This window comes from Haemorhous mexicanus, chromosome 5 (genome assembly GCF_027477595.1).
Source record: "Haemorhous mexicanus isolate bHaeMex1 chromosome 5, bHaeMex1.pri, whole genome shotgun sequence".
Classification (NCBI taxonomy): Eukaryota; Metazoa; Chordata; class Aves; order Passeriformes; family Fringillidae; genus Haemorhous; species Haemorhous mexicanus.
The window spans coordinates 41714961-41786782 of NC_082345.1; the positions used below are offsets into that span (position 1 = coordinate 41714961).

Here is a 71822-nt window from a genome sequence, read left to right on the forward strand (position 1 = left end):
TGTTTGCAATTCCCAGAGATCCTCGACTAGCAACCTTAGGAAAGCACCTGCTCCACACTGAGGACACCTCCACTACAGGGGCTGCAGGATCTCTTCCTGGGCAAAAATTCACAGACCACTCTGCTGTCAAATTTGCTTTTCATCAACTCTTCCTCCCCTTCTCTTACATTAGGTGACCAGAACAGGCACTTTTTTCCCTACATAGAAAAGTGTAAAACATTTATAAAACTGCCTCTGAAATGTCATATTGTGAAGAGAGAGGAACCCAAAGCATGAACAGAAATTTCCACATCCTGCTGAGTAAGTATTGGTGACAGTTTAAGAAACATGTCTTAAATACATTGCCTGGAGTGTTACTCATTTAAGAGATTCAGATATTCAATGTGTGAATAAATACTCCCCAAGTGACCTAGAATAATACAGGGTTGATATTTCCAATTTGCTGCTGGAAGTATATTCTAGGCAATGCAAAATGTTGAAGCTCTCCTGTTCGTAAATCAGTGGCATTTGATTATGTCAGTTTGTGCTTCAAAGCACACTTAGCTACACAATTAGCTGCTCTGAGGGAGGTATGGAATGCAGTGAATAGTGGTAAATGCCTGACAAACTTTTCAGTCTAGGTAATGACCACAGAAAGAAGGAAAAACCTACAATGCAGTTCTGTGGGACCCTGGGTATTATTGGCAGGCCACTACCCCCCCAACCAAAAAAAAAAAAAAACCAAAAAACCCTCAAACAAACAAAATATGTAGAATAACATATTCAAGATGGAAAGTAATGCAACCTCTCTGGGGATCCAGACCAGGATTGTATTTCTAAGAAACATTCAAGAATGTTAGAAAGTCAGATTTGGGTGAGGTAACGAAATACAGACCATGCAAAGGCTGGTGGCACTTCTGGGGCTACATATGATTCATAGCACATATCCATTTGTGACACCTTTTTCATGGTTAACACAAAGCTGCAGACATTATCAGATTAACTGCATGAACTTCACCACGAACAAAAGTGCTAAACAGCAATGCAAGTGAAAAGATTTCTTCTCAAGTCTAGGAAATCACTCTCTCTGTTAACCTTTATATTACAAATCCCTGGCAAATACACATATATAAAATTCTAGAGTTTAATTTGGAATTCTATGACAAGTGGTTTGGAAAGAAAAGATTCCTACATCTTTGCTTCCCTAAGGAGAAATTAAAGTAAAAATTATATTGAGAAGAACCATTTGTCCTCAGCAAACTAGCTCATGGGACTCAAATGTAAATATTTCTCCAGTGTGAAGGATTAAAGCACAGAATTTAATCTTTCCAGGATCTGGCCATTTTTCTTACCCAAGTTTGATTAAAAAAAAAATAGGGCTATCTTCTAAACTAAAAATATTTTCTCTTCAGCTATGGGCAGCATGGATAAAAATATTTTGAAAAAAAGCAGATTCATGAATATGTATTTAACTAACTTGAAACTGTTTTATGGTTGCTTCTTCAAGAACCAGTAAGGCTTTTCTCCTGGAAATTGTAGGCCTAGTTTCAAATGACTGAATGTAAAGTGATGCTATTTTCCAAAAACTGCAAAATTGTACCAATTTAAAGTTCTCTTTATTCTACAGCTTTTTCCAAAAGAAAGATTTCTGACTCCTGCTGCACATTTAAAGAATAGTGATGATGTTCCTTAAGAACTGAAAAGAATGGGGCAATCATGCATCTGTGGTAAAGTCTAAAAGCTGTGCAATCATGAAGATTGACTTTCTGATTAGGCCTTGTGATGTAAGAGCTCTCCAATGGATCAGTTCATCCTGTATCTGGTCCTGCTCCACAGAAGGTAAAACGTAAGCTCCTATAGGCTTCAAAGTGTGTAAGATCAGACTTGTCATTTGTGTATTCATAGGGTTAATTATATTACAAAAAAAATTTTAAAATAAATGCTTCAACACAGATAATGGAAGTGATTTGGACTGTTCTGATGAAAGGCTTTTTCATGAAAATCTAGTGTATTAACACTTGTTTGAGAAGCAGAGGTTCCAAAATAAAGTTTAGATGCTTCTTGTCTTTGCAGTGACCTTTTATTTATTGTTGGTCTAAAAATACCCAGACCTTGTCTTACTTCTTACCAAAAACATCTGTAAAGTTTCTGGTTTGACCAGCTTTTCTCTTTCAATAGTTATCCTTTAAAATGTGGGTCCTGACAGTGTTGAATAGGGGAAGAAATTCCAGATTCTCTCTTTTTCTTATGTTGTCACCAAATAAATAAATGGTGTGACTAAGATTTAAAGTAGATATTACCAGATTTGAGGATCTTATCAACTCTGGGGCTTATTTTTACTTTGACAGCTCAAAAAGAAAGAGTGCTTGTTTGTCAAAGACAGCATTTAGCAAAAAATATGATTGGTTTGTAGTCATTAACGTGAACATCAACACTGTGTTCATTTCTCCTCTATGTAATAGAGGTTCAATTCGGTTTAGGAAAGCATCTTGGCTTGATGGGAACCACGTGTGGCTCAGAAAATGCAGGACAGTTACTTGCTCATGAGATATCTGGCTAAACTTGGCATGTGAGCTTGTAGCCTCCAAAACAGGGAGCTGCTCAGCGTTGTCATTGTTGCCCTCATTTAATATCTGCCAATGATTCACTTCTTACCCGACCTGGATTTCTGGGAACTCGAAACAAATCAGTGACCAAGACTCTGATCCTGCAAATTGCTAAAACACCACATATTCTCCTCATTTTGATAGTAGCCTCATATGAGTCATCTGCCCTAGCTTTGGTGCCAGCAAGCCAGCTAGCAGAGCTGAGCTGCTGCCCTGTCAGCAGCAGGGCTGGCAGGCAGGGAGAGCCTGGTGCCTCCCTGGGCGCCGCGCGATGCGCGATGAGCTCGCACTCCGCGCCCAGCCTTGGGCTGTGCCGTGAGCATTCCAGGCATGGACTGCAGGGTGGCGTGGTGCTCGTGGGTCAAGCCAAGGGCAAGGGAAAGAACCAGAATCAAGAAGCTTTTTCTGTGCTGTTTTACTTTGGGAACGTTTCAGCAGTAAGAGCGTAACTGCATTAGATTTCAGTTTTCAGTTCCTGTTTTCCATTGGTACTTGCAGTTATGGACTTCCCTTTCTGTTGGTAGGGGAGGTGAATATGTGAGGCTTCTCTGAAAATAGGAAGACAGGAGCCACTCTTCTTTTTTTCCTCCACACTGCTGAAGAGTAAACCAGAGAATTAGACCTGCAGTATGAAGATTTGGTTGGCAGGCTTAGGCTCAACCTCATTATCAGAACCAAGATAAGAGAGATTGATAAATTTCCTCCTGTTCCTTGCCATATAAATAGCAAATAAATAAAATGTCATGATGTTGTGATAAATAAAATGTTTCTTTTCCCAAAGTGACAGATTAATAATTATAAACTTATATATGTTCAGAAGTTTGGGCAAACATTTCAGACCTAGAATACTTTGAAGGGCTTGCCTCAGAGTTTTGAATCATGTTGTCTGAAGATCAAGGCAACAAATGTGGTTTTTATGGAGCTGCTGAGATGAACAAAGCAAAATTTGGTACAAAAATGCCTTTTTTCAAGAAAAAGAATTCGCATGTGTAAAAATTTGCTTTCAGACAATCTAACCTAAAACTGGAAACATGAGGAAACCTTTCACAACCCATGTGTATTTGGAACTGATAAAAGCTTCTTCACAAATGGGTACAAGTACTGAAAATTTGTTGAGATGGGGAAAAAGTAATTAAAATCAAGGCTGCCATGTGATTTTTCCAGCCCACGCAGTGAGCTATAGAATTAATCGCTTTCTGGTGATCTAAGTGATACAAATAATCAGAAAAAATATGGCAAAGGATTTTCTTTGTTTTTATTCTTTGTAGCAAATAGTGGCTTTGAAGATTTTATTAAGTTTGAAATGTCTTTTTAATTGGATTTTTGAAATGCTTTTCTGTTTTTCTACATAAGAGTGATTTTCTTCTGGAAATTGAAAAAATTGGTAAACCCAGCACTGATATGAAATTATAAAAAAAAAACCCAAAAAGGTGTCCATTCGTTGTTCTCTGCAAACCATAGCTTAAAAAGTTAAATGTAGCTATTTTCATATGGAGAACACTAAGAACTTATGAATTCATTTTGCTTCACTCCTACAAGTATATTTTATATATATATATTTTTATATATATATATATATATATATATATATATATAATATAAACTTTTGTCACAGTTACAATATGAATTGGATATATGGGAGTTTGCAAAGTCAGTGCTGAGGTCTGTAGCTGTAACTTTGCATATAAGGATTCTCTAAAAGCTCTCCCAAATCTGCAAATATTAAGAGATGAAATGTTTCTGTTGTGCTCAAGAAACTCTTAAAGAAGGTGTCCATTAAAACATTTCTGTAATTTAGGTTGTTGCGCATGTGTTTACATGTTGTGCTACACAGTAAGAAAAAAGTAGACCCTGGAAACAGACTAAAGAGTGAAACTCCAAACCAGCAAGTTATCTGGAATTTGATATAACCAGTACTTAACTTGTTTGTTAGGTTTCTAAAATAAATTTCCTTCATTTCTAAAATAAAGTTTTTTCTGTTGTTTTAATTGGAAAAATCATCAAAAGTTTCCTGATCTAAAGTGAAAATTTCAATGGATATTTTGACATCTGTGTCATTTTTCTTTCTTTTTTCCTGCTATATTTGGTGGTATTTCATTTTTCTATAACTTTTAGGAGTGTGCAATCTCTATTTTATAGATCCTGCCAAAAGAAACTCTTCTTGTACAGCACCGTCAGGTACTTCTCTAATGACCTGTGCCATGGGATTTTACATGCTTTGGAACTTCTCATAAATAAATCATTATTTGGCTTCTATATATTTTCTAGCAAAAAATGCCAGATGCGACCATATCTGATAATTAAATAAGTAAAATTTCCCCCAAAAGTGCCTCTACTGATGAGGTTCATTGAAAGTAGCACTTCACAAAGAAGGAAAATGCCCAGGGGGAAGTGAAAAGTCTGAAGCCGTGAAGGTGCTGGGGAGATGGTTCTCTAGCAGCAGCCTCTGACTGAAGGAAACAAGGATGCTTCTGAGGGAAAGACAGCAGAGGGAAGCACATTTATTGCCAGTGGGGTTAAGTTCACTGGAGGGAGAGCAGCACTCTCAAACAGAAAAACCCTGAGGGAAATCCCTTTGTTGCTTGCTGCACTGTTGCTTCTCCAGCTTCTGTTCTCTGCTCCTACACTGGGGAGTCAGGGTGGCAGATGTTCTGCAGGAGAGTCCAGCAGAGACCAGCAGTGGCCAGGATTTTGGAACAAATCTCACTTGTGAGGGAGCTGACCTGAGAGATGACATGGCAAGTTTTTTACATTTTCTTGTGCAGGAGGTTTTCTCTGCTGTTCAAAATTGCCTGGCTAAAGCTAGGATTCAGCTTTCAGTAAACAGAAAAACTTTAGCTAAAAACCAGGCTTCACTTCTTTACTGAAGTGCAAGTATTCTCACTGCAAGCAATATTTCCTACATTGGGTTTTTTTGGTTTTTTTGGTTTGTTTTTTTTTTGTTTGTTTGTTTTTTCTGGGTGTTTTTTTGGTTGGGTTTTTTTTTTTTTTTTTTTTTGATGAAGGACTATTCTTGCAAAAAAAAAAGAGAAAAAAAAAAAAGAAAGAGATTTTTCATATTGTGGTTCAATTTATTGCCTGGCATTAGCATGGGCATATCAGCTGAGAGACTCAATGCCAGTCTTCCAGCCCAGCTCCCAGGTGGTGTTACACATAGAGCTACATGGGCTGGCTGTCTGGCATTGCCAAGGCACTCAGGAATGTCCTGGGTTAAGAGAACAGAGGGGAAAAAGAATCTTTAAAAATTTTTGAAAAAAGAAGCAAGAATGAAGGTTAAAAAAGATCGGGGGAGAGACAAAACTGAAAAAATGGTGCACAAAGTAGAAGGAGGACAAGCTTTCCAGGATAAGAGCTGTGCCGTGCAAACTGACACGCTTCTACCAACCTAGCAGCTGTGGACATCCTCCTCCCCCAGAACCAGACCCAGGTTTCCATGAGGTTGGCTTTTTTCTTTTGTAATTTTAGTACAACCTTTTATTAATGCCATGATGACCTTACAAGAGAAAGCAGGTCACAGACTTGTGAGCACCCCTGTATGTCACAAGGGAAAACAAGGAGTGTGGATGAGCCACGTCCCCACGTGGGAAGACTGAGCTGTTATTGCCAAGCACAGCTGTACACTCTGCAGAAATACCACTGTGCAGGGATTTCCTAGTGTGAGCTTTGTGGTGGCAAACAAATGTTTTCTAAAGAGTTTGGGGATTGAATCATTGCTGCTAAATGAGATCTCTTGACTGGTTGATGGGAATGATGCTCAAACATTTTTTATATCTCTTTCTTTCGTAATCTCTATTCTCAAATGCAAGACTACGTGCATGTGACTAGTAAAGGTTATATACATAAAGGTCTTATTTAAAATTCAACTCCTTGTCCAACCAGAAAGTGATTACTAAGTTTTTACTCCATAACTGGACATTTGAGATGCATCTTGACTATTACTCAGAGAGCACTGAGCATTCTTCTGAAGCAGTTGGCCATAAAAACTGCTACTGCTTAGAAAACTATTTTTTTATTTGTTGTCTATTTCTGCGCACAAATGCAAAATTTTAGTTCTAGTACCTTGGTGGTTTCAAAATGGACGCCGAGTATACTCTAATCTGTCTCTGAAAAGACTGAATGTACTGAACCTTACAATCAGATTTCTGAAGTAAAACTAGCTTGACAGATAATTGTCAGCCATCTGTCACCAAACTGAAACACCGAAGCAAGCCAGTAGCACAGGGAGATCCACCACTTGAACCAGTCCTGGGAATGACAGAGGTCTGACAGCTTGTTTTATAGCAGTTTACATTTGAAGCTTACTCAGAAGTTGTTTTACATAAAGTGCAAAGGAGTGCAAATGCAGGCAAAATGTAATTATGTTTGGGGTTGTTTTGTTTTGGGTTGATTTGGTTTAGTTTTTCTTCTTCATCTTGGTTTGAGTCTGATTTCTGCTTTACCTTAAAATTTTTATGAGGCTTGTGTAAGGCATAGAGTGAAAAACTGAGAGAACTGGATTTGTGGACCTGGTGGTGAAGTGCCACAGAATAATTAAGGGATTGAAGCATCTTTTGTCTGAGGAGAGGCAGAGAGACTTGGGACTGTTCAGCTTGGGGAAGAGTCAAGGAGATCTCACCAATGTGTACAAATGCCTGAAAAGAGGAAGCAGAGAGCCAGGCTCTTCTCAGTGGTGCCCAGTGACAGGATAAGAGGCAATAGGAAAAAATTAAAATCCCTGAAATTTGACCTGAACATAAGACAGTTTTCTACTGTGACCAAAAATTTGCACAGGTTGACCAGAGGGGTTGTGAAGTCTCATCTTCAGAGATATTCAAAACCTGAAAACCTGACTAAACACAGTCCCAGACAGGCAGCTGTAGGTGGCCCTTCTTGAGCAGGAGTGTTGGACAAAATGACTTCCCAAGGTCACTTCTGACCTAAATCTTCGCTGCTCTTCAGCAAAGGCATTTGGAGGGCACCCGGACAGGCACCATGAAAAGCAGGTGAACATATGTAGGGATTCTGTGTGTAAGGATGGGAAAAGCACCAGGCTGACATCCAGTCCTGGACATCCAGTGATTTTCATTTTCTTTGCACTGTCCTTACTTCATTTATGCAGGTTTAGTTTTCCTAACCAGAGCAGTGTGTGTACACTGTGTAAGCTGTAGCTGCTGGTACCATCTCTCTGTGCTGTTCTGTTGTTCCCCTGATGTTTAGGACTACTGAGGCTACTGGTAGTGGATCACTGGGTGCCTGTGTGCTGGGTTTGCGTGGGTAATGTTGGTACCATTATCTGAAAAATGGCTCATGATAGTTCTGTACTTGTACAGAATTTGTACAAAATCTATAGCAGTTCCAAGGGTTCCTATTATACTAATAGAAGGTCACAAGAAACAGTTTAACTCTGGTGGGTTATCAGGGCTTACCTATGGGTTCATTAAAACCATTTTTAGAAAATTGCAGGCTCAGTATTGAATGCTAGAAGCTTCTCTTCTCCAAACTACTCTCTCCAAGGTGGGGGACTAGGGTATCTCAATTTTTTATGTCCTAACAGTAGTGTTGTCACCCTCAGTTTTTGTAAAATATCTCTAAACTTCTTTGTTGTTTATCAAATCATGTTCCTGAGGACAAGTAGGTCTTCTCTTCATGAAGACCTCTTATTTTTCAAAAGACCAAATCAAGCAGGATAAGGAAGCAAAAAAATAAAAAGAAAAAAGTAGAGAATAGTCCCAAGAGAAAGCATAGCATTAGCCGCAGTTAAGCAAATATGAGTAATGTTCATAGGAAGTACACGACATTTAATTCTAGTTATACTAACAGGAAATGAAAAAACCTGAAATTGTGAAAAGTGAGAAGATTCCTAAGTAAGAAACTAGACAAGGCTTTTTGGGGATGGAGATCAAAAAGACTTTTACGCTGCAAAACAGCCAGTTCATATGATTGTTACCTTAAATGGACTAACAGCATTTTGCAGCAGTGCTAGCTGTATGTGTTTGTTCTCCACAGAGCAAGATAATTTAATGTTAATAATATCTAATAAGCTCGTGTAGATCAAGACAATTCTGTGGCTCACCATGAGGCAGGGAAGAAAGGATCTTCATCAGGCTCTTGTTTTCATGTGCTCACATGGAGCGTAGGTCATACACAGCTTGCTTTGAAACTTAGTCCCTACACAGGGTAAATCAGGCAAGATTTTCTTATCTAGTAAGCTGACTACTCTGGTGGTTTTTCTTACGCTTTTTTCTTAGTAATTTTCTTTCTTGATCACTCCCATGGTCATAAGCTTCATAAATTCTGTGTAGATGTAACACATGAACTTGTGTTATCAGAATTGTATTGTTCCTGAAGTATTTGCTGATAGTGTACATTCAACTTTCCATTAGAAAGGACCCTCTGGGGCAGGGTCCTTGAACTTCTCTGGTTTCCAGGCTACTCATGGAAGCCAACGTGCTTTGTGGTCTGCTCTGATGTCCTCAGACTATCTCTGGATCCATCAGTTCCACTGCTCATACAAAGCTTTGCAGGTATTTTCCGACTTGATTGCTAAAAGGGCTGGTCCCTGAATTTGTTTTTTCTTCTGCTTCTTATAATTTTAAAATACTGAGTAATACTGGTTCTTTGGTATTCTACATTATTTATACCATAGTTATGGTATAAATGAGTGCCGAAGTGGCACTAAAATGCAGTGTACAAAGTGCTACACAGGACCCAGAAAGAAAAGACCATCTTTGTTCTGAACAAGTAATACATAAAAAAGTTGAAGAATATTGGCTATTTTTTGACTAGAAATCAAATCATCGTATCAAAAATTGTGGAAGTGCAATTGATTTTATAGGATTGGTTATTAAATGGTAGCCCCCATTCTTTTATGAAGGGAATGATAGGAAAGCCCTATTTTATTTTAATTCCTTTTTTAAGGTATGACTACCTTACACTTGCATCTTCCTGCATCCTTTTACACCACCCAGTTGAAAAGTTAGCCAATTCAGTAAGACATTTACTGATTCACATCCAGAGGTGTCTAGAGCTCAATGAAAAGGTGTCACTTACAGCCCTGTAAGTAAGTACCGTGCTAGAAGTTCACAGAAGAGACAAAATGAAACTTGTGGGCTCAAAGGTTTTCCAGCAACATTAGAAGTTTCAGAGATGTTGAAAATTACTGATTTTCATATGAAAAGCCACTACAGCCTGGCTACATGACCCATTTATTCCATTTAGAGGAAAACTGTTGGCCAAGGAGTACCACACCAAAGGCAGTTTTACATTCTGACTGTATGGCTTTCACCCAAGATCCTCTTCTAGGAACAAACTAGCAATAAGAGGCTAATCTGTTGTCCACATGTCATGTGTGCTGAGATTCAGTGCACCTCATCTGGCAAGCCTGACCAGCATTTAGAATGTTTAAATAGAGGCCACAGTTCACATGAGCTCTAAAATGCACATAAAGCCTCAGGCCATCATCATCTCCACTTTCCAAAGTCTAAGATCTCCTCCCCTTGTTGGTTGTTTTTGTCCCTGGACCCCGTTGGCCCTTCAGAGCCGGTTGAGCGACTGTGGTGTGTGGATGGTTCTGTGGAAAAATGCATTTCCCAGAGCTGTTGTGGGTGGGATGCTTGAAGAACCTTGCCTGGCCTGTAGGCTGCACGCATGCTTGTCTGTGTAAACAGTCAGTGGGAGTGAGGATGGAGTGAATTAATTACCCAGCTTGTCTCACCTTTCTTCCTCCCAGAGCTGACACATGTCCTGGGCACAGGCACACTTGTGGCACCATAGAGGGACAAACAGCTCTGCTGCTGGATCTAACAGATCATGGTCACTTTGAGTCATTTCAACTGCAATTTAAACTACTTTCTCTGATCTGTTTAAAGTTTTCTATGTTGCTTTTGAAACATTAAACAAGTCAAATGCCTGTCCATTGTGAATATTTCAAGGGCTTCCTTTTACATCCAACAAAAATTGTATCATGGAAATTTTGTTCTAGTCCAAAACCTACTTTCTTCATCTTCTTGCACACACCTCAGCCAGTTGTCTCACCCCGGATCTTGATATTTGACTAAAAACTATCCTTGGCTTAACAGCCTCACATGGCTGGTGTTACTTCATGATTTCCAAGTCTATCCTTGGAGTGATGTTCTTGCCTGTCTGGAGTGGTACCTAAGAAACCTGCAGCATTTGGTTGTGTTGGAAACAGGCCAGAGACAGAGACTGCCCAATCTCTGACCACCTTTGTAGAAGAGTGATCATCTGATTATGCTAGTTTACTTTTACCACCTCTGTGATGGATATGCTGCAGTCTTGCACATTATTTCCCAGTGCCCATGACTCTCAGTGGGCTTTTAAATTGACTTGATAGCCAAGGATGTCCTGGTCCTTCCACAGAGCCCTCCCTGGAGCCCCCTCTTTCACACTAAGGAGTCTACTGCTCCTACTGGGGCCAAGTCTGCCCTGGAAAAAGACTACAGAATTTAAAATAGGCAGCAAACACCTGATAGATGCTATACCCTGGAAAAAATACCCATCTCCAAAACTGAACAGGGAAGTTCCAAACACCATGCAATCCAGCTTCCTTATAGATAACAGATTTTCTAATCCTTTTCAGCGTAAATTAGGAAAGATTTTTTCCCTTTCTGGGACATTACCTTTCAGAAAAGTGCTGCCATAAGGTTTTGTGGAAAAATTAAAAAAACCCCAAAACACATTTGGCATGTTGCGAAACTAAACTAATGCTCAACTACCTTTTCCTCACTTGACCACCACTTCAGTGAAAGAAGACTTCTCATGTGATAGGGAAATTCTTCTTTCTTGGAAACCTTGACCCTGTTGCCAGTAAATATGGAGATATCGTTTAGAAAAACGTCACAGATGATTGTGGTCAAATTTGTTGAAAGTGGAGCAAGACGTATAAAAAAGCACAGCAAAAATACCGATCAGCCACCACATGAGCAATAGGTTATCTACGTGAGCATCTCGGGGAAGAAGCTACTTTGAGGGTTCACAAAATTAGGTTAACCTCTGTCATCTAAGCAGTCTGGCTGCATCAGACATGCTGCTGTGACTGTAGAGGCTTGAAGATTTGGGAGCGAAGATGAAAGGATGTTCTATTTTCAGGTCTGGGCATTTTTTATTTCTGCTTTGTCTTTTTGCTGTGGAAGGCAAAAAGTCACCTACAGGAAAACACACCTGCAGAAAAGGACTCCTCTCCCAGGTGACAGAGAACCTGTATATCAAGGCAACTAGTTTAAAATCATCTGTTCCTGTAAGTTGATCCCACTAAATGAAAAAGTGTATTTTGTTTATAGATGCTTCTTTATTAGTTTAATTACTGAGCTTCTGGAAACTTTAATAAGTTGAATGATCTCTACAGTTCTGAGAGACAGGGTAATGCAGCTATTTCTTTTTGTAAAGGTGGGAAAAAGTGATGCATAGAAGATGCATGGAGAGGCTGGATAAGTTTTCCATGAAAGAAATTTGCAGTTAGGCTAGGATTGGAATGCAGATTTACTGAGTCCTCACCCTACAACTGAAGAGGATGATAAAGATAGTATTATTGTTACTAAGTTTTGTACAAACTAGACTTGAAACTGTCTCCCTTCCTCTGCTCAGTTTAATTAATACTGTCACATTATATCTTACAGAAGGATCTCATCAAGACCACGAGACTGCTTAAAAAGACTACAAAAATGCTGTTTATGGTAAGATTTATACTGCCGGTTTTCCATTGTCTTACTTTGACTTTCCTTTGGAATATGTGATCAAAACAGGAATTTGTGATCAAAAGAAATGACCACTGATGCAAAACTCATTTGTGTTTAATTGGGAAAGACATTTATGAAAGCCACATGCTTAATGAAGCCCTCTGCTTAAAGGTAGAGTGTTATTTCTGTCACGAGAAAGGGATATTCCCCTGGGACATGAAGGGACAGTTGACCATGGTATGGAGAGAAGGAGGTGGATTTGGAAAGCCTGCCTGGAGGCACTTCTTTGTAGAAAGCTGAAGTCATGCTGTGCCAGGGAAGCTGGGGTGAGGGTGTTTTTGGTCAGGGAGGAGTGTGCTTGTTGTAGCACTCCTCCTGTGAGCCCTGGCTGCATGTGAGCCTCCCAGGTATGCTTTCAGGCACCAGCCCCCACAGGAGGGCCAGAGCCACTGTCCCACAGCTGAGGCACCTTCTGCTGAGGGTGTGCAGTACCATGGATAGCCCGGGGATGCTGCAGAGAGTTGAGACACCCAAGGAGCTGCTTTGAGCTTAGCCCTGGGCAGGTGCACTGGAAGAGGGTCATCAGAGTTCCCAGTGCAACTCAGCACAGCAGTGAGAAACAAACCTTGGGGTGTCTAATTGTAAGTGACTGTAAGTGTGTGAGACATTTTAGTTTTCTTCATGCAGAGAACTAGTCAGCAAGACCAACTGAGTTGGTTTATCCTTAAGAATAGACATAATGGTCTTTGATGTCCCTTGAATTTCACCAATTACCTTGGGAGTGAAGGCTGCTCACTCGTCAGTGGGACCTACACACAGATATCCACATTTGAGTGGTGTCATCTGCAGCTGCATTAGTCTCCTGACAGGAATCTCTCACCTCACACTTCATTCCACTGCCTAAAAATAGGCATATAGTCATTTGAAATACCTTTGGGTGTCCAAGAGAACCCACAGGTCAGGCAGATACAACACAGAGCTGACAGGATGACTGGTCTTTTCTGGACCAGCAGTTGGGGAGGGGCCGGATACCCTACAGCATATCAAATGGTATGGGACAGTGATGTGGAGGAGTGGAAAAATGACACACACAATGACTCCTACAACTTGACCAGGATGGTCTCACTTAACTCTCCAATTTATCTTCCATTTACTCTTTGTGTGTGTTAAGTACCTTTGTTGCTGCCACTTCTGTTCATGACTGATTTTACCAATACTCCCGTGCCTGCCAGCACAGCACCCTCCTGCCTTTCCTTCAGAAACCACAGAGGCAGATTGAGCTGTTTAAAACAAAAGGAAGCAAGTCAATTAGATACTAAAATTCATAAAAATGGTTTTATTGATTGCACACTTTCTAAACAGGCATGTTTTATGAGGCTGAAATTTCAGCCTCATAATAAAAGCTGACTTTTGGGGTGTTCATTTGGCAAATCATTACTTGATTTGTTTTCAGACAAACTGCAGTGTTCGAGATCAGCTCCTCTCCTTCTATGTGGAAAATGTCTTCAGTCGTCTTGAGGTAGGAAGTGACAAGTTGTACTTTATTAGTGCCTTCCAGGTCCTGCAAGCAAACATGGATGCCTGTGTGAGTATATTCCTGAGAGCTAACCTAACTTTGTCCATCTCAAAAGTTAGGGAAGGGCTCCATCTCAGTTTTTCAGCAGATGGAGAGGCAGAGGGTGATTCAGTCTCATGGTGTGACCCATGCCACAGGGGACCCAACGTCTCCAGAGCTTGTCCCTTGGGCCCAGGGAAGTTTAACACAATTCATTCCCTCCCAGAGTGATCTTGTGGGGAGTGTGCAAGGTGGTGGAGATCCCATGGAGGCAAGCCACATCCCTACTGATGATCTCACCTTGTGCTGCCCTCTCATCACTAAAGCTGCAAAGAAACAGGGGGGGTCACAGGGAGAAATGTGGCTCCTCAAGTTTCTGTGATGTTACAGTGGTAATGCTTTCCTTCTTCAACAACTTACCCTCTGCTGGTGTGTAATCTTTACTCACATGTCATATCTGCTCCTCCATACTGAATTTTGATAGAACTGGTGGTGTCTCATGAGTGAGCAGGGACCAGAGTTATGAAGCACATGGGAGCAGTTCTCATGTATTAGCTGTGCTCACAGTCAGAGCAGGATGTCAGAGAGTGATGCTGCCCACTGGCAAAATGTCTCCAGGTGCCCCAGAGAAGAGGCACTTTTACCAGCTCTGCCTAAGTAACAACAGGACAGCAGTTAGAGCACACTTTTGTCTGTGCAAATATACTTACTAACATACCAGGCAGATGCTAAGATGATGCCATCATTTGTTGGTAATTTCTCACATAATTTTTAAGGGTAGACAAATACTGACTGGGTGTGTCTTTAAACTAAATATCCTATGGATATCCTTTTTGCTCCCTTAAACCTGAAGTCCTCACAAATAACAGTGTCCCAGAAAGTGGAGCCTGATCTAGGGTGAAATATAGCCATGGATATCCAGGCAAATGGCTGTTGTGATTTTAAAAAGTAGAGAAAGATGGCAAGTCAATTAATTAATGAATTAAATTAATTGAAACTTTGGCTAATCTGAACTGCATGGTAGAATGAAAGAAAAGGACAGTGGTTCTACATGCGCAAAAACATTTGCAATGCAAAATCAAACAGCTTCAGAGATCTCTTTGCAGAGTTATAGGTCAGAACTGAACTGGGATATTTGCATAATTTAAAAAGATTCAAATCTTAATGGGAGAAAACCTCACCAGCTTTCAGGTTCTGTATTTCAAACCATGCTAAACTGTTGCAATTTACAGCCATTATTCACAGCAGAGCACTGTGATCATACTGCTGTGATTATTTGTGACTGTCAAAATTCCAGAAAATGCTGTAATTCCAGAATGTGACAATATCATTTCAGATGGTATAATATGCTTTGTAGAGATTGCATTTTTGTCTGGAGAAACGATTACATTCTATACAAATGCCAGTACACACTGAGGAGTTTGGACTGTCAACTGTGACTGAATTCAGAATATCCGGTGACTGTCGCCTGCTAGACAGCTTAGTAATACATTTGTTTCTGTGCTATTTGGAGACAAAATGCTGCAGGTTTCTCAGAGCTCCTGCATTCTTTTTCATAATTTGTGCCAGTGTTTTACCCAACATAAGTCTAAACATAACTTACCTTTTTGGGTCATAAAACGTGCTAGTAAGAGAGATAAGACTGTTACTGCTAGTAGAAAAACAACAGCTCTTTGAAAAATGATGGCTCACCATGATTTTCTAGGAGACACCTCATTTCTGGAAACTAATATTTTTTGAAATGTCTCTATTAATTCGAACTCAACAATACAAAGCCATGTGAAAGATTAACAAAAATGATGAATAGAGTGAAAGTAATGGATCCTTTGCTAAAAGTAAACTTGAAATTTTTTTCATATATTACTCCCAAATAAATTAACACTCGTTCCTCCATGTGCATAGCTCTTTAGTTGTTATTACCTAGTTGAGCTATAAGATGTTTATCAGAAGGGATTTCCTCCATGACAACATATTATGCAATTAATTTTTGACAACATATTGTGCAATTAATTTTTTACCTTTCAAGAATAAAGCTCTCTATGCAACTAAGGGGAACAGTGACACCTTTATAGACATATTCATCTTATATTCTTTCACAAATTTGGGCCAGCTAGAGGCATGTGTGCTACCTAGAAATCCTAACAATATTTGCCTCCCAGCCACTTCCAAAGACTTTATACTACAATGCTAGGATTCTCACTCTGCCAGTTCTTGGCTTTGTCCAAACAAGGAAGCACTAATATTTTTTTGATTATATAGAGCCCCAAGTTCAGTTTTTTAGAAATATGTAAGTTTGAAAATCTCTAAACTGATTTTCTGCTGTAAAGACAGACTTTTCCATTTAGACTATGAGTGCAAGGTAAAGGGAACAGATATTTTTCCTCGGATACTTGGAGCACCCACCTGCAGCACCACTGACCTCATTACTTGCTTGAGTGCCCTGGTCAGCATTGCTGAGATCAGTGTGAAGTTGCTTCTGAGGTTGGACTTATGTTCCTACAGCAGTAGTGCATTGCAGAACTGTTTGCTCATATTTGAATGGAGTGCAGAAGGACAATATATTCCCTGCAGTGCCTTTAATATTTCTCTATCATTTTAAGCAGAGCTTGTAGACCTCAAGCTGAGTTAATGTTTTCAATACTCTAACTTGTTGGCTAGCTCATTTAGTTACTTGCAGTACATGTAGGAAGATAAGAGTTTGTAATGTGCATCACCACTAAAGCCAACATACTCATTTAAGGCCAGTTCTGCTACCAAATGATATTTTGTGGAAATCTGTGGAGATCATTTAAAAAAAAAAAAAAAAAAGCTCCAGGTTAGAAAGAACTGCCCTGGTTGGAAGATTTTTTAAAATTTACTTTTATTTGCATCTCTTTTAATGTGTTTTAAAGATTTGCTTTTTTTTCCCTCACTTTCATCATGTGAGGTGACTTTGGGAAGCACAAAAGGTAACCTGAAAATGCATGGGAGATAGAAAAGAACTAACCATTCATTTGAGAGGAGTTATTTCCTTTCATGTGTTGAGATGAGGATCTTTGTCTTTTTTCTTTTCAAACATGTTGTCCTTGTTTGTAGATTGGAAAACATCAATTTTTTCCTTTTTTATTCTCTGAAAGAATGTATTTTTGACAGTCCAGATAGCTGAGGATGAGCAAGCCACGTTGCTCAGAAAGCTTAGTCTGGCAACTCTAAAAAAAACATTTGTAACAGCTTTGGGTAGCCACTGCTGAGTGGCCAGAGATAGGTGGTGAGGAGACAGCTATGCCCTCCAGACTGTAATTAATCAGACAGTGGAGAAATGGACAGGGAAACAGAGAAAAACATAAATTAACTTTATAAACATATTTGGAGGGCTTGCAGAAATGTGCAAATTTCCTCCCTGTACTTAGCAATGGTTTTTGGCCCTTAGCCTTGCCTTCTCTTGGGTTCAGAGGTTCTGAGGGTTCAGAGCTAAAGGACCTTGAATCTTAGAGCTAGGATGCAATGTGCAAAAGCTGTAGCTGCGACTTACGTAAAAATTTCTGGGATAAATAGAAAGTGTTTAATAAGAAAACTTAGAGGTACTCACAGTACCAATTTTGGGTGGTTATGAACTCAACTTGGCAGGAAGCACGCAGTAAAAGAATGCATTTGAAGTATTGGGAGATGCTGAAATGATGCTGAGTTCACACATTTTACTGGTAGCCCTACAATACCACACTGTGGGCTGGACCCTTCCTCATCACTGTGTCTTTATGTCAGCATCTTTGGGTTTTTTCATCCTTCAGCTTCCGTGTGCTCCATCCACAAGGTTAACTTCTGCAGTCAAAAAGCTAAAGAGAATGTTTCTGAAGGTAAGAGAAGGAGGTGCTGGCTCCCCACTGCACTGTCCAAGGGCTGTAGCTAGTTTCTTTTCTAATGCCTTTATCTTCTCAACAGCTTGGAGATCAGGGAATCTACAAGGCCATCCATGAACTGGACATTCTCCTTCCCTGGATTCAGGCCTACATACAAACCATCATATGAAGAATGAGGAGGTGACAGACAGTGTGCTGCTTCTGTGAGAAGAACAGGTCAAGACCCAAAAGGCCTGAAAATGAACTGAGAGCCGGATGATGGATGTGTCTGGCAGTAACTCCCTCCCATGGAAAGAGACCCTCTGTAACACAAGTGGCATAGAGATTTTCATAAGCTTTCCTGGTTAACCTGGCACAGCAGCTTTGCCTGTTCTGCCTCTGGAGCAGCTAGAGCAAGCTGCTGTTCTTCCCATCCTGCCTGCCTGCCCTCTGCAGCCCCCAAGGGCGCCGCACCAGCAGAACGGGGGACCTGCTACCCTGCACATCAGACACAACCTCCCACGTGCTGTGGGCATGATCTTGCTGTGCCTTGTGCCACCCTGTGTGGATACAGTTCAAAGCAACGAGGATCGCTCTGGAAAATCCTACCCCTAAGCCATATTTCCTTTGGTGCTTGTGGTTGTAGATATATAACAGTACACACAAGCCATTCTACATTTAAATAAGAAAAATAATTATATACTGCTTATCTTTATTATTAATTTAAGGTAATAATTGATCCCTAATAAGAAATACACAATTAATGTAAAAGTTTTTTTCAGACTCGTGCATGAGCTTTAGATGTCACATGATCTACATGAGATCAGGCACTCAGAAACACAATAAATGGATTGCTTTCACTAGGATTGTAAAATGATTTGTGAGGAGTTTGTGTAAGTTGATGGTAGTGGTTTCCAAAATGTCTTTCATATAGTACAGAATGAAGGTGGAATTCTAGTTTTCTCACATTTTTAAAGATTTACCAAGCGAAAATATCTAGGAGATAAACATATTCCCAATCTGTATGTTTGGCAGTTCCATGGGGCTGAGATTCTGCAAATCTTCAAATCTCATAGTTCTTCTATGTCAGGAGCATTTGAAACCATTAGTGTGATGACACTGATGAGCCAGAGCTAGTTCCTCTTCTGGCAAATATCTAACACAAGGGAGTTGCTATGAAAAATACATTTATTTTCAGTTGAAGACAAAATGGTTAATTAGAGGGACAGTGGAAAATTTGATGTCATGGTCTTTTTTGAGCATGTAATTTAACTTTTAATTAACACAATGTCCCTTTTCATGGATTTTTTCACACCCATTAATTTTTGAAATTCAAGTTTGCTTTCAGTTTCAGTGTTTTTTGTCTGAACTCTGGTGTATGGAATAGAAAATTGGCCATGGGCATGGCCTCTCCAGCCTTCATCAGGCATAACTGTCTAGTGCTTGCTGCTGGTAGGGAGCAGTAGCTGGGACCTGGAGCCCTGTGGAAGTTGGAGGGACTGCTGCTTCTCTGCCTCAGAAGGGAGCCAGTGACACCTGCAAAGAGAAAAACTGCCACCTTTAGTTGGAAAGATCCATGGGCAATGGTTTCAGGTGAGTCAGGCTGCCAAAGACTTGTGGAAATTTTGCACATTCAGTCAGTGATGACACAAGAGGTGACACAGGACCTTTAGAAAGGGCAAGTAAAACTCCTTTCCTGCCACACCTCATTCCTGGGGTCAGCCCTGCAGTGGGCATGGGCAGCCAGCAGACCTCTCACAGCAAGGTTTGAAGTCTGTTCATCTGACAAGGAAATCAAGCTATTTTATGGCATCAAAGCTTAGGATTTGTGTATTTCAGCCCTCGTTTTCCAAATGGCTTGGGACAGTTTGCAGATTCTTAGTTGCCTTGTCTAAAATGAAAGTACCTCTGGGAATGATGCATCCCCTAATACAGTAGTGAAAATCACATTTGCAAACCAATTAAGCACTCCTGGATGAAAGCCAAAATACAGCATCTGCAAATATAAAGGACATTACCTAAGGCAAAAGTGTTGTGGTGATACATGCCAAATGCAGGCTACCTAACAAGAAATAATGCTTTGATTCTTCACAGAAACACAGCAAAATAATTATAAGTAAATATATTAAAATGTCAATTCAAAGTAATAAGTATGGACAAGACTTGTTGCCTTTTAAAACCGATCAAGTGAAGGACTGCATTTCAATTTTCAGATAAGACTCTAGGTGTCACTCTTAGAAAGCAAGACTCATGTTGGTCTCAGTTAACTGCTGACTTCGGCAGGAGAAAGTGTTAGAGCATATTTCATAAGTAGTTTTCTTCAGCGGAAACTGAGATAGATATGCAGTTGGGCTAGAAAGATTGAATTATTTAAATTCAATTGGCACAAATATAGAATTGAAATAAAAAATGCAGGGTAAAAAGCGATGGGCATATAGCAACAAACTGATTGACTATGAATTCAGTCTCTAGTTTTATTATAGAACTCTTATGTGACTATAGACAAGTTCCTTTATTAAGGTACTTTTCTCCTTTGACAAATGGAAAAAACTGTCTATCAATTATTTGTTCAAGTTAATTTAGCATGCAGAAATCGTCAGAAGGAAATTATTTCCCATGCAGTGTTAATTGATGTCACTGTTGCTTAGTGTGGCTTGTCTTATCACAGTGTTTTGGTCTTTTTGAAGTCTTACTACATGGAAAAAAAAAGATATTTTATGACTGCTACTGCAAAAGCAAGAATGAAAAATATGTGGCTGTGCATTAAAATTGTCACTAGATCAAAACTTCTTGAAAAACGCTGATCTAGTGGAAAGTAGCAGTTGCACATGCAGTTTTTGTGTTATGTAAATAGTACAGCAGCAGTCAGCAAAGACAATTTCCATCACATACAAGATCATGTACAATTTTCTGGTTTCCCTGAAGTGGTTTTTCTTCTCTGAAGTGCAAAATCTTCAGAGCAGAGGTTTTCACTTAATAAATAATTTCTGCTGTAGGCCCAACCATCTACAGCAAGTTCCTGATCTCAGCTGCAGCCCTGGTGCTATAATATAGTCATAGAATCATGGAATCATAACATCATAGGTTCAGGTTGGAAAAGATCACTCAGATCATCCAGTCCAGCCATTAAGCCAGCACTGACAAGTCCGCCACAAAACCATGTCCCCAAGTGCCACAGCCACAGGTCTTTCACCTACCTCCAGGGATGGTGACTCAAAGACTTCCCTGGGCAGCCTGTTCCAGTGCTTGACAACCTTTCTTGGTTGCAACTTGACAGTGCTTTCAGAGAAGAGTATTTCCTAATCTCCAGTCTAAACAAGTCCTGGCAAATGCTGGAACAGTGTCCCTTGGAGAGCATTAGAAGGATTGGAAGATTAGATTAGAAGACTGTTTCCTGAAACTTGGAACAAGAATGGTATTTGGACAATGGTGCAACTTCTGTTGGATTTGGCTATTTGGTCACAGTTTCTTTGAGCCCACAACATCCACTGATTTCTAGGGACTGTTATAGCAGACTCTACACTGCAAAGATGTGTGGCCAAAGGTGAAATGCTTGAACTTTTGGCCTAGTAATTGATGAGATGCTCCCCAAATAGCCCCCAGTAGCCAGTGAGCCCAGACACTCAAGTCATCCTCCCCTCAGGAGTTGTGGGGCTGCCAAGAGAAGGGGTGGCTGGGCAGGCAGTGCTGTACAGGAATGGGAGGGATATAGCAGCTCCTGTTCAAATGCAGCGGTCACCTTACAGCTCCTCCCATCTTTAGCCAACCTTCTTCATGTTGCAAATAATGACTGCCCTGGGCCTACTCCCTCCTAAATAGTTCCAGGAGCTGCTAAGCTGTGGACAATGGTCTCACCTCAAATCTGTTTTAATTGAAAAATCAGCGTTTAGATTGACATTCCTATTCTGTTGTCTTCAGTGGAAGAGTGATTTGGAAATGTAAAGGCAGCCAGTAGGTTTATTGCTCTAAAGGAGCACTGATTGCCAGAGGGAAAAGGGAGCCGCAGGAATACCATCAGTTGAGGGTGTAGATTATCATGGAATAAAGTGAAAGGTTGAATTGCAAAATGTTATGGATAATTTTTTTTCAGTTCTTTGGATGGAGCGGGTTGATGAAAGGCATCAGTGATCATAAAGCCACAGGGTCCACAGGATAAATGAGGCTGTCACAGGACTCTGGAGGCTTCTGGCCCAACCTCCTGCGCAAAGCAGGGCACACCAGGAGAGGAAACCAGGCTGCTCAGGACTTTATCCAGCTGGATCTTGAAAAATCTCTGACAGGAGCGACGGGTGGCTGACTTTGAAGGGCCACTGCGTAATTTCTAGATGGATAAAGTATTACAGAGGGGAATGGAGCCACAGCTGAAGTTTTCCATAGTTGAAGTGCAACCTATGACAACTGCCCCGTCACAAAACGTTTGTGTGAGGTGAATGACAAATTTCAGGCAAGTGTCGAGTCCTGTGAAAGGAAAGGGTTGAATGAATTTTGAAACAGAATTAAGGCAGATGAGAAGCCACAGATGTTTCACTTCTGGTAAATTATTTCTGAATGTTGCAGGCCCCTCTCAATTTATACTGAGGTTTTTGGTCCAAAGCCTTGGGGATGGAAACCAGCCCACCCCGACCTGGCATCTGACTCCTTTCCTTGCAGCATGGGCACTGCCAGGGAAGTTTCTGATGTGTGGCCATAAAAAGTTCACTCAGATCTCCCTGCCCCTTGGCCCTTGACTCTGGATATCCGCAGAGTGCCCTACCTTCTCATCCCAGGTTATGATGACCTTTTTAGAGTTTTGTTGGCTTCTGGTAGGTGTTCTGCCTCAGTAAACTGGCAAAGAGCAGAAGAACATGTCATGCTAGGATATTAAAGTAGTATCAGCTATCTGGTTGCCATTCCCTGATTTTTGAATTTTCTGAGATAGAAACCTGAGAAAACACAAATTTTATTCTGTTTAGTGGAGGAGGGTGTATAGATGTAAAGGCACCTGAGGAGGAAGGGTGTAGAAGAGGAGTGATGATGGGTGAACAGAAGAGCCTGGGGTGTTTGGGTCTTATCCATATGTCTCAGCACGTTGCTGTATTTTGCACATTAAAAAATCTACTTAAAGAAAGAGGGATGTAAAGTTTCTAGCAGCTGGAGTTGCAGAGAAAAGAATGAAACTTAAACAGAAATTATGAATAAGGTTATATATAGATATTAAGGTGCATGTATATATTGTAGATACTAAGATACTGAGGTGTGAACAGGTTCGGTTTTGCTTTTCAAACAGCCCTTTAATCAATTACGTTTCTTCATTTAATAAAATCCTGTTTTTCTTCTATTTAAGACCTCAAAAAGACTTTCACACTCTTGACATAAAAATAGATTTGGGGTTAATGATGTACATCACTTGTTAATATTAACCAAAGGATGCTTTTCCTTCCACTTTCTGCCATTGCTGCTTATTCAAATTGTTTTGGCTGCGCTTTCAAACGAACTGATGAGAAGGAAGTAACTTCCTTGAAGTAGCCATGGTGCAGGGGAGCTTTTGTTTGCTTTTTTCTTCTAAAGATTCAATGAGAGTTATTAACAGCAGAATATATGCTGCTGGTTTTGTTGCTGTCGGTGAAGCCTGTAGCCACGTTGATCGTTGGTAGAGCATCATACATTATGTTCTGATTTTTCCCTCCCTGCATGAAAGACAAAGTGGTTTGTGCCAGCCCAGCTCGTTTTCCCTCACCACGCGCGAAGAACCCACTGACGTCTCCTAGGCAGGCTTTGTCATGTCAGTCTAAATGTTTTCTCTCTTCCTGCACAGTGATTAAGGAATAACCAGTAGCAATTTCCAAGTGATGAAGAAAGCTTGCAGAGATAAACCACGGGTGTCTTAAATTAGTCACTTGATAAAGCTATTTACAAGTGAGCCTCTTAAGTGCGAGGAAAAACTTTTTTGTGAATGAGAAACCACAGGCTGTGAGTGGAAAAGACAACCTGTTTTTTCTACCCGCTGCAGGGGAAAGAGTGCTTCACCTACAGCGATACCCGCGAGGGGCACGGATGTGAATCCCAAGATGGAGCACAACTGCAGTGCAGGAGGACAAATTGAAAGTTTGGAGAAAATTGCAGGGTTGCAGATGGATACAAAAATGGGTTGCAGCGTCAGATTTCAATTTGACTGCAATTTGAGTCAGTGGTTTGGCATCTTCGAGACCAGCAACGTGAGCTTGCATGACCTGTGCCCCTAAAAAAAAGCCTGCTGATACCAAAGGGTGATTGTGGCAAATATCTGACTGATATGGACTGCACTAAGCTGATAGATAAATTCAGCACAATCTAATTTCATCTGAAGCAAGATCCTGGTGCTTACTCCTCTATATAGAGAAAAGACAAGTGACTCTTTGAGGAGGTTTTATAGAAGGAAGGGAAGAGGCCATACTAATCCAGTAGCAATCTATTAAAGAGTACTTCCCCAGCCTAAACTCCAGAATGAGGGTTTTACTCATGAGTGTAAAAAGATTTAAGAATTGTTACAAACTGCGTGTGTTGCACTATGGCAAAAAGTGAATGTATGTGCTCAACTCGTCTGTGCATGGGGACTACTGAGAGGAAGCAGAAAGACGTCATTTTTGTATGTGGTTTCACTATTGAATTTCTGAGTCCGCTCCAGCTTTTCTTTTCTTTGAAACTTTGGGATATTGCAAAAGATTTAAAGAAAATTATATGAAATTTTCCTCTGGTACAAGACATTAAATATATCAGATCAATCCCATAAATGAGAGGGAAGATACAAAAATCAGCAAGTTGCAATTCATCTACAGAAATTACTTCATAAGAAACTCCATGTTTCCTCAGTTAGATGGAAGAAAGCATGGCAAAGTTGTACTCTTCAGTGCTAAATCCAGGAAATTCAGTTAGGCTGGAACTAGGAGTGAGACTGATACTGACCAGGCCAACTGATATAAATGATCACTTTTAAGACTGTAAATGGAATCTCTAAGTATCTCATAATTTACATCCTCCAGGTACTGAGCACAGCAGTGAAATGATTTTCTCTGAAATGTTTAACCTATGAACCCATCTCTGTTTCTCTTTTCGGAAGGCTGTTGCAGAGTTTCACATTCTGATTGCCAGAAGTCTTTCATTTTCTGGCCCAAATTTACTCACGGACAGTTTATAGACATTTTGTCTAGTGTCAGTTTATTCTGTTAGCCTAGATGACTAACTGAATTTGCTGTTTTGCTGTAATGTAGTTCAAATAACAGCTGGGTCTTCTCAGCTTTTGTTTTTCTAAGGCTGAACAATACCAACATTTCTAGTCTTCTTTTATAAAACAGGAGCTTTCTGTTGGTTTTCTGGACCATTTCTAGTTTGAACTAATCTATACAGCACAGGGTTAACCCACAAATGTACCTTGGCATTGCTCCCCTCAGTCTTCTGGAAACACCTTGCCCAGTTAACCCTCACAGTGTCCATTTCCATCGCAGCATTGCCTTGATGGTTCCTGTGATGAGGAATGGCATCACGGAGTCATTCTCCTCCTCCAACCTTCTTTTGTGAGTGCCACTGTAGGTTAGTTATTTAAGATCCAGTCAAGTATTGAATACTTGAAAGTAGGCTCTACCACTTCTTTGGGCAACTCACTCTGACATTTAATGTTTCTCATGCTGAAACAATTTGAGCCTGATGCACAGCGTCCTTTTACCATGCCCTGTGTGAAAAGAGTACCTCCACCTTCTTTGGAACTACCTTTTGGGTAGGGGAAAACTGGAATAAGATACCCCTGAACCTTCTTGTCTTGTGGCTGAACAAATCAAATTCCTTCAGTTTTTCCTCATAAGTAGAGATCTTCAGTCCTCTCATCACATTGGAGGCCACTGGCAGAACATTCTCACATTTGTCAGTGTCTCTCTTGAGCTGGAGGACCTAAGCTGGTTGCACAGTAGTGGGTGTGGACTGAGAAGTGCCGAGCAGAATGGAATAGAGAACATCCTGTGACCCGCCGGCTGCGGTTCTGCTGATGCCACCCAGGACACCATTTGCTTTTGCAGCTGCAAAGGTGAAATCCACTTCCATTCAGCCATCCACCAGCTCCTTCAGGTCCTCAACAGCAGACTTACAGTTCTTTCTTTTTTTTTTTGTTAACTTTTGAGGCAGATTCGAAATAATTTTGCACTTACGACTTGCAGAAACCCCAGTTTTATCCAGAGAATGAGCATCTACTGTAATGATTTCTTTTGCAGTAGTACTAACCCTCTGCCAAAAAGACCCACACACACCCTAAATCTGTGAATATCAGCAAAGCATAACCTTCTGATTTGCCATGGCTGAAAAAACAGTGAATCCATTCCTTCAGCTAAGCAACACTCACTTCATTATCATTGACTCCTAGACACACATTTCCCACAAACTTCCTTGGAAGCAGAGGAGGATACATCCCACCACAGACTCTTTTAAGTGCAATTCAAGCTGCAATGCCATAAAATAGAGGGATTTTTAATATATTTCCATGTGTACCTATATATGAGAAGACCCATGACTTCTTTCAAATATTTAATTGCTTCTTTCACAAATATTTATTGCTATACAATTCTCTGTCTACTTGTATCTGGTTATTCTGGTTCAGGGTCTAGTACAAAGAACATTTTAATTTCATGCTTCCCATTGCTTAGACTGTTTCTCTTCAGTGCTTACCATTTCAGGTAAGGTCAGAAAGTGTTGCAAGGTAACTTATGTCTTCAGTAGCAAAAGTAGCAGTACTATAGGAGCAGATGAGTAGGTTACAAAAATTGGTGTTGAGAACCCAAATTCCACCCTGCGCTTGTTACGAGCTTATTTTGAACTAATTCTAACCTGGTCCTGTGGCCTGACCTCCTGTTTACAATTGGGTAACATCAAGAGAATTTCTTAAAACACTTTCCAGTTTTATTTTATCTGAAAGGAACTAAATTTTGCTAGGTCCCAGAGTGTTCCCAAATGCAAGCCAAAGTGAAGTGAGTGGTGATTTGGAGATGGTTTGTAGGTTCTCATATGTAGAACAACTGGCACACAAGCACAGAAGATCTCACTGCTATGTCATTTTGCCTTATATGAGCAGAAAAAAAATGCAAGTCACCCTAAAACATCTTTGGGCTTTTTTTTGGCAGCTGTTGAACTAGAATTGATGGTTTTCCAGAAGAAAATTCTCTTATGGAGAGGGCAGAGCAGTTCAAGTGTGCTGATGGAAACCAGAGGTGGTGTGCCTGAATTCTGAGCTCTCTACAATCAATGCCCAACTTGCCTGTGTACTTTTGCAAAGCTGTGAAAGGACTGTTGTACTTTGCTTGTGCACACGGAGGCAGAGATAGAGCACCACAGTTAAAGTCTAGAGTATCACAGCTCCTCTGCTACTGATATCTACACTAGCTAGATTAAAATGAACCCACCCTTGCTGTTGTGGCAATATGCTACAGTTTCCCCTTCAGTTTTGCTGCATAGATATGCACAGAATAGGCTGGTGTGGCAAAACAGAGGTACTGAAAACAGTCAAGTGAGAGCACAGAGCCCTGTACATATTGTTACAAAAACACAACAATCAATTTAAGTGGCAGGAGAAGGTTCCTTTCACTACTCTTTTTCGTAAGTTTTGGAAGTTTTTCATAATTGCCATATAGACTTTCCTAAATATTAGTAGGGATATTAATTAACACTTTCCTAAATTAATAATTCTTGCATAATTGATGAAATTAATATTTTTTCACAACAACTAAACAGCAGTGCTAGGAAAGGTATTTCCCTCCTTTTGGTAACAAATTCATATAGTCACTTTAAAATGCCAACACGTGGTCCATCGTTAGTAGACCAATCTTCTTGTTGCTTAGCTGTCAAATTCAGTGAAGGTTGCAGAAGTTAAATTAGCTGTGAGGCTTTTGAATCTCTCAAAATCAGAAGAAACTGCTGATTGCTCAAAAGTTACTGACAAGGAAGGAACCGACAGCTAAAAAACTGCATAAGTTTCATTTCCTTAGGAAAAGATTAACAAGTCAACCTGCCACATTTTGACTACTTGAAAGTATGTTAATTAAAACTGCATTTGTTCTTCTTGAAAAGAGCACTTTTGTTGCAGTTTGTGGGGAAAGAAAGAGCAGTATTTGTTTATTTTATTGTATTTTTAAAGCTTGGTTTTATTTCAGTTTGGGGTCAGAAACTTAATAGTCTCTTTAAAAAAGCAACAGATTTCAGTTTCTTGTGTTTAATTTTTTTTTTTCAAAAAGTATTTATTACTAACTAATTCAATCTTTTCATTTCCTAAAGAGGGCTAGAATAAGTTCATTCAGAGCACTTCATAGCTGTTAGTTCAGGCCTCTGAAAAAGGAAGATGAGCAACTTTAAAGAGAAGTGCATCTACTCTCGACCCACAGTAGCTCTTCTATAGGCAGCCTTACTTCCTGTGGAGATGAAGAGGAAATGTACTTAGGGTGTGAAGCATCTTCTTAATTTTTTAACTACTAAAAAGCAAAGGTCTTGAATATTTCTCCTTTCACTTTAAATTCTGAATCTAATTGAAAAATCATTGCAAGTAAACACCTCTCAAGAAGTCCAGTTCTAAGTAAAATGTTATCTGTGGATAAATTTCTTGTAAGCCTGACTTTGTGGCATTCTCATATGTGTCCTGGAGGCTGGACAGAAACAGGTAGGACCAAATCTGTGTACTGATTTGCTTTTTCTCTGTAAGTAAAGATGACTAGCTTGCTTAGTCACACAATGATGAATGGCACTAAAGAGATTGTCAGGTGAGGGGAATCCCCACCAAACTGTCTCCTGGATTGTTTTAGAGGAAAAGATTGCACCACATAGTAGATTTCTTCTAAGAAACATCCTGTGGAGGTTTCTAAATGATTATGACAGAAAATGTCCACTTTCTAGGCTGGTTTGAAACATTTAATGGATATTTTCTTACTGATGTTTGAAACAGATCATTGACTTAGCCTCCAACATGCGCCCACACCCACACAATTGTGTTTCCATGTACATACGTAATAATTAACTATTATAAATCGTGTAAGCGATAGCAAGAAAATTATCAGATATTTTTCCCCAAATGCTGACATTTCAACTTAGAATACTCCATAAGAAATCAAAGCAGGGTTGCTTTCACTACTGTGTACTTCCAAATTTAGGTGTATTAATCACTAACAGTAAATATGTCTGTAAGATAAAGTACTTACACTGTGGAAGCAAATTGCAGCTGTACGATGAAAACTCACATGGACTTGAATGCCTCATTAAAAATTAGATCAAAAAGCTCCAATGCAAATAAAAGTGAGCAGCAGAGAAAATTAGTGTAAGAAGAAGGAAAAAAAAAAACCAACATGTGGAGAAAATTCTCCAAGTATAATGAGAGGTAGATGAGCAGGATTGGCTCACTGACAGGTTGATAGTCTGAAAAGTCCCATTTTGATATAATATTAAGCATGTATGAAAAGTAATAGGTTGTTATCAATCTGCAATGAATTTTCAGTTGAGTCCATGCCATCTTGTGAGGTTTCAAGCTGGTCTCTGATGAGATTAATGGAGATCCCTGAATGGACTAATCTAGCACATACAGAAACCAACAGCTGGTTCAAGACTAGCATCCTTTGGTCTTCTCTCTTTAAAAATGACATAGTTCTTCTGAAAAAGAGCCTTAGGCTATTGTCACAGACACTTTGATGTACAAGTTCTGGTAGCTTTTTTGCTTCTTTTGAAGATGGATCTGATCCTATGAAAATGAAACTGAATAACGGACAGAAAATAGCAGAGGTCTCTGTATGGAGAGTGGAAGTATAGAGAAAAACATGAATTCATTTACTGGGAATTGGAGAAAGACACTGTGAGCAAAACATGATATTTTTTCTGTCAGTACCATACAGTTACAGTAGATGTATGCATATATATTTACAGGAAATATTAGAAAGTCAGAACCACAGAGCACAATCAGGCCAAATTACAGTGGAATTGTTTTCTTCATGAATTTGCTCTCTCAAAGTGAATTAAAGTATCACCTTGAAACTAATGGAAGTACTTGTGGAAAATGTTATCATAATATTAGCATATATATATATATATATATAATATTAGCTGGTCTTATGAAGAGCAGGGTTATCAGAGCATCACAGAATCACAGATAGAATATCCCGAGCTGGAAGGAGCAGAAGAATTAAAAAACCTTGGAAAACCACTTTGGGAAGAACTATTTTAATAAAATATGTCTTTATTTTGTAGAATGCTTCACATCTACCAAGGCACAAAATGCCTTATCTGAAGTCAGTATGTTGCACTGTTAGCATGGGATAGATACCATTGTCTGCCTAACATTAAAAATCAATAATATGAACGTTGTTGGTGCTAGTGTCTAAAAAGCCTAGGCAAAAGTATTTCAAAAATATTAGGAAAAATCTTGGAAACAATTGTCTTTAAATAATATGTTTTCCTATTTGCTATATTTTGCTTTTAGAAGTTCATGTTTTCTGTCCTTTCCCTGCAGCCATACTGATTAAAAAGTGATTGAATGAAAACCCCCAACTCCAAAACTCTAAAATATATCCCAAGATTCATGAAATCATATAAAACAGGATGCTGGTGCTTTAAAGTGGAAACAAATACTGTAACATACATGATATAGTGCTCATAATGGGAAGTACCTCCAAAGGATATTATGGTGCTGAAAATAGAAAACTTTCAAACGTTTTATTCCTCTTGGAAGAATGAAGAAGAAGATTTTATGAAAAAAACCTGTGGACACTCCATGGTAGTAGCACAGGAGGTTTTACACAAGGCACCATTTAGACTGCTGCTGTGCCAACAGTTTTGCTGTTTTTCCATTGATATGGACTGAAACTGATATTGAATAAGATTTAGAATTTTATTCTATTTTGCAGGCAATAGATTTCAATCAGAATTTGGAAATGTGGAATAATTCCAGACAGTAGGAATACAGAGTAAAAATGCACACCACGTCTGTCCATCACTGTTTGCTACATTGCCACAATATTTTCCAGATTTTAATACAGGAAAAAGAGTACTTTGGAATTTCACCTGACTTCCTCATGGTTAGCTCTCATGGGTACCTTATAATTTCTACATCATTCATACATGCAGACTTTGTTTTTTTGGAAAGCTGGAATACCAGTTTGCACCAACTTGAAATATGGTGCAAGAAACAAGAAGAAAATTTTGATCTCCATTGCATATTGCAGTCCATGCAGAATTAGCAACGAGAAAATGTGTGGTTTAGGTCTATCCTTCCAGGCTCAGTATTCCTCATACACATCAGCTCAACAGTCTTTGAAGGAAAAGAAAATGAAGACAGAATTATGCAGATTTTTGAAACAGGGACATGAACAGCTATCAATGAGAACAGATGTTCTCAGGAAATATTTGTTATCATATCCAGAAAATTATTTTGACACGTGTCCTGAATATTTATATTATGTTATTACTGGAGTGTTTGGACAATACAGAGCTGATAGTGATACAGTTAAGAATTTAAGTCCACCATAGTGTGTGAGAAAGGCCAGCACAGAACAGCTATTCCTGTCTATCCTCTGCTTCTTGGGCAAAGCAAAAGCTTAAACTCTTACTTACAGGGTAGATGAGTACTCACACCATGAGGGGTAATTATTTCCTGTTGCTAATTCAGAAAGGAATCATTAGTCTTTGGTGGGGAATTCCTGCATGGGTTTACCAAATTAAAAAACTGAAGGAAAGTATGAAACAGGTGTCTTGTGTGAGTCAACATACCAAGATTTTAATTATTTTGAACTTACACTCTAAATTGTACCCATCAGCTCATTATCTATTTGGAAGTCTGTCTCTCTAGATGCCTAACACCATAGAGTGTTAGTTTCTTCTTCCTTCTCTTTATTCAGAAGACTCAACAGCTAATGTGTGTGAGAAATTTTTGAGAGGAAAGAGGGATCAATTATAAGATTTTCCTATCTGCATTTGCATGCAGACAGGAGTATGTAATGGAGGCCAAAGGGCCTTCCTTGTGTCATATTTCAGACTGTACAAACTAGTTTTCCAGCTCTCTCTTCCAGCACTCCAAAGTGTCCCTGGAACAGGCTGAAATTTTGTTCAGAAAAATGTAAAACCAGTTAATTTTGAGCATTTCAGAACTTCCCTCTACCCTGAAATGTTGTCTTATTGATGCCTTAAATGTGAACTTTCATATTTTCCAGATTCTGTACTGCATTAGTATATAACTCTGAACTTCATATAAAGTGTTAACAAGTTCTTTTCACAGTTTAGTTAGACAAAACAATCCTTTTCCAGCCTGAGAACCAAGGACACTGTTGCAGCTTCAGGCCCAAAAAGTGTAAACAACTTTTTTTTGGGAATTGAGGAGAGCAATCTAGGAGGGACTTCAAAACCTGAAGCTGTAATTGGACAATTAACCCCAACTTATAAATGGACCAAACTTATAAAAGTGTAAAAACTGGTGACCCGTCGTCCATCTGGGTGGCCTACGATGGGCTCTTGTACTGCCCAGGGTGTATCCTTTGAAGGCCTTTTTAATAAATACCCACTTTATTCCTTTAACTCTGTCCAGCCTCTGTTATAGGTAGCCTCTCAAGGCACCATATAAAACAAAGTAGATGATTTGTGCCAACATTATCCTTACTGATCACTGAAAACATCCTCTAAATCACAGAGATTCAGTGGTCGGAAGGAGTAGCCAATTATATCCTCCATGATGTATTGGCATATCCTTATCTGTAGGAGAGTGGTGGGTCAGTTCTTTTTATTTGATTTGATTTTTGGTTTTGATTTTTGTTTGGTTTGATTGTAATTTTGTTTATTGGTTTGGGAGTTGTTTTTTTTTTTTAAATTCTTATTTATGTGTTTGTATCTTTGTTTTTGTTTTTGTTTTGTTTTGTTTTGTTTTGTTTTTAGCAGGGAAAATGACAGTGCTACAATATGCTTGTAAGGATCAGTTGCAAATTCATAGGACCATAGAATGATTTGGGTTGCAAGAGACTTTAAAGGTCATGTAGGTCCAACTACATAGGTAGGGAACCTTCCACTAGACCAGGTTGCTCAGAGTCCCATCCAATCTGGCCTTGAACACTTCCAAGAAGAGGGCACCCATAACACCTCTGGGTGATGTTCCATTGTCTCACCACCTTCACAGTAAAGAATTTCTTCCTAATGCCTAATAATTCCCTTCCCTCTGACAGCCTGAAGCCATTCCACCTGTCCTATCACCACATGCCCTTCTAAAAAGTCCCTCTCCCAATTTCTTGTAAGTTTCCTTAAGTCCCCCTTAGTCATGAAGCCTGATTGTCAAGACATCTACATTGCAGATCATAGCAACATGAACAACAGTGCTTAGTAATTACATAGCACAATGTGTAGGCAAAGTTTAATCACTTAACACCCTCAAGTGTGACTACCCCCCCTTCACCGCCCCAGCACTGTGAAGGAGGAAACAAGGGAATTATTTCTGCTGCTTTGTAAGAAAGGGAGGCTGAGAGGTAAAGTGTGATAGAAGGTCAGAACGACAGCTCAGAGAGGGTTTTCCAACCATAGGCTGCTTTCCTGGGGCAGTGATAATAGAGAAAACCACTGTGTTTTAGTGAAATGAAAGTCAGGCAGAGATCTGCTGAACTGGCATGGGCAGCTGCTCACTAAACCATTCAGCATTCTAAGGAGTATGCATAAAACAAAAAATGAAAGGGAAAAAGCTGTAATCAGGGGTCATAGTGAAATCTGACATGACTTTGCAAGGGCATCTTCGGGTATTTGGTGTAAGGTGTTGTATGAACAGAAAGGTGCGAAACCTCTGCTTTGCATGAAAAGTCAGATGACTTCCAGGCAGCAAAATGAAAAAATGCCTGGGTTTAACTTCCTTCTGAGTTTGGACCAGATGATAATCCAGCTGTGACTATGGAGTCTCACAGAAGACCACTTCAATTCTATGCAGCACAAGATTTTTCAATCCTATTCTGACATCTCTTTCAAACAGATTAGGACAAGTATTCAGACAAAGATCTTGTGTTAGTGTTGAGTGTTCAGTCCACGCCCCAGATATCTGCTAAAGAACACAGATAAAAAATTGCATGTTCTTAGGTCTCTTGGAACGTGCAGTGATTTTCAGGATACCTCCTGCGTTGTTTGCAATGATGTTGGTTCTCAGGGCAGGCAAAGCAGGGGAGCCATCTGAATCTGGGTCTTCCTCACAAACCTGACTGCTCACAGTTCTTGGGCAACAAGACATACACTGGGCAATGGTGATCTGGTTCCACACTTTTGGGCAGAATGGGAAGCAAAACAGGGTTGGAATAGACACACAGGACCCTCATGTTCTAACCATCTGCTGTAGGCAGTTGCGTAATTTCAAAATGATTTGGAGAAGTGATACTGCGTGTCAAAAGAAGAGAATATTATGAGACTAGTATGTCAATGTTAATGTGGTACCATTTATTAAAATGTAAGGGACTTGGAAAAGAGGTGCTATATTTCTGTATTAAAATACATTTCAATGCTGCTCATGATTGACCACAGAACATTCAACAATTTGTGTGATAATTTGAATGTGGAGACTAGTAAAATATTTGAATCTAGCCTCCCCAGGCAGGAGAGTATACCTGAAATTCAGACCTGCACTCAGAAGATAGCATAACAGAGACAGATGCCATGACTTTTTTCTTTGATTTTTACTTAATTCTTAAGTTTTGCTTAATTTCTTCCTCAGTTTATGATTAAATACTTGTAGCACTGCATTGAGGGCAAAGCACTACAATGGGACTAGGAGATCCTGTTTGTGTTCCTGGATTTGCCTTTCTCAGAGGCTGAATGATCATAAATGATCCCATTGCTCTGTGTTTCTTTTTTCTTACCTGCAAAATTGGATGCTTGGCAAGATGCCTTCTCTGAAGTGTGAGGAGATTTAGTAATCAAATTAGCCAAGTAACCTGCCAAAACTATAACCGGTAGTGACAAAATGTGAGTTGGCAAAATCCTTTTTTTCCCAATACTTTATCCTCTTGCTATTCTTAGAAGTGTAATTGTAATGTGAGACCAAAGGGAGATCATCTGAGTAACACAGCTTGCTGTGGGTGAGATGTGTGTCTGAAAAGTTTAACAGGGCAGCCTAACCCAGTACAGTCCCTCTGGGAGAATAGCTCTCTGTAGAAGGCAGTATTCCCAATTTAATAGTTCACCTCCTGGAATTACCTCTTCTGCTTGGCTGGAAAAATACAGCTGTTAGTTGTGTTCAACTGCGTTGTGATTTGTTCTTAATGTGTTAGGAAGACTGAGCTGGTTGAGTAAAGAATCTTTCCCAAATTCCCTTCTTTGAGGTCTCCTTTTCACTCTCCCTAGGTAATTCAGCTCAAAAGTACTGATCAAACTAGGCTCTATAATGGCAAAAACTGGGCTTCATGACTCAGTCCCTCTTCCAGTTGTATGTTTCTGACTGCAGAAAGAGTGCCACAGGTAACAGGAATCATTTTCACTCTCCCACTTTACATGCCCTTTCCAACACTTTGGAAAAGAATTGCTCTGTTGACTCATGGCCAGTCAATGAACCTCAGCAGGTGTCTCCATCTTGTAAAATATGCTTGATCTTCCTGTGTGCATAAGACTCCATTTATCTGATCCATACCATATCCTTGTGCTCGCTTGGCATAGCAAACCAGATGTTTCAATCAATGAGTTTGTTCACTGTGGTGGCATTTGTGAATTCACTTTGAATTCTGAGTCCACTTTGAATTTTGGTGGGACCTCCATTTTGTCACCATCCCTGAAGGGAATTAAAAGGCATGTGAATGTGGTGTTCGGGAACATGGTTTAGTGGTGGACTCAGCAGCACTAGGTTAGGAGCTGCACTCGATGACCATAAGGGTCTTTTCCAAACAAAATTATTCTATGATTGTAATTTTTGGCACAGAATCACAGAATAGAAATGGTTTGAGTTGGAAGGGACTTTTGAAGATCAGCTAGTCCAAACTCTCTGGCATGGGTGGGCTTGTTAACTTTACATTTGTGTATAGTGCTTTGAAGCATCCTTGAATAGCACTATTATCTTGCCTTCATGTCAACACTTCCAGCAATTAAGTTATTACTTTATCAGTTTTAACATCTTAACCTAGAACAAAGATGTGCATTGCATAATGTTAGTACCTCAAGGAGATTACAGCACGAATTGTTGTGCAGTCCCATGTTTGTTGTGAGATGTGTCCCATCTGTCTATGCTGCTGCTCCCATGGAGTTCTTCCACATAGCTTTTGGACCTGCCATTGTTAGTGCAATTTGGTTCTTCTCCCTGAAAAATGACCATTTCCCTGGCAGTAGTAATCTAGGTTTATTCCACAGATGGATGTCTTCTTTCAAGCAGCAAATGAAAAAGATTTGATGGTATTAATGGTCATTAGCTGAGATGGAAGGAGCTTCTGGGAAAAGGGAGAGTTTCTTCCAAGGAATATCCAAAGAGCCATGTTGGGCTGAGATGGAGAGTTCTAATCTTACCTGTTTGGAACCACTTAAATTTTTATCTGTTTCTGCTGAACTACAGACATCCTCCATTGCAGCCCGTGTGAACTGAGTCCACAAGTGCCCTCTTCCTGATTCTCTCTCTTTTCTTTTCTCTATGGGCCCCTTCTTTATTTCTTTTTCCTGTAGGCTCCTACCTACCCTCCATTCATGTACTGCAGTCTAAAATGATCTGATTTCTTCATAAGACTCCTCAGAATAAGCTCTTTTCCCCTTATATCCATGAAAGCAGAGTTTGGTTCCTATATAAAACGTTTTTCCCAGCTATCCTCAATAGAGTGGTTTCAGGGTTCTGCATACACTCGGAGACCACCACCATGTTGGTCTTCTTCAGTGGGGCTTGCTATCATCCATGTCCTTCTCTTTTCACATTCTACACACATTAGTGCAAGTGAAACAGCAGGTGGGGAATTTTAATCATTGCCAAGCAGAAATGAGTATCTTAAGTACTAAACACTCTGCTCCCACAGACAGTTGACAACCATAGAGGAATTTCATCGATACATGCTTGCATTCACGCTGGAACCTTGTTTGCCCTATTCTGAATCTGGAGGTGAAGAATGCAAAAGCAGCAGAAGTGCACTTTAGACCATGGAAAGGAGTGTGTTTCACAAAGGACAGCAGCAGAAGGAATGTGCAAATCTCTAAGTGTCAGTTTAGAACGCCATGGCAAACTCAGTGGTTACTTTAAAAGAATACCAGAAATGAGTTGTCTGCTGCACTGACCCTTTAACCACAAGATAAGATTTTTTTTCAGATGGTGTGTAAGAATAGGTTTGAGCCACAGTGCATATTCCTCGACCAGTACCGTAATTTCCCCCTTTTCCCCAACCACGTGTAAATGAAACTTCATAGTCTGCCACGTAAACGTTACCCATTGATGAACCACTGAAAATTTTTCCAGGACCATGCTTTAACAAAGACGCTTTCGAGGGATTCCCTTGATTAGCCAAAAAAAGAAGGGTTCTTATCTAACACTATCTTGTCTAAATATACACAGCCTGTGATGATGAAGTAAAAAAAATTCAAGACCAGGTATAAATACCACTGACAGGATGGTGAAGTTCAGTCGTCTACTTGCTTCTAATAGAAGATTTAACTATTAGAAGTTGAAGCTCTCTGCTCTTAGACCTGCTCTCCCAGAACCGATCTGAGCAGTTTAACTAAACCATCATAAAGGAAATGGCTTTCCAAACCTACAGCTTGTTTGTTCTGTCTGTCATCATGATTTCTTTTGGACATGTTGAAAGTAGATTGAATCTTCTTCAACTTCAGAATGATATAGACAAACTGAAAGCTGATTTTGTAAGTATAGTCTTCTACTGCATTTCTCTTCTCCTGCTGCTTTGCTTTACATGTAGTTCAAACTTGAGCACTGCTTGACATACTCAATTTGTACCAACAGAGGGTAATCATGGAAATAATTTTTTGATCATACCTTTTTTAACAAGAATATGGACAATTTTTTTTTTTGTTTTACTAGGTTCTTTCATTTACCTGGTTCAGTGTTGCAATAGCCATAGTTATTGTAGTAATTTGCATTTATTTTAGGGATGTTCTTTCTTTCACAATAGCTGCTTCTAGCTCAATTCAGCTTTGATTACATGGAATACTTTTTAACAAGAAATCTTAATGCAATTTATGGTGAATATATTGATCTTTATCCAGTTTTGACTAGATGCAATTTACTGACTTTTTACATTTTATGTTAGCAATGTCAATGCCAGATTTAGTACTACTTAGCAATATAAAAAAATTGGAGATGAAGTTTTGCTTTAACAAATGCATTTGCTACTTATTTTAAGTTGTAGCAGTGTGTCACTCAAGGGGGATTTTTACTTCTTTTTCTTTTGCATCCCTCAGTCATTTTACTTCCACATGCGTGACTATGACCTGGCAAGGGAATGTAATCTGGCACAATATTCTTTCTTGTCAAATAGAATTTTGGTAACTTGATAACTGTAATGTTAACTCACCAATCTTTATCTTGGAGGCATTAAAATAGTACATAGCTGAATTCAGCAGTGATTAGTCACAGAGGCAGCAGATCTACAATAGAGTAACTTTTAATTAACAGCTTTTATTTTCAATATATTTTTGTTGTGTTTTTTCACCTCTAAATGCAAGGAAACAACAGTCTGCTCCTATTTTCAGCTCTGACTTTTCTGTTATTTTGTCATAATTTTGTGCAAATGACAATTGACGTTCAGTAGTCAGAGAACCACCCTGAAGTGGTAAAGACTAGTGTGATACTTCAGTGTTTGCAGGAAACTGGCTGTAAAAGTGGCATTATGTCTCAAATTTGTGATTAGCATAGACCAGGCAGAGTCTTACTAGAATGTATATGACTCTGTGGAAGAGACCCTGAGCCATGGTGAGCTTTTTGTACTGACATTAAAACTTTGCTCCATAGCAGGTGCTGCCCACCTTTCAGAAGTAGAAAAAATCAGTTTGGTGGTGTGCTCGGCATGGGGAGCCAATCAGCCTACGGGGCTCCTGTCAGACTGCAAGTTTTCTCTTTGCACTCACTGTGTTTAAATTACTGAGCAGACAAAAGAAGGAAATAGTCAGTGTTGTATACAAAAAGGAAAAAAAAAGACACACAGAAGAGGAAATGATGCAGTTTGTCTTTCCTTGGTAGGAGAGTTGTATTGCTCTTTTTTTCCTAGATCCTGTTGCCGACATCTGATGGTTAAACTCCATCCCTGTGAGCCTCTCAGTAGCCCACTAATCTTGCATATACCCATACCTGACTGTGAGCCACTGGGATATTCTCCAGTTTTGCAAATTGTTGTTTCATACTAAAAACAGCTCATTCTTGTTCCATATGAGATTTTACTGAGACTGTATGAATTTAGGGTCACAGATTACAAAATGCTGGATTTTGATTTACCAGAAAACATACCGAGATCAGACCTAATGATTTTCTAGCCAGTTGCTGTGCTTATGAACTTTTAGTTTCATCTGTCAGTAGCAAAACTTATAGGGAGCATTTAGGAAAATAGATGAGCCAGGCATCTCTATTCAGATTAGTTGTAGCAGGAGAAGACATTGAAATGAGGACTAATTCCATTTCTGATACCAGGCAGCCAAGCAATGGGACTTGGTGGTTAGAGAAGTGAAAGCATTGGGAAAGCATTGGGATTGCCAGATGGGCAAAAATCTGAATTTTGATGCTCATTTGAATAAACAACACAAATTTGCCTTGTGATAAATATTGTTTATGTAATAAATATGTTTGTTCTGTTTTGCAGAACTCTAGTCATTCTGATGTAGCTGACGGCGGACCTATTTTTACAGAGAGGCTGTCAAGCTGGACAGAGGTGAGTCAAAACCAGATATGATGAAGCATCTCAGGCACAAAGCAGCTCCCAGAACCTGCGTAATTAGCTGCAGTAGAATGAACATGAGCAGAGTTCTCTTTGGTAGCTTGGAAATGAGACAAAAATCCCCATAAAAAGCTTTTGAATTGACCCAGAGGTACAGTCAAGCCCAGGAGCTGAGTTACAACATCTTTATCATCTTGTCTCAGGCTGCAGAGAACCCCTGTATGTTGTGTTTTATCTTCCTTCCTTCCTTCCCCTGCTGATGGGCACTCACAGACCTTTCTTTTTGATCGTATTTTCAACAGAGAAATGAAAAGAGGATCATCCTGAGTCAGATTATTTCCATGTACTTGAAAATGCTTGAAAGCACTGACAAGTCAAAGGACCATGTCAGGAACATAGCTGATGAGCTCTATACTCTGAAAGCAAACCTTTCTGATGGCTCAAAGAAGATAGAAGATCTCAAGGACCTGACAAATCTTCAGGTAAGGCTCTTCATTTGCCTCCAAAACTTGTGGCATTATATTTTCCACTTGTGATTTGAGGGTGATTTAAGCTAATAACACTTCAGTAACCTATATGGTAATCCCTGTGTAGTTCAGTTCATGCTGAAAAAACAAGTATTTCCAGCTGCAGGGGCTGCTGCAGGTCTACAGTGTGGGGTAGTGCTGAGTCTTGCTGCAATGGCACAGTCTGGCACAGAGGTGCTGGCAGCACTGTCACACCAGAGCTGCCACTGATACAGCCCTTTGTGGCATAGAAATTGGCTGGGAAAGTTGTGCCTGGCTGTGGAATGCTCTGTGGCTCTGGGAGCACTTGGCTCACGGTGCTTGTGCCAGTGGCACAAACCACCGACCTCCTCAGAGGTCTGCAGACAATGCCCCAGTGCAGTCAGCTGCTTTTAATGCAGGCTAGCCCTGTTTCACAGAGCGGGGCTGGGCTGGGGCAGGCTGCAAAGCAGCACAGAAAGTGGAAAACAAAGATCTGAGACATAGCGGCCCTTTGCTATGGGAATTAGGTAGCAGGAAATTGAAAATTGCAGATGTCCTTCTGTTTTATACTGGTAGTAGGGTAATCCCTGTGTTGTGTTCAGTAAACAATTATAGCTCTTGCCATGACTTTTGCTCCATTTGTTTCTTGCTTATTACAGATGAGTGACTTGAAAGTTCAGCGCAAGGCTGTAAATGAGCTGTTCAGCGTCTTACAAAAACTGGGGGATACCTCAAGTTCTCACAAAAGAAAAAGAAGCCAGTTTCAGAGGCTGTGCAAATGCTAATGTTGTCTAAGGATCTTCTGTACTGAGCTACTGTGCAAATCTTGTTGGGACAAGATTTTTTATTTCAATATTTCTCTTGATTTTTTATAAATTTATTTATTAATATTTAAGTGTCTTAAGTAATTATTTATGAAGAAATAATAATCAAAGTATTTATACTCCCTAATATTATATATGAAATGACTTTGTCTTAAAATCCTGTCTATTTGTTTTATGTTATTGACCTGAAAACAGAGAGTGAGGCAGTGTTTGCCCAGTTTCCATATGGAAATCTTGAAATTACATTATAATGGTACCCAGCTTTCCATCTGGTGCTGTCTTGAGAGAGGGATGTTATGAGATTAGTCTTATTTATTTGGCATGGAGACACAAGCACCAGTATGGGGAAGTTACTCTGTCCAGGAAAAACATATTTATGTCTGCCTATTACTAAACATATCTAAATCCAAATCAAGCAAGTAGGCATGCTCAAAGTAAATGTTGAAGAAAATCTCTGAACTAGAGGACTAATGGTTAATTGCTGGTTACTATTATTAATATTATTATTACTAATATTATTATTGTTATTATGCACTGAAGTTACCAGGAGGGCAGTCTATTTAATATCTCAGGAGAATGTGACTAACTCTATTACACTGACTTAACTTAAACTCTCAGATTTTAAAAATTTCTGTTGTTTTTTTTTTTTTGTACTGAACCAGTCAAATGTGTCTGTTGTAATTTAATTTATTTGGAGGTAATAGTATGGAAGTTTTATCTCAAGGACTATATTTTTGCACTGGAATATTATTAAAAACTTTCGATTTTTCAACAGAGATTTTTTGAAATTTGAATTTTAAATAAATAGATAAATTTTAAAAGTGTGTTTTCATGTTTATTCGCCATCATTTATGTGAAAAATAAAACTCTAATTTTATTCTACATTTTCACAAAGATAGGTCCTGCCCAGGCATATAAAACATATTTTGTTTCCTCCATATTTTTAAAGAAATATGGTTGAAGAATCTAAAATTCTCAAGTTTTTCTTGTATCTGTTTGAGAAAACATAATTTTGCTTGTGGGAAGGCAGTTACCATTTGAAATTTGTTGTTACTCTCATCTAAGAGAAAAAACACACTCAAATTTCTCTGCATGTCAAAGTGATGGAGCCCAGACTGAGCTCAGGCCATCTCCTGGGCTCTCTGCAGGTGCTGTAAGCTGGAGGCCTGGGGCAGCTCCGGCAGGTCTCACAGATTTCTGAATTCCCTGGTCCTCAGGGCTCTACCATGCAAATTTTCTGGGGGTAGACTGGCTGAACTGACTGGGAATGAGGCAGATTTTTTTTTGCATTCCTGCATAAGCATAAGACTTCTGACTACTCCCTGAGTAACGAGCAAATCCATAAAATCCATAAATAGCACCACATCACACCCGAAGTTTGTTTGCAGTAAGTCCTACGAGTTCAGCTGTACTTGCTGCATCCATTCCGACTCCCATGGGCTCAGCTGCCTCCCACTGTTCAAGATACCTTCATTCATATCCACCTTTGACAGCCATGACAAGTGACTGTGATCCTGGAGACTCCAACTGATTTTGAAGGAAACAGCTGTTCTTGTTTATATTCATCACAGACATGCATATGCATGGCAGATGTGAGTGAAATTTCTCCTGCAGGATTTCTCCAGTTCCAGGACTAAGCATGAGAAGCCTCAGAAAGCATTTAACATAGACAGTGTGTCCTCCCACGCTCATGCTCTTTCATGAGGTACTAAAGGAGAATAACTCTCCTTTGGGGATACACAGCCAGGTGCAGCGAGTTCTACTGAAAACAAAACAAAACAAAACAAAACAAATCCAAAACCAAAGTAGAAGGAAAATGAAACAGAAACTGAAGAAAAGGAAGAAGAGAGAAAGAGAAGAGAAGAGAAGAGAAGAGAAGAGAAGAGAAGAGAAGAGAAGAGAAGAGAAGAGAAGAGAAGAGAAGAGAAGAGAAGAGAAGAGAAGAGAAGAGAAGAGAAGAGAAGGAAACATGAAAAACCTAACAGGTAACAGAAGGGTTAAAGTTTCATTAGTAATTGGCAGGGAGATGGTGTGTTTCCCCACTACTCCTGAGTGAATTAATACTCTATTTCTTGAATTTGAAGCCAAGACTGCTTAGAAACTACTTTATTAGACTGTAAACTGAAAATCTACAGTCCTTCTACACCCTGCTGTATGGTTCCATGGTAACAAAATTAAGACAATTGCATCCAAAAGAAACAACTTTTCCCAATCCAACCTGCTTTAGCTGTGTGTGTCCAACACTCTGCTCTGCTGTCCCCTGCATTCCTGAAGTTATCACATTACATTTTACTCAAAATATCAAGAGTTTTGTGGGGAGGTTTTTTGCTCAGTCACACAATTTCCTGTGTTTTTCTCATCCTACTGTGGGGTAGCAGAGAAGTGGTGAAGGAATGAGCAGTGCAGAGATGGAGTGGCAGCTGTCACTGCTGACAAAATGTGTTTGTATGTTCTCATTTCAGTAGTTTGATGATTTGGTTTTTTGTTTGTTTGTTTAATTGATTAGTTGGTTTTTTTTTTCTTCTTTTTTTTTTTTTCCTCCAAAGTATCCTTATTTCCTGGAATATTTCAGGAAACTGGAATTTTTTAAAGCATCTTGAAACCTCTCATGTTAAACATGTCACAGACATTGTAGAGATTCAGAGGAGCTGCCACAGTTATCTATCCATTTAAAGAAATCTAAACAATAAGTTTATCATATTGACCTGACTTTTCCCTGCCCAGTGTAAGTCTGTGCAATTTCTACAGGGTGCTTAACATGAACTGCTGAACATTCCTCACTTTGTTCTGTTACTGTGATATAGTGTTAGAGAAGAATATTATAAAAATCAGCCTCTACAAAGCCATTTTTTCCCATCCCATCCCATCCCATCCCATCCCATCCCATCCCATCCCATCCCATCCCATCCCATCCCATCCCATCCCATCCCATCCCATCCCATCCCATCCCATCCCACCCCATCCCATGCCTTTTTTGTATGGTATATAATTGTATACTATACAAATTAGGTGAATCACTTTTAACATGAAAACCTGTTATCTCTTCTCTGACATTCACTGGAGTCCTGGATCTCCTTTTCTATGTCATTCCTCACAACATCCAAGTGAGGAGGGCACTTCCAGCTAAGCTAAATGTTAGGGTGAAATGAATTTTAATGGCTACCATAGATATTTCCAGAGAAATACACAGCAGAAGCTCTGAACATTTTTGACTGAAGGTCAGTGCAATTTCTTCCACATACAGGATCTGAGAGTGTTAATACATATGCATGCTTGGGTGTGAAAAGATATAATCTACTACTTAGTAGTTAAAATTAGAAAGAGAAAAAGTCAAAAGGAAAGACAATTGTCTGAAGAATCTCACTTTGTTTTATTCATCACTTCCGTAGCACATTAATTCTGTCCTTACACACTATTCCTGCATACTACTAGCCCTGATTTTAATCTGCCATTTTATCACCTTGTCACTCTGAATTTTGCAGTCCTTCAACAGTTTTCTGGATCTAGACCTCCAATCTGTGTCCTGCATAACTTAGTACATCAGCAAACTTAGTTATGAATATTGCTAGCTTACTATGTCACCAAACTTAATTGCGAATATGAATGATGAAGTTAACAAGAATAACCTAGTACATCAGCAAGCCTAATTCTCAACTCCTATTTCTCCAACTGCTGGTGGCTACATTTTAAATCATGGTATTATTAAGGTTGGAAAAAAAATGACCTCTAAGGCCATAGAGTCCAGCTGTTAATGCACCAACTATGTGTTCACCCCTAAACCGTGTCCCCAGGTGTCACATCCACATGCCTTTGGAACACTTACAGAGGTGGTGATCCCAGCACTTCCCTGTGCAGCCTATTCCAGTGCATGATCAATGGCACAGGCTCCAAGCAAGCCTTCTCATGGCTGAACCCACTTAACTGCAAAAACAATTCACTGATTCCTGCTCCTTTTTTCTTACATTCTAACCACTTGCATTTTTATATAAGGAGTTTCTTGTCATGTAATAGCTCAGCTTTGGTAGCTTTACATTGAGACTCATCAGGGATTCTTTTGAAGCTCAAAGACATGGTTGTATTTTGTCTCCCCCTTGTCTGTATTCCCTGACTCTTCACTAAACTCTACTATAAACAATAAGTGTGGTATATCATGTCACAAATGTCACAATACTGATTATTTCCTTTTGTACCACATTTATCCACGGGCCCACTCTGTCTTGGTACTCTGCAGTAAGGATGTCAGTTTTACTGGTTTGCAGTTTTCAGCAATTCCTTTGAGGTCTTTTGGAAAATTAATATCAAAGAAGCATGCCTGGTGTAGGGGCAGACTCAAGAGTGGGTTGGATCCTGCACACCCCAAAATCTATAGTTCAGCTGTTTTACCCTTGAGTCCTGTAGGACTCCCAGGTGAGGGATGTCTGCTCAGATCTGTTCTTGCCATTATCTTCCTCCACTAATCTAGGAGTGACCATGGGATTTTTTTTTTTTTTTGTAAGTGGGAAGTAGAAAGAATAAAAAAGTCTAAAAAGGTCTGGAGGTGCAAAAAATCCAAACTTGTCAGACAGGTGTGGGATTTTCAGCCCAAAAGTAGCTAATCATACAAAACCTCTCACATCTTTGTTATCTTGTGTGGGCAGAGTGATAACAACAACTTCTGCAATACATGGGATATATGTAGGCTGCTGAAGTAGGTGAGGATGTCACCTACTTGAGGAGGCACAATGGCCTTGCAACAGCAAAAATGTTATTTCTGGATGTCTCATCTAGCTGTTGGCCCTCATGTAAGATAGCAAAATAAGGCCATCTGTCTTCCAGCTTCCTCTTTCATTCTTTTATTTCCACAGTTCCCTCTCACAGTGAGCAGAGACTTCCTGCAAGCAATAAAGAAGGTGTACGCAAAAAATCTACCTGCAGAAAAGAGTCGTTCCTTGATAAATGGCAAAACCAGCTGTGGCTGTATGGTGGCCACCTTATCCAGAGGGGAACAAGAATTGAAGAGGGCTCCATTCCCCATCTTACAAAGTGGGGAGGAACCTCCTGCACCACTCCATGCTCACTGCTCTCACAGGCAAACATCATTTGTGAGATTCTCCCCTATGTCACTGGTCAAAGATGACCTTCACCTTATAAAACAGAAAGCAAACCAGTCAGGTAAGTTTGGTCTCTAAATCAACCCTGGGTTGTGAGCTTAACAAATGACACAGTATTTCTTCACAGATTGGATCAATGTTATCAAAAAGATGCAATAAAATATATCTCTGTGCATAAACATTTCTGCAGAAAAGTATTCTTGAAAAATGTGTCATCATTGACAATGAGCCCAAAGACAATGACACCGAAGGAAAGTAATTTCACAATTGATGATTAAATTTTATCCTAAGGCTGTTAATGTCACCAGAGGTAAGGAAATTCCCCCTGAGGGTCACCCTTCTGATAAGTTCCTGAAGGACAAACATGTTGCTAACTGGCAACTGTCCCTCTGGGGCATGCACAACTGTCCTCATTCCACTTTCATGTCTTTCTGCATTAGCATCTGGTGTCCTCCTCCACAGATTTCTGGCTGCATCCTTAAAAACTGAAGACATCAATGATTTATGGTCTTATAAGGACAAATTTAGACATCACTCTTCCACTGCATCTTTAGAAGGACTATTAAACAGAAACACTATGCAAATGATGTTGCTCTAGCAATTAAAATTTATCCTCAGGAATTTATAAGATATTTTTTCCCCACTCGAGCTACATGATTATACTATTTCAAGGAACCATGATGATAAATTGAGTTTGAAATACTTACCTACATTGAAAATTTGGCTATCAGGATAAACAAATGCTTGAGAACTCCCTCTTACTCAACTTATTGCAATAACCATGTACAGTTCTTTACTGTCTCTAGAGAAAAGCCAGTGGTGTGCTGCTCACTTGTGGTATATAATTCCTTGGGCAGTTGGTGCTGCTTGAGGTTTTTGATTCAGGTGGATTGATATAAAAATTCATAAAAGTCAATGGAAAGATTCCTTTTGGTTTTAAAGTGATTGGAATTGGGAAACTGGATTCTGGATACCAATATAAGGTGGTGTTTTTTCTTAAAACCCCTCTCATGACTAGAGTGGGATGCCCAAACAAATGACTCTAAAAGATGAAAAAGTATAGAAGAGGTTGATAGTTTAAAATAGATCCTGCCTTTTGATGAATTTGTATCCAAGCCAATCAGCAATATTCACATTATTTGCTGAGACTATTCCTATTTTCCCTAAATGGTCTCAAAATTCCTCACATTTGGACCTGGAATATACAGTCTTGAGAATTAAGAAGAAGGTGAGTGGCTTGACATCATCAGAAACCCACAGCACAACACGGGCTCTATTTAATTTGGATAGTCTTTTGGTTCCTGAATCAAGCTTCTCTTTTGGCCACTCCAGATACTCAGGCAACACCTTTTACTCAACGATGGAAAGATATTATTACTCACTGTCAAACTAAACTGTTTTGGTTTTGATTACAAATAAATATGCTAAAGTCCTTTCCCTTACTTAGGACAGTAGAAAAATGTTTGGAATACAGCAGCTGCGAATTTATGGAATGGCCATAATTCATTGATAAATGACATGATTATCAAGTTACATAAAATACCATAAAGTTATTAATTTAAAATGCATACATTACCCTTCAGAGATTCCTAGGAAATACTTTAAATGCTGTCAACCATGCTATGTCATTCACGTGCTTGTTCTCTTAGTTTGTTCATTAACAGAGCAGTTTAATAATGATTATCTGTGAACAAACAAATTGTTATGATTTTTCACCTGCCACAAGCAGTGAGACCAAAAGTCCAGCTGGTGAAATTCACATTCCCTACCTAGTAACTTGTTTTTTTTCCATGGACTTTGCAAAAATCATTTGCTTCTTAGATGGTGAAAAATTTGTTGTGGTTTTCAGATGGTGTTTATCACAAGTGGCTAGTGACATGGATATAAGTGGAAAAAACTATTCATTTTAAAACCTTGAGTTGGTCTTAGTAAGCTAGCTCTTCATTTCAGAAAGTTCTTATGAATTCTAAAATTATGCGTAAACCAACCACACAAATGCGACATGAACACACTGTAGGAGAAAGAATGGCAATTAAAAAAAGGAAATTTTCATGCATTTGTGCCTGAATCGAAAATAAGCTAAACAGAGATGGGCAAAATAAATATCTTGCAATCTGTGCAGAGAAAAACAAAGTCTCAGGTGAAAAGTAGTAGTACTACTTCTGCTAGGTAGTTTCTGTTCAGTGACAGAATTTGTTTCTCAACAAGCCTTTCACCTGACAAACAAAACAAACCCCGAACTTAAATCTGCACATTTGACAGAAATGGTGTTTGACTGCCTGTGGAACCCACTTACTGAAAGCTCTGTCCCAAACCAAAGGTGCTCTTTGAGGGCATGAGAAGCACTGTCTGCCCTGACTGACTAAAGCTAAGGAATAGCTGTGCTGCTTCCACAATTTTTAATAGCCCTAGGCACCCTTTTAATCCATAGAGCACACATTTAGCATACTTTTTACTTCGTTAGATCATGTACAACATCAATTTATAGGTTTGCAATTTTGCTAGGCAATTTTCTACTCCAAAGGGGATTTTCTGATAAACTTTCTGAAATGGTGAGAAGATGACTGACAATACAGAAGCAGAACTTTAGAGAGGACACATTTAATACTGGATAGACTTCTTTTTGTTTTATTTGTCAGGATGATCTGTCATTTCCAGGACCTGCTTATGTGCATTTTTCTGAGGGGTATTCCTGAAAGCACAAAACAGTGATGTGGCAGGGATCTTGGGAAATACTAAGTTAGGATCTCAGACTGAGTCAGCACTTCCCTCTGGGCTGAATAGGAAACACATCTGCCCTGACCCTCTTCCCACATGGATAGTTCTGCTCCTCCTGGTGCCCGTGTTTCCTTGTGTCTTCTCTAATCTTAAATTCAGAGTATACAATCTACAGCTGAGCATTTTCTCAGTGATTCATACAGGTAAATGAACAAGGTTTTGGACTTAACCTTCTTCCTCAGCCCCTGTTTCTGGTTCAAATTTCCATTGCTTTGCTATGTTTTCCTTCTAACCAGTCACTTTTCTCTCTGGTCACCTGTGGTTCATTTTCTCCCACTCCCAGGAAAATTCCCTGATTTTTTTTTTACACCCTGCTTGGCTCTTCCCAGAGCCCAGCCTTCCTGAATCTATGAATAGGGTCAAAACTCATCCTTTCTATGGATCTCTTTTCAGGGTTTACCTCTTCCCATGCGATGTGACCCAGATGATGCTGGTTGAACACAGGAATCTCTGTCAGACGAATGTATGTGTGTTTGTATTTATACAAACATGAATACATATTAATACCTGTCTATATTCAGAGAAGTCCAAGCCACCATTTCTCCACCTTCAGCCCCCCAATACCTTAAGAGAACATCATCCAGCCACATACTTTAGCCATTTCCAAAAATAATTGTTTGACTTTATTATCATTCTTCTAAACTTCTCTCTTTTCTTTATTCTTTTTTATCAAAGCTAGTTGCACCCTGGGTTTATGAAATTTATTAGCACCTTGTGAGCTCCTATCAAATATTAGCAGCTAATTCAGTTGAGCTGATATTGTAATGCTCTGTCCCTATCATCTTTTGTGGTTTATTTGGAGAGACTCTTACGAACATAAGAAATAATGAGTCTATCATTAAGTGTGGGAGTTTCACTTCTTGTCCGGCAACTTCTTACCTGTAGCTAATTGGTTCAGAGGAAAGTCTGTGGGTTTTGTTCCTTTTTACTGTTATTGTTTTCTTTCTGGTAGTTATTCTCAGTTTGTCTGCATTTGAGCTAGAAAAAAACCTCCTGTACAGTGCCTCTTCAGCCACAAGAGTATGCAAAGGCATGTATAACAAATTTAGCATCAAAGCAGATTCTGCTCTCCTGACATATCAGAATAGCACTGTCACTGTTTTACACCTCCAAGGAGTGAAAGGGGATAGATGGTCTTGAGTTTAAAAATATCTGACTGAGGGTTAGCTCAAGAAGAAAGATTAATTTCTTTTTCACTGTCATCCTACTTTGCCACCCCAAAGTACTGGCACAGAAAATTTTATCTTACTGAGAGGTGCATACACTCATGTAACTTGCCCCAAACCTAACCATTCTGCAACAAGATTTATTCATTTATACTTAGCAGCTGGACTACACACTTGAGTTAAACTAATAAACAAAATTGTTGAAAAGAAAATACTAGCTTTCATGTGCTTGAGAAGGCTGTAGTGAGGGGAAGGACTGCAACAAAATTCAGGAGAAAAGGTTCCAGGCAGTACCACCATCTGATAGCCTATTTTTGTATCACCACATCTGTCTCAGAGTGCCAGAGGGAAGCCAAATTTTCTTTCCTGCAGTTGCAGAATTATAAGAATTACTAAGCTGTGTGGGATGAAATTCACCTCTGGGCTGAATGGCAAAGCACTTGCCAGGAACACCTCATGCAGTTCAGCTCCAGCCCCCGCCTGCCATCTGCTTGCACAGCTGGCTAAACCAACAGAAAACCAAACCATAGGCCTTGTAAAATGGAGGGTAACTGCTGCACAGCTCCCAGCAAGCAGGGCTCAAAGCAGCCCTGGATTCTCTGCATGTGTCTAATACATAGCATTACATACCTGCTCTCGCTGGACCCCTTGCAAGCAGAGATGGTCTAGCCAACTGCATAAATTTTAGGGTGAACAAACCTTTATTAAGAAAAGGAATGAATCCTACTGTGATCTTACTCAGCTGTGGTCAAAGCTAAGCAGTGAGCACAGCTTGCAGCAAAGGAACAAAGACTTCAAATGCAACACATTAAAGTATCACTGGAACAATCTCACTTGAGTGTTCTTTGGTGCAGCTGTTAGTAGAAAAAAAGGCACTATATTAGTCACACTGCCATTAATCAAGTCGTCTGGCTGACTCATAGCAGCAAAGTGATAATAGAGTAGTTCAAAATATGGACAACAAAATACAGTTTATGGCTACTTTTCCACAATAGTAAAGAAAACAGAGAAAGAAGTGGCTATTGTCAAGTCAAGGGTGGTTATTAGTATTACAAGGACATAGAGAGAAGTTGCATCACCTAATAATTGATAACGCTTTACAAGAAAAAAATCATGTCTCATATCCTTCAAAACTCAGATTTTAAAACAATGCATTAAAATATCAACCCTTTCAATGAAAAATTGCTCAGAGATATCCGTATTGCAGACGCAGGAAGGCAGGGCAATCAAGCGTCATGGAAAGGGCTTACTCACCTAAAGAATGAGAAGGCAGGTGTAGCTGGAGATAAATGAGTTTAGGTTTACAGTGTCTGTGAAACACTGTAAACAGCTCCTCAAGCCTTCCTCTCCTAGTTCCGCCAGTTTTCCAAGGCAGATAACATTTTTCTGTATGTGAAAACCTACACTCACTGATTTAGCCATGTTTGATATCTTCCACTAATACAGCAATTCAGTGGGTAATTTCATTAATTCTGTTTTTTCTAGGCTTCTTTACTCAGTTGCCAGTAGGCTGGAACAGTGATGACATGTGTGACTTAAGGTGGGAATGACTCACATTGACATTTTCAGTAATGGTCCCTGTAGTGCTGGGGATACCATCCCATTGAGCCTATTTGCTGAGCAAACGGGATTCCCAAGAGACAGCAACCTGGACTGCAGTGGCTGTGGAATAATTAAATTACTTTTTGCAGAAGTTTCAAATTTGCTAATTTACATAGCATAAATTCTAAATTTTGTGCCAGAGCTTACCGGGGAAGACTAATTTGCTTTTGTCTAAGGTGGAATTTGGAGTTTCCCAGCTGGAGGTCTGTGTCACAATGTTTCATCGGAGGATGAAAATAAGAAGGGAGCATTTTTCTTACTTTCCTTCATTCCAAGTTGCTTATACATTAGGGTTAGGCATTTATTATTACACTGAAATTCCTCTTGAGACAAACAGTAAGGTAGATATATTAAAGTGAAGGCAACAAGGCTGTGAGACCATAGCTACAACAAGAAGGTTGTAGCTTGGAGTTTGTATTTCATCTGTCCACTTTCCTGCTAATGCAAAACTTGCAGGAAACCAGACCAGATTCACTAAATTAGTTATTTCTGTTGGCTAAAAAATGTCCACTTCTTTTTGGATTCCTGAGGCAAATGGCCTGGCCTCATGTTCTCCACTTTTGGACACAGAACTTCCCAGCTAGTATTTTAGAATTTTGCCTCAGCTCTATGCTCTTCAGAAACATGAGCAGGGTGTGCCATATGAGGCTAACCAATTTTCCCATTGCAGACTCTACAGCTCTGAGAGGGGTGGTTCTGCTGCAAAAAATGTCAAGTGAAACCACAGGCTGCTCCTGAGTCTTGTGTATACAGTAGGCTGTGGGCTTAAAGCCACTCCCAGGCCAGTGCTGACTTCATATTATGAGCACAACTGCCCCAAGTAAGTGTATAACTCTTCATCCAGGGAGTTTCTACCACAAAAGTCAAGAAAATATATATGTACTGGTAGGTCCAGCAGGTCTTACCAATTTGTGTACACAGATTTGTTTCTTCAGCTTTTGACTGAAATAACAGAGTTATTTCACAGAGTTTAGAAGACCAATTTGAAGCAGACGTGTGGTCCTATAAGATTTTTATCCCAAAAATAAAACCAGTATTTACTGATAATTTATACCAAGCCAGAAGATGTGTAGGTGAGTGAGGAACTCTGCCATAGTGCTGGAGACTGAACACCACCAGGTTCTAAAACAGCCTTGATTTTTCACAAAAATTATGTATGGCTATGATACAGTTCAATGTGTGAAGCAGGAGAAAAATGGCCTTGGGATAGAAGACATCTCTACAGCACTCAGAAGGTGAGAGGGAGGGTAAAGAGCCATGCCACTGCATAGAGGTAGGTTTTGGCACAAAGGAGAAAGGAAATCTGCTGAGTGATGCAGTGGGAATGGGAACCTCCTTTATGTGGCACAGAGAGAATACTTAGATTGACATATCTTGAGCCAATATAAACAAGAAGACTGCATTGCTGAAAGCCAGAAAAAGGGTGTTGAAGTAGAACAAGAATGAAAATGACTAGACAATAAACGCCTGACTGTTAATTTTTAAGATTGCAGATTAAAACAGTGTTGTGTTTGGTAGCTGTGGATTTGTATATTCTGTAGAATTTACAAGACTTGGTGACAACTGGGGCCTGACAACTCCTCGACAGTTGACCAAAAGAGATGCCTGACTTGCAGGCCTAAGGAAAGGTTGGTAGCCTGGATCCAGGAGGAAGCAGGATTCTGTTTGACACTACTGAATTGAAGCTGGTGCTGGTCATTCAGAGAAACCACAGGGACAAGTCATGAGAGTGAAGAAGATCCTCAGCCTAAACAGATACAGGTAGGGCAAGAGAAGTGTCAGAAAAATCAAGATATTGACCAAAAATTCCAGTTAACTGTTGAATGAGTTTGGGATACTAACTATGAGTCTGATCAGGGAGAAGTCTGGTAAGACTGAGAACATTTACTCCAGTGGAGTACAAGAAACAAAAGAAATTTTTATCATTTGGGAAGGTGGACGTTTTCAACCCTGTGGTTTTGTATGTGGATAGGATCATCTCTTTCCAGGGTTTTTCATGATGAGCTGAGGCCAGGCTTATACACCCTCACTGAATGTAACTGATATGGCATGAAAAAACATGAAAAGTATGACTAAAGACATATCAGATAAAGAAACTCTAAGAATGGATTAAAAGCATCAGCTGAGGGGAATGAAAATGAAAGCTAAATCAGGAAGGATAAAGTCATTGAATTTCAGAGCAGTGAAATCAGATTTCACACTTGTTAATTCCAGATAAGGGTCAGTCTAAAACTGCACATTTAGCCCAAGGCACAAGGACCCTGCTAGATCTTGGATTGGGTTCTTCTAAATTGTAGCTCTACATGCAAACTGTAGAGCTGTTCTTTCCAATTTAACACCAAATACTAAATTATATTTAGTGGGAGTTTCTGGTGTGGTATAAAAGCATTTTGTGTTTCTTTGAGACTTGGTAAAGTGCCAAGCAAATCACTCGTGCACCAGCCTTCACGAAGTTCTTTTTACATTTCTGTACCAAGTGCTGGAGAAGAGACCACTGAATTCTTCCTATCATCTGTTCTGTGGCCTCCAGCAGCTTTGGGGACCAATGGAGAGCTATCTCCTCTGCTTACAGACCATCCTGCCTTCACTCCTTCAGTAGTGAAGCACCTTCTACTTCACCTGCTGAGGCCAGACCTCCCTGCCATGCTGTCATGTACAGTATGACCTTCAGAGAGTACTCTCACCTAGTTCATGTTCCCCAATGACTTTGTCAGATGTCTCCTCCCTCCTCCCAAATCAAAATAAAAGTCTGCTCTTCAAGTTAGTTATACACTAAGAAGTAACACCTTTGGATGAGGAAAGCAAAGAGCCTGCAGCTGAGGCACACTTTGGGGGGGATCCATCATTGCCCAAGCAGGTTACAGCTTTGAGCAGTTCTTGTCCATTACTATTACTGGAACAAAGCACAGTCAGGAATTTGAAAGTGCATCCAAGAATCTCCTGCTTGCAGAGTCTGATATGAGTCTGGGCTATCCAAACATGCCCATATGTGCATGGATATTCAAATGATGACTTTGTGGATTTAGTCCAACAGCTATACTATATAAGGCTCTTACCATAAAAATCTCTTTGTTGTGTACAGTTTCTGTGACACTGCTGAGAAGAAATCCACTTTCTTGGAAAGCTTTTTCCCCTTTGCGTGAGGAGGGCAGACGCTGTGGGAGCTGCACTGCCAGATCTGTGTGACTAAATTAAAAATACTGTGGCACCAATTAACACCATGCCTTTCCATAAACCCTTTTATGAATCTGTTCCATGTAACATACAACTATAGCAACATGCAGCCATAAATTCCTGACTTATCAGGAGTCAAGCTAGGGACACTGTTTCTTCTATGGTTTTCCATACAGTCAGTATGCAGAAAAAGGCTATGAAGAGGAATACACTCCAGGTCATCTGGAGGGGAAAGGCTTGCAGTGCTACACATCAAGGAAGAAGTCTGCTGGGCTGTCTCACAGCCTCCTCATCCTGCCACAGCTGCTCACCACATGCTGCGCTTGATGGCAAAGAGCCCTTTGATGACTGATCTAACCCAGGCCAGGGGACACTGAGATGTCATACATAATAGCTGGGAACTTGTGGAAGATGATGAAGTCATTTGTCATTGAACAAATCCCAAATGTCTTCCCATATTAGTCATTGTGAAGAAAATTAACTCTACTTCAGCCAAAACCAGCTCTTGTGGTCACAGCCTCACACTAGCCCCAGCGAGGATGTAGAAGCCCCACCACATTCCAGGCCCCTGGCACACTTCTGGGGAGAGGGTGGCATGGTATCAGTGCAATGGCTATACACCACTCAGCTCTGCATACCTAGTCCATCCCTCACTGCCTCAGGCTGTGTGTGGGATGTGTAAACAGATTGAAAAGGTCACGTTGGAAAGATATCTAAAACATAGGCAAGTTCATCCAAGAAAAAAGTGTTTCTTCTTTCTCTTCACTACTGTCAGCTGGTTCAAAGTGTTGCCAGTACCTTTGCTGCACAACTTTTTGCTATCCTAGCCCCCAACACGAGGCCCTTTGAAGAAAACATGCAGTGTTCCCCGGTACCTCTGCACTGCAGGAGAAATTTCCTCCAAACAAAAGCAAATTGCTCAGCAGAGATGTGGGACTATGTAGCACCATGTGTCTTGTTTCTATACTGACTTCTGCAATTCCACAGAAAGCTCACACATGTGATTATTCATTAATCATCACATGTGGCAGTGAGGGAAGCTCGGTGACACCTCAATGTGAGAATCAGCAAGCTTCGTTTATCGATTAGAGCATCAGACATTTAAGCACAACACACAATAAGCTCATGCATATTCTGTAAGCTAAGCAGTCTATTAGTTATTCGTACTTCTTCATTCTTTACAACTTACATCTCCCTTTTCTCATGCTCTGCTCTCGGCTACATCATCCTGTTATCAGACTACAGCTATACCCAAGGCCACTGCAGCCTTGCAGGTGCAGGGCTTCAGATTGGCTGGGCCAGTACTTTTCCAATTCTCAGCTATCCAGAGCATGTCTACGTGACCTTTGTCATGTAACTAATTCCCAGCAATCACATACCACACAGCATGGCACGAAGAACCACTCAGAATTGAATGGCAAGCCCTCAAATCTCCTTACATCAGCCAGCCTGGGCACAAACTGAATCCAAGCCATTTGGATTCAGCCTTTGAGGAGGGCAAAGTGCTCAGCCTGTCTGGTGGCTGCAAGGTTCAGTAACTTCTGACTCCATCCTGGATGGGCACAACTCCTGATTATGAAAGATCAGCTTGAGGAAAGCTTGTCAGCTGAGGAAAAAAAATTTGTTTGTGTTTGTAGTCAATGGTGAACAAAAAGTTGAACACACTGAATTCTCCTCTCTTCTGGATGGTGAGCACACTGACATAGGAAAGAATTTTACATAGGAATAACCATCAAATATGGATGCTAATACTTCTGATAACCTTCCTTTTTCTCTTTGAAAGGAGGAAACCCATAATTTTCATCACCAACATTATTCATTGCATGTATCTCAGTCAGAAATCTCCAGTCACCGCTGAAGCCCTACAGAATAAAATTTCAGCTACATATAATATTTAATACTTATTGATACCTTATACTACATATTATCAATGGCACCAATCACTTCAGTTTAACTCAAATAAAGCAAACTCCATTGTCCTTGGGGACTATGCCTTCACACATTAGTGTGAGACTGCAAGTAAGAAATGATGATGCACTTGTTCTTATGCACAGCTTAGAACACTACAGAGTAAAACAGACCTTTTGCAAGCTCCTTCAGAATTGACTGTTCACTAGAAACATTCCCATCCATAAGCCTGTGCAGAGTATCAAGCCCATGAGCCTGTAGAGCTTATTGTGACAGAGGACAATGTCTGCAAATATGTTGAGAATAATTTTTTGCTGTATGATTTTTTCACGCCTTTCATGAGTTGTGGTAGGACAGCAGTCAGTCCAGGCACTGTTATTAAAAAAACAAACAAAAAAATAAAATAAAATAATATTTCTCATTTGTCAGACTGTGTTTGCTTAGTTTCATTTTATATTTCTAGCCCACAGAAGGCTTACAGGAAATTTCAGCTGGTAAAATGTAAATTTACCGTAATTGTGTAGTAGTACCAGATGCAGCTGACCACAAGTTATGTGCTTTAGAAAAAAAAACGTTTGCACTAACAGGGTAATAAACGACAGGAAACAAAATTGCCTGATGCTAGCACAGGTTTTTGAGCCTGTGAGTCTCAGAAAAAAATGTGTACCGTAGCTCCGAAGGACACCGTGCATTCTGCTGAAATTCCCACAAGGAGGAAGACATAGGGTAGAAAAAGTTAAAACTGCAGAGAAAAAATTAAGCTTTTGTTTTGTTACCCTATACATGCCTCTCTTAGGGCTGGTGGGACTACTGGCACAGAGAGCTAAAAGTTCAACCAGGGGCATTCCTTCTTTCCGGTAGGGCAAAGAGGTGTTTTTCCGTGTGAGGCCTCATAGAAAAACCACAAGCTGAGCTCTTTGAGCTAAAAAAACTCTATTTTCTAACTTCAGACTCAGACACCAACACTGGGTGCAAGTATTACAGAGAGCTCCTCTTTGCTCTTTGGGAGAAGCTTAGGCTTCTTGTCCCTGAAGCTCAGATCTCATTGCCCTGCTGTGGAAACACTGCCAGTGCCATAGCTGGCTGGTGTCCTCCTCCAAGTGGCAGAGGACAAGCAGCACTGTTGAGTCATCATGATTCTGCTTTCATGAATCCCTCTTTCAGCCTTAATCACACTGCCCTTGGCCTCTCTGATGGCTCTTTGTGCTGTTTTTTCCCCTCCTCACACCATCTTCTGTGTTTAAAGCTATTTGTCTTCATACACCAAATCACCTATTACTCATCCTTAAAACTCATAAGTTTGCTTACTTCAGCAGTCCTGGCTTCAAGACTTCAATAAAAAATACTTAGGAATTTCATGATAACAATATTTATGAAGGCAAATACCATTAATTCAGTTTGCAGAGTTAAAAAGACCCCAACAAATCCACACCACACAAATACCCATCTAAGTTACTCCCAAATGAAATTGATAATAGATGTCACAAGACTGACCAAGCAACTGCATTTGGGGACCAGCCTGTCCCTGCCTTCCCACACTCATTTTTGAAAGGACAGGAATTTGTGTGGCTAAGTGCAACAGGAGACAACCAGGAAATTCAGTCACTGTCCTGCAGGATATAAGCCTCTTCAAATGATTTCCAAGATAATCACAGAGGGAAGGAGTGTGAAAGGTTTCATCTCAGGTTCTTGGTCAGGCAGAACACCTGATCCAACTGGATGACACCAGCAAGTATGGAGATGAGGGATTCTGGAACAAACTACTACGAAGTTTTCAGCCAAAGGCAAACACACGATGCCAGCAGCTGCCTCACGCAGCCCCACTGCAGCCTATGAGAATCTAAACTCTGAGAAAATCCCATTGTTCTGTTTTGGTTGATTGTAAAGTCCCAGCAATTCATCCCATCACCTTCTGGAAAACAGGATTTCTTAACAATCATATCCTTTCCAGGTGGCATCCAATTCACCCGCTTACCAAACTTTTTGAAGCATTGGAGCATTTTTCCACTGGCTTTGTGGAAAACATAGCCATGATAAGGTGAGGAACAACAGCAGGCTTGACCATGGCAAAACATGAAGATGAATGACATGATGGTTTTAAGGAGTTGACATTGGATCAGCTGAGCCAGCACAAGGTGCATATGACAGAAGGGACATTAGGGCCTGCAGGAGCTCAGAACAAACCAGACAAAGTGCAAGGGCAGGTGACAATTTTTCTAGCTTGATAAGACTGCTTAATTTTAAGTTCCTCCTCAGGAAAACACACCAAAAAATTATATAAATATGGGACTAACTACAGCTACCACCTGATCACAGGAGCAGGCTTTGCCGGCCAAGGGGGTGAGAAATGCTAAGAGTGACATTTTTTCCTCCTTTGAAAGTGAGCTCAGCATTCCTGTCTCCTAAATACCTGAAGATATCAAAATGTAAGTATATAGGGCTTCTTCATTAAAGTGTGGGTAGTTTTAGCAAGCGAAGGCAAAGGAGCAGCTGTAATTCTTTAAAACACACCTTGCTGTTTACTAGTATGTGGTAGTGCATTGTGCCATGTAATAGAATGTGTATATGCACATAATAGTTATATTTCATTGTAGCAAAGTAGTTCAGCTGCAAATGAGGAATAATTTTTCAAGCACAGGAGGAAACTTCCTGTGTTCTTTGGTTTCTTTGGATGGGCAAGTGAACCGCAGAAGGAAAACCTCATCCAGTATCCTCAAGTAGAGTTTCAAGTTACAATACAGGAACTTGTTTGTCAAAAAGAGAAAAAAAACCCCAAGACTTTGTCTCCAGTAACCTCTGTGACAGCAAGTATATGTGCTAATTAACCACAAAAAGGCATCTATAACAGCTACTTAGGTTTGCTGAACTTTATATAAAAGTTTGATATCTCTGTTAAATGTACCAGGGACCAATCCAGTACCTCCAGATTTCAGTGAATAGCATTCCCTTTACTTCTGTAAACTTTGACTCATGGTCAGAGTGAAGATGCAACAGGGACTTAAGGATAGTAAAATGGAAAAGAAATGGACTCCTTATGTTTAAATGTAAAAGTTTTGTTATTTGTGTCACAGACATAAGATATCATAAGCTCTATGCCTAGACTCAGAAATTGCTTCTCTCCACTCAAGTAAAGCAATACCTTTTTGGGCTAGGTGTTATTTTCATGTTAGAGTATCATTTCGATGAGAGAAATATCCATTGTAGTGAACCAAATGTAAATAAAACCTTAACAGCACAAACCCTGCCAGACAAATAAAGACTTCAAGTGTATTTCTCAGATTATTGCCAGTGTTTCATAGTACTTTTTCAATGATTTCCCATAATGCCTTCCTTGCAGAGAAATGTGTAAAGTATGCAAACACCACTTTTGTCAGGCACTCAGCTCCTTCAGCCTCCTTTAAAGCGATTTAAAACTCCTCAGCTGATTTTGCAGCAATGCAAAACCACAACAGACTAATAGGAAATTGTCTAAAAGTCGTTGTGGAAGATTATAGGCTCAATCAACTCTTGCATAAGTCAGGCAATTTCAACAGGAAAGGTAAGCATTTGAAGCCTACCTTTTTTTAGAGAATGTTGTGAAGATTCTTGCAGAGAGTATAACAGGCTCATAGTTCATCCCTGGAAGAGGAAGCGTTTGACTGCCTTATTCAGGGAACCTAAAAGTGTGGCTGATTTTACTGCCAATTCTTTCAAGGTGAACCACAATAACATTCCACAGACTTTTGACCGTTCTTTACCAGATGTTAAATCTTGAGTACCTTACACATGGGATTTTCTTTATCAGACATGCTTGAGGAAAAAAACTTCTCATTCAGATGCTGCAGTTTGATTTGCCAGGTTTCATAACATTTTACAGGAGACGGTAGGGGCTATTACCTCTGTTTTTAGCAGGAGATTTGGAAAGAGAAAAGTATAAAATAATTGGCAAAAGGCATAGAGGAAAACACAGAGGAGGCCATGAGGCTTGCTGATGTTACCACCATCAAAACAAATGCTGATAGTGTTTTTATTAGCCTTCTTCAGTTTTTTCCCTCATTCACATTATATATTAATGAAAACCAGACTCTCTGCCAGAATAGCAAAAGAAAATTAATTGCCCAGAATACAGATGTGTAATACCATTAAACAAATTTGCTTCATATTATTTTTAATTAACTCAATTTCAAATAAAGTGAAGAACCTTCCATGAAGAAAATCTATTGATTCCCATCCCCTTGCCATGGACAGGGACATATTTCACTAGATCAGATTGCTCAAACCTCTATCCAATCTGGTCTTAGGAACTTTCAGGGATGGAGTACCCATGATTTGGCTGGGCAACCTGTTCCAGTGCCTCCCCACATTCATAGCAAAGAATTTTTTCCTAATAACTAATATAAGAAGTCTGCTATTTTTCAGTTTGAAGCCATTATGCCTTGTCCTGTCACTATAGGCCTCTGTAACAAGCCTCTCTCCATCTTTCTTGTGGGCTCCCTTCAGGTACTGGAAGGCCACAATTAGGTGACTCCAAAACCTTCTTTTTTTCAGGCTGAACAATCCAAACTCTCTCAGCCTTCCCTCACAGGAGAGGTGCTCCATCCCTTTTATCATCTTGGTGGCCTCCTCTGGTCTCTCTCCACCAGGTTGATGTCCTTCCTGTGCTGGGGAGCCCAGAGCTGATGCAGCCCTGCAGGTGGGCTCTCACCAGAGTAGAGCAGAGGGGCACAGTCCCTTCCCTGGCCCTGCTGCCCACACTGCTTTGGATGCAGCCCAAGACATCATGAGGTTAATTGAACGAAACCTCTAAACACCAACATAAAAAAACCCAATAAACCCCACTCCCCTCCCCCCAATCCAGCTTTCTTGCTCCCTCTTTAGGAGAGAAAAGGAAAGCTGGAAAAGTATCCCACCTGCTACTTTGATTTTAAGCTCTCTGGCTCCTCCAGAAGCAAAATGAGTGAAGAGATGCTTTCCTGCTGCCAGGTGCAATCTATTTCCTTCTGTAAAATTCCACAAAACTTTCAGGGACATTTTTCTCCTATGATTTTATACAGGGCATCTTAGGGAAGAACAACATAGATTAAAATCTGCATTTGAACTGCTAAAGACAAGAAGAGCAGAGGCAAATTGATCTAGCAATGTGTGAAAAAGCTTTGAAAGAACAGTTTCAAAGCCATTGCGGTGTCTTGCAAGTTCAAAGCCTGGGTGTGCAGAGAGGGCCAAGCTCAGGCAGGTTGAAAATGAGCAACCATACTTTCCTTCAGAAACCCAACATCTGTGCAAAACTGATGAAGAATATTTCCTTCTGCAACTTTCCCATGTTGTTACTTTGTGTTTTGTCAGATGCTTTCACTTCTGTTCTAACAATAGCGGAGGAATAAGCAAGAAGCTGAATCAAGCTGAGGACACAAAAGCAGGGGCTTCGCTTTCCATGGTAATTCTGCTAGGTTGGGACTTCTTATTCCTTCTTTACTGTAAAATAAAACCCACTGAAAAGTGTGAAAACCTTCTGGTTTTCCTTGGGTATGCTTTCTTTGTAGAGCTGCCCAGGAGCAGAAAGAACATGCTCTTAACATGAAATGGGGTGCTTGCTTCCTGTGGTTATGTATTTCTCTTTGTTGAGAAGCCCAGCAAACTCATTTATACCTCTGTGGCTGCACCAGGTCATGTTTGACTGAGGTGTTTCCTTGAAAACTGCTTTGTTTCAGCTTACTCATCATCTGTTTCACTGAAAACTAGCTCCTGCTTCATCATCATAATAAAATTATTCTCCATAAATTCAAAGGCTTTGGACCAAAACTGCCCCCAGGTTAGCAGATGCAGAAATCATCTTTGCAGAAAGACAGTAGTTTACTGCGAAATGCAAAACCACCTTAGATAGTTCCTGCTGTTGTCTCCATCACCACCTTTATTGCCATTATTTTTAGATTACTGTCCCTGAATTCTGTTTTAATAGGGACAGGATGTGTCCTGTAGGCAGCACAGCTTGCTAACATTTTGTACAACCTTTTATCTGCAGGCCTCTTGTGTGCAGATGGTGCAGTCTTTGCCTGAATATTCCCTTCTGACTCTGATGGTGTTATTGCACCGGGAATCAAAAACCATGTAAAGTCAGCAGAAATGAATGGATATTTGTGCTTCTGTGTGGATATGCGAGATGTGTGAGCATTGGGTCTTCTCAGGTAAGGTTGCAAGAGCAAAAAGGCTCTCAGTATATTCATGATTAAGTGGGGAAATACTTTTGGACTCACTCAGTTACACAGATGACTGTTTTAGTGTGGCCCTGCAGCCTTGTATATACAGTATGGCCACTCCTACAAACAGGTCACAGACTTCGCAGTGAGTTTACAAAGCCTCAGGCCTTGCTTTAACTGAATTTATCTTGACATGCCTGAATCTTAATTTTCACTTGCTTATACAATTTTTTTTTTCTGATTGTGGGGTAACACACACTACAAGTTTTTATTTGCCTCAGTTTTCAATGACAATTGAGGTTCAACACACTTTGAGCCTCTGAATCTCAAGGCATGAACTGGGACAATGCAGACTTGCCCATGGAAAGAAAAGATCATGTTTGAGACCATCAGGGGAACTTGAAGAGGTGCATCCCAGAGTCCCAAGTGAACTGGCAGATTTAACACTTAAGTTGGTTTTCACTGTATTTGAAAAGTCATGGCAGTCAGGTAAAGTCCATACTCAGTGAAAAAGGGAAACATCACATCCATGCTTTTGAGAGGGTGAAAATAACAATCCTGGGAAATATCAGCCAGCCAGCCCCACGTCTGTGTCCAGAAACATCATGGAGCAGATACTCCTGGAAAGTATGTTAAGGCATATAAGTGACAAGGAGGCAATTAAACACAGCCACAGTGGCTTCACCAGGAACAAACCATGTTGTCAGTGAAAAAGGAAAGAGCTACTAATGCCATCTACATGGACTTCGGTAAAGCCCTTGCCATGGTCCCACACAATATTCTTGCTGTTAAACTGGAGATATTTGGGTTTGAGGGATGAACTATGTGATGGATAAGAAATTGTTTGGATCATCACACCCAAGGAGCTGCAGTCAATGGCTCAGTGTCGAAATGGAGACCAAAGGTGGTCTTCCTCAGGACAGTATTTTGGGATGGTCATTGTTCAATATCTTTATTTATGACAGAAACAGTGGCATTGAGAACAGCACCAGCAAGTCTGTAGATGACACCATGAGGAAGAAAAAGCCATTGACACCAGCATTGTATTTCTCTCTGCAACAGACTTGGGTGGTGGATAACTTGCCACATCCCTCCCCACTCCCCAGAGTGCTACCATCAATATTAGGACCCAAGGGGCAGCGGAAGGCTGAGCCCAGCACCTAAGAAAGAGGTAATAGCCCGGAAATGTGTGTAGGAATTTTAAGTGCGTAGTTTCTCATTGCATCTTTTTCTCTGTAACAGAATTCTTTATTTACTTTTTCTCTCTTCTCCCATAATAATGATATCCGTGCTAATACTGATGCCCTGATTACACTAAGATTTCAATTATGTTAACAATAAGTGCCATCTTTACACATGAAATGAATTTCCTGTTTTCCCATAGCAAGTTGTCAAGCATGACGAGATCACTGCTGCAGCCCAGCTGGTTTGCTGCAGAAGGACTACTGCTGGAGCCTGCACTAACTCCTTTTAGCTCAGGGGAACCACTAGCCAGGGCATAGCCAAAAAGTAACATGATGGAGTGCACTAATACTGCCTATTACAGATAATGCATGGAGGATGACAAATATTTCTTAAATACTTCAATTTGATGTACAAGTCCTTAAATCCTTTGAAAATGGTGGACTAATTTGTGGGCGAGGTATAACCTGGACATGGAAAATAAGTTTGGACTAGGAAGAAGATAAATGGTAAACTTTCTTGGTGTTTATTGGTAGAACTAGTGGGTGGATAGAGGTTAGAAATCATGTCTGTCAGTAAGTAGAATTTAGGTAGTGAAGATACCAAACTCATGGCATACTCAACTATGAGCTGTTGAAAGCAAGTGGCTGATGTGATTTCCCATATGACTCAAACTCATTATTACCCATATGACTCAAATCATTATTACCTGATTCTGAATAAGAGGAAAAGGAGATTATTTTGTCGATATTTCTCCCTTTTTCATCAAAACCCCTTGCTGAGTTGCGAGCTGGTCTGTGCAGCTCTCCCCTCCCACTGATCTGTGGGGCAGGGCTAGGGGCTTTGGTAGCCACAGCCCCACACTACATGATAGGCAAACACAAGATCTGAGGAAGGAAGGAGGCACCAGGGGACTGACCAGAAGCCTCCCTGGTGGGCCCCAAGCAGCGAGATGATGTGCTGGATGAGTAACCATCCCCTTATCCCCTGATCTCAGCATGGCTGGCTCTGGCCTGGCTCCTTCTGGCCCAGTGCAAAGCTGATGCCAGGAACAGCCATTAGCTTCCCCTTCCTTGCCCCTGACACAATCCATCCTGCCAGAGCCCAGCACTGCTTCCAGTTCTTTTATTTGCTGCTGCAGCACTGAGACCATCTGACACACACATGAAAATAAACTAAAAAGTCCTCAAAACTGCTCTGTAAAGTTAAAAATTAATTAATCAGAACAGAAAGCCAAGCACAGGGCAATAGTAACCAAATAGAAGTACTAGAAAAACACATTTCAGAGCTGCCTGTGCCATTCCCCAAACAGAATCCAGCCCTGGTTGGCTGCAGCAGAACTGGTGACAAGGGTCTTGTCATGTTGGAGTCTGCTCCGTTTTCTTAGTAGGGAGAAAACTACAAATAGTTTTATGGGCTATAGTCATAACTTATCATGAGATCTGGAGTGTCCAGCACGATGTAAATCTGAGGAGCAGTTCATCAGAGACAGGACCAGCCTTGAGCCAAGAGCATTGGAAATGGAGCTGCTTGCCTTGTCTGACTGGAGGGCAGCACAACCTACAGGTATCCTCACTCTGTGTCTGTGAATGAGGGGACAGCATAGAAGCAGAGGGTGGAAGGGAAGTTGGCAGATTTCTAGTGGACATCTCACAGATCCTGTTGGAATCCCCTCTGTGTTCTGCGAATTTGCAGAAGCTGAATAACTTCTTGAAATAATTTTAACTTGAAAATTTGAAGCACTTCTGCCAAAACTGCTTGTTTCTGTTTGTCTATTTCCAAAAAACTTGTCTGGGAGAACTTTTATTCTTGAACTATGTCCTATCTTGGAAGATCTGGAAACAAGTGTACAGGAAAAATCCTGCTGCTATCTTTTGAGCTGCAACCAGAAGAAATCTGCTTAACTGGTCTGTGAGGATGGTGCATCTGCAGTCCTGCCACCTGCAAGAGTTCTGAGAAGATGCATGTGTGGCTGGCTTAGGGCTGGAAGGACCAAGAGGTTGCAGAGCACTTGGTGGGGAGAAAGGCTCATCAGAGCTTTTATCTACTAAAATGGAAGTCTCCTAAAGGGAGCACTTTCTAGACCATTTGTAAACCACAGCTTCTTGAAGTGTTTATGCCATGTCTATAGTTTTTCTAGCTCTCAGAGCAGCAGGAATGAGGACTCATGCCACATAATGCACCCAGTAGTAGGGTTCATTTGACAGAGAAGGACAAAAGCTGTCAGAAAGGTTTTGTTAACACCAACAGAGCCAGGGCTTTTATCCCCTCTAACATTTCTTTGGAAGTAATTAAATAGTTTTTGGTGAACTAAGAAAAAATAATCACCCTGGATTGTACTCCTAGCATGAAATACCCAAGAATCTAACAGGGTTATAAACCATTAAAAAAAAATCTTCCTCTGTTGAGAGTCCAGCCAAGTCAGCCATGCAAACATTAGATAGTATGACCTGCTCTGCCTTAAGCATAGCACATTTTTTGCACATTTTATTCCTGCATTTTTAAATGTAAAAATGTAAAGAGAGTTTAATCATATTACTTTACTGGGAGTTGGAACTTCATGGCAACCAATCTGTTTGCAATTCAAATTGATTTTTTACTTTAAATAAAAAGAAAATAATGATGGAAGAGGTAGGGGGGGAATTCAGGTTTAAACTACCTGTCTGAGTAATTTATAGTTTTAAGATGCTTCAGCTCTGTTGCAGCGTGGGTAAGAAATAACTTTAATGAATAAAAGACAAATGAAAAAATAAATACAAATATTACAATATAAAATATAGTTCCATGACATGGGCTATAAATACTATGTTGGCTTCCCATCTTTGAGCCTTGTGATAGCCTTTTTCTGGTGAGGCAATTGGGAAAAGACTATTGTAGGTCCCCAAGTAGGATGAAAACAATCTGGAAATTGGTTACTGCTATCAGAAAGTACTTATCTCTGCCTGGAGATAAATGCAGTGCAAATGACTGTCTCTCTACAGCAGGAACTATGGCTGCATATAACTGGAAATGTTGACTGAACTGAAAGATTTATTCAAGTCAAACCCCTCCATACCTTAATAAAAGCAGAGATAAGTTTCTTTCTTGGAAATCTGCAATATTGTTCTTCGGTGTAAAACTTTTCAGAAATGTTGAGGAATGTTTTCTGTATCCCAACAAGCTGTAAATGAGGCTTTGTTTCTAGGGTGAGCTTCAATCATCTCCCTGACCACTATGAGATAGCTAGAGGGTATGAGCAGAAGCTGGCTTAAAAAGTCCAGGCTATTTCCTCTGCCCAGAATTTAATCTTGTTTCATTCAGGATATAAATACTAAATTTTTTTGGTCAAAAGTTAAAGTTTGGTGTTTTATAGATTGCTTTTAAACCATTTTTGCATATTCTTCAGTATTTCATTCTGGTACAGGGTGAGTTTACCATCAAGAACAGTACAGCTAAAATGTTTGATGAAGCAACATGTGCACTCAGTTATCTAAAGAAATGTGGTGTTCATGCATAATACTTCCAAAATAGAAGTGCTTTACATAAACCAAAATACTGCCAATCCTGGAGCACTCTTGTCTGATTAAAAATGTGTGGCTAATTCCCCCTGGGTGAAATGCTGTTTAGAGCTGAGATTGCTGCTCAATGAAATACAGAAATTACAGCACAGTATGGAAGCAAAATGTTGGATTTGCTGTTAAGCAAATTTTATGCAACTTTTTTAGCTTTAAGATCTTGCTAACGTTCTTCTCTCTATGATATAAAATATCTCTCAGAGGTGACCTTTTGCTTCAGCAAATGCTCGCCAGCCGAAATCAACTTTCAATTTACTAAAACCTAAATATTGATTTTCTATCCAGCCACTGAGAAAAATACATCTGGGGGTTTTTAGACATTCATCTGGACAGATACGATGAGTGGGATTCATTACATTGTGTTTTAGGAGATTAAAAGATTGCTAATGTTCAAAACCTTCTTGAAATTTCGATCTTGAAAAGCAAGACTAAAGACTAGGGACCTCCAACCCCATCTCCTAGTGGGAGAAGAATTTCTGTACCAGACTTTGTGGGGTGTGACAGACTCAAAGCAGTAGTCCTTACAACCCCACTACTCTGCAGTGAGGTGTCTGAGGGTTCTGTGCCACTAGATCCTTTGAATTTATCCTTGTCTCTCTCCACATCCCACCCAGCACATGCAACCACCCCATGACACAAACAGTCCTGTGTAGATTGAACCAGTCAGGTAATTGGACTACATGATTGTTGCAGGTCCCTTTCAACTTTTTAACTTGGCAGTTAAGCAGTCTTGCCATAAATGTGTGTGGTGTTTGTACATACATGTGCACATACATACACTCACACACCTGCAGTAAGAGCAGCATGTACAAACCTCACAGTACACTAGGCATATTTCTAAAAGAAATTTAACACAGCCACAAAAATTCCTAGCCCAGCTATTTCTGTGGTTTTTAGCAAGGCTGAGGTGACTCCATCCTACCCTCACTCTGCCTCTACCCCTGTAGCTGCCAGCTCACTTGCTGGGTAGTGATTTTAGAGCCGGCTTTCACAGTGGCACTATACCCTCAACAGATGTCCTCTGGGTGGATGTAACTTGGAAGGAACTCAAGGAAAGCAAGCACTGGAGGGAGTAATTTTTTCCCTGCAATTTGGGGTGGTGGGTGAGTGAGCTGGTTTCGGGGAGCACCATGACCCAGAGATGTGGAGAGGAGAAGGAGGTGGTTGTGGGGGCAGAGAGGAGGAATAGACTGTTCAGTTTGGGCGCTGTAGTGAGGAGGGAGTGGATGCCTTCTATGTACTCTCATAACAGGAGAAGCTTGAGGTATTTCATGTCCTGGGAGGGTGTCAAGATCTGTAATAGGAACTCATTGTCTTAAGGTTTGTCCCATTTGAATTACACCAGTTGTTAAGTGCTCCAGTCCTGTTTGACATGTTTATTAATGATCCAGACATGGGGATTGAGTGTACCTTCAGTAAATTTGTGGATGACTCTAGGTTTGGGGGGACTGTTGATCTGCTGGAGAGTAGGAAGGTTCTGCAGAGAGACCTGGACAGACTCCATCAATGGGCTGAGGATGACTCCATGAAGCTCAATAAGGCCCAGTGCCAGATCCTGCCCTTGGATCACAACAACAACAACAACCTGCAGCACTACTTGAGAGCTGTTTAACCCAAAGGGACTTGGGGGTGCTGGCTGACAGCTGGCTCAATACGAGCCAACAGTGTTCTTGGGTGGCCAAGAAGGACAATGGCCTCTTAGCCTGGATCAGGAATAGTGTGGCCAGCAAGACTAGGGCAGTGATCATTTCCCTGCACTCAACACTGCTGAGGCCACACCTCAAGTGCTGTGTTTGTTCTGGGCCCCTCACTTGAAAAAGGACAATGTGGTTCTGGAGCATGTCCAGCAAAGGGCAGCAATGCTCGCGAAGGGTCTGGAAAACAGGTCTTGTGAGGAATGGCTGATGGAGCAGGGTTTGGTTAGTCTCGGGAGCAGGAGGCTCAGAGGGACCTCACTGCTGTCTACCACTCTCTGAAAGGAGGTGGGGGTTGGTCTCTTCTGCCATGCCTGCAGTGGGAAGGACAGAGGAAATGGCCTTAAGCTGTGACAGGGGAGATTCAGATTAGACATCAGGAAAAATTTTTCACTGTTTGAGTGGTCAGGCATTGGAATAGGCTGCCCAGGGAGGTAGTGGGGTCACCATCCCTGAAGGTGCTTCAGGGAGTGTCTGGATCTGGCTGTGGGTGATGTGTAGTGTTTACAGTGGTATTGCAGGGTGAATTGCTGGCCCTGATGATCTTAAAAGTCTCTTCCAGCCTTGACAATTCTATGATTCTACACATCCAGAAGCTCTGTACAACAAAACCATAACTGCAGAGTTACTATTTTTACACCTCTGCAAAACATTATTCTCTTGCAACAAATAAAATTTCTATTTGAGCTTCTGAAAACCATATGAAGATTTTAAAAGAGCAGTCTAGCTAAATGCACCTAGTAGGGATTAAAAAGAAAACTAGAACATGCACAGATACAGAAACATCCTAGTGTTTAGGTTTGTTAATAGACTTTAAGAAATGGAGAGGACAGTAAAACAAGTGGTGCATGAGTAGCACTGGGAAGTTAATTGATTACAAACTAGAGTTTATTTAATATGACAAAAGACAGGTATTCTCATGGGGTTATTCAGACATGTATATGGTTCTACACCTTCCAAAAACTGCTGATTACAAACACACCTCACCCTCCGTTCTTTCAGTAGAGAGACACACAGGAGAGTGTCTTTTGTGTCTGTGATTAGAATTAAACTTCCAGAAATGAGTAAGCAATACTTTTGATCTAATACCAGCATGTATTTTGTGGCAGTCTTATCTCACTTAGGAGATTCTTATCTTGAAACTGCATTTGGATTTCACCTTAAAAGATCTTTACTCTTGAGCTTTATTAGTGTACTGCAGACTTAAAGAAAAGTTTCTTATTCCACCCACATACAAAGTGGGGTTTCAAATTGCATTTGCTATGGTAGATAAGAGATTTGACATTCTTGCTTCTAGTGGCAGAATCTCTGTTTGGTAAGTGTGGAAAGGGAAAATACAACTAGTGCTAAGAAGACTCTCTGGTTTGAGGGAAGGTACAGAGTTAGTCTACAGTTATAGAAGAGTGACTCTAGGGAAGGAACTCACAAAGTGTTCTAATTAAATGATTCAGAATTAAGTGATATGTGAAGGCATTTAGAGAAAGTGATGAGTATGAGGCAGTAAACAAAACCCTTAAATTTCCAGAGAAGGTGTCTGATGGGCTTGAAAGAGTCTTGCCATTTCTTCTTGCTCATATTTGGGTAGGCCTGACCATGAGCAAAAAGAAGTAGACCTTTTATTTATTTTTTTTTTTAAATCTCTCTGACCCTTCAAAGATTTTAGGAGGGGGATGGAAAGGGAGAAGACCTGAAGAGGGTCTTACTTTCTGGGGGAGCAAGTCTTATCACCACAAAACAAAATCTCTGAGATTCATCATCTCACTGAATATCTTCAAAGAGCTAATACTCAAACTTTCATAAAATTGGACCAGAACTCCATGATGGAGCTTAAACGTCAAAGCAAGTTTAATTCATAAGAATTACCTCATAAAGTCACATCAGATTAGCATGAGAATGATGAGTTAGGCCTGGATGCTTTATCTACAGCTACATACTTACAAATATTATAATACCCCTTAGGACCCCATTATTTTTTATAAGATATGTTTAGGACTTTCTGGTAAACATTGGTTTTGTTTTTTCAAAAGCACTTAAAATTGCTATAATTTCAGGTTTACTATTATATAAAGTCCAAAAAAGTCAATTATTTTGAAATGTCTGCTAAGTGAGGAATTTTCCTTCTCATTGTGTGGCAATAATTCCCATCAATAGCTCACTTTTTCCAGCACATTTTTCCTGTTTGAGTGTTAAGTGACATGAGATTCTGGGCATTCAATTGCCACTTGTGGCTCACTAACTTCTGAAAAAAAAATTATTTTATCAACTCTGACTTCAAAATCAGTGCTGAGGTGTGGCAGAAAGCTCTATAAGAACTCAGCAAACATGTTGTTTTGCATCCACCCAATCCATTTAGTTGATCAGAGCAGTTGTGTTTTGAGAACATTATTAAATGTGAGATTGCTCCAAAAAGAAATAATAAAAAAGCAGGAGAACTCTGCAGACAAGCAGGACTTGCTGCCATCCCAACAGTAGCAAGTTGTTGAGACAATGTCCACAGGTAAATGGACCCAGGGACCAGTAATTTCTTTTAAAATGCACGGGCCAAATATTCACAAAAGGTTCCAGTGTCTGCCATAGCTGTGCCAACACATATGCTTTTCACCCTTTCTACTACTCAGGAATGGAAATCCCTGGAGGAAAACATCTGAGTGATCGAGACAACCCTGTCAGGCAGTGGACCCAGTGTTGTTCATGTTGTTCATATGCTAACCCAGTTATTCTCACTTATTTTTCCCAAACTGA

General features: G+C 40.1%; 3 protein-coding genes across 3 annotated transcripts; all 3 read left to right on the forward strand.

The window, feature by feature from the left end:
- Positions 1 to 11504: 11504 nt before the first annotated feature.
- Positions 11505 to 18504, forward strand: IL26 (interleukin 26). Its single transcript, XM_059847886.1, has 5 exons — positions 11505 to 11820; positions 12200 to 12256; positions 13713 to 13844; positions 17582 to 17647; positions 17733 to 18504. The coding sequence occupies exons 1-5, from the start codon at positions 11650 to 11652 to the stop codon at positions 17817 to 17819; spliced, it is 513 nt and encodes a 170-aa protein (XP_059703869.1). The 5' UTR covers positions 11505 to 11649; the 3' UTR covers positions 17820 to 18504.
- Positions 18505 to 37199: 18695 nt separating this feature from the next.
- Positions 37200 to 41580, forward strand: IFNG (interferon gamma). Its single transcript, XM_059847887.1, has 4 exons — positions 37200 to 37423; positions 39373 to 39441; positions 39750 to 39929; positions 40595 to 41580. The coding sequence occupies exons 1-4, from the start codon at positions 37301 to 37303 to the stop codon at positions 40718 to 40720; spliced, it is 498 nt and encodes a 165-aa protein (XP_059703870.1). The 5' UTR covers positions 37200 to 37300; the 3' UTR covers positions 40721 to 41580.
- Positions 41581 to 42508: 928 nt separating this feature from the next.
- On the forward strand, positions 42509 to 45875 carry LOC132328171 (uncharacterized). Its single transcript, XM_059847930.1, has 2 exons — positions 42509 to 42744; positions 45604 to 45875. The coding sequence occupies exons 1-2, from the start codon at positions 42576 to 42578 to the stop codon at positions 45873 to 45875; spliced, it is 441 nt and encodes a 146-aa protein (XP_059703913.1). The 5' UTR covers positions 42509 to 42575.
- Positions 45876 to 71822: the final 25947 nt, after the last annotated feature.

What these genes read in the sequence shown, in the direction of transcription:
- IFNG (XM_059847887.1), top strand. Translation starts at nt 37,301, where the DNA reads ATGGCTTTCCAAACCTACAGCTTGTTTGTTCTGTCTGTCATCATGATT. An exon ending in GGCTGTCAAGCTGGACAGAG is followed by an intron (nt 39,442 to 39,749) that starts GTGAGTCAAAAC and finishes TATTTTCAACAG; the next exon opens with AGAAATGAAAAGAGGATCAT. An exon ending in AGGACCTGACAAATCTTCAG is followed by an intron (nt 39,930 to 40,594) that starts GTAAGGCTCTTC and finishes TGCTTATTACAG; the next exon opens with ATGAGTGACTTGAAAGTTCA.
- IL26 (XM_059847886.1), top strand. Translation starts at nt 11,650, where the DNA reads ATGAAAGGATGTTCTATTTTCAGGTCTGGGCATTTTTTATTTCTGCTT. An exon ending in CTACAAAAATGCTGTTTATG is followed by an intron (nt 12,257 to 13,712) that starts GTAAGATTTATA and finishes ATTTGTTTTCAG; the next exon opens with ACAAACTGCAGTGTTCGAGA. An exon ending in AAGCAAACATGGATGCCTGT is followed by an intron (nt 13,845 to 17,581) that starts GTGAGTATATTC and finishes TTCATCCTTCAG; the next exon opens with CTTCCGTGTGCTCCATCCAC.
- LOC132328171 (XM_059847930.1), top strand. Translation starts at nt 42,576, where the DNA reads ATGAAACAGAAACTGAAGAAAAGGAAGAAGAGAGAAAGAGAAGAGAAG. An exon ending in AAACATGAAAAACCTAACAG is followed by an intron (nt 42,745 to 45,603) that starts GTAACAGAAGGG and finishes TTATTTCCACAG; the next exon opens with TTCCCTCTCACAGTGAGCAG.